Raw genomic sequence first — 72089 nt, 5'->3', positions numbered from 1 at the left:
GGTATGTTCTTCCCCCCAGCCACGTACAACACCACGGGTACCAGATAGGTGACAATGAGCACCCTGGGATGCCTGTTGTGGTTGGTCTTCCTCCTCCTCCTCCTCAAAGCCACATTCCTCCTCTGACTCCTCTTCCTCACAATCCTCTTCTAGCGTTGCCGCAGGTCCAGCAAGCGATGCTGATAAGGCTGTTTCTGGTGGTGATGGTGACCAAAACTCTTCCTCTTCCTCCAGGAAGAAAACAAATGGTATGATGTCGCTGATAGTGCCTTCGGTGCGACTGACTAGGTTTGTCACCTCCTCAAAAGGACGCATGAGCCTACAGGCATTGCGCATGAGCGTCCAGTAACATGGCAACAAAAATTCCCAGCTCCGCAGAGCCTGTCCTAGCACATGGGTACTTATGCACAAAGTGTTGTACCATCAGATTACACATATGTGCCATGCACGGCACATGTGTCAACTTGCCCAAATTCAATGCCGCCACCAAATTTCTTCCATTGTCACTAACCACTTTGCCGATCTCCAGTTAGTGCGGAGTCAGCCACTGATCCACCTGTGCATTCAGGGCGAGCAGGAGTGCTGGTCCGGTGTGACTCTCTGCTTTCAGGCAAGTCAACCCCAAGACGGCGTGACACTGCCATATCCGGGATGTGGAATAGTACCTGGGGAGCTGGGAGGGTGCCGTTGATGTGGAGCAAGATGCAGCAGCAGAAGAGGACTCAGCCGAGGAGGTTATGGAAGAGGATGGAGTAGGAGGAGTAGAGGAGGTGGCAGCAGGCCTGCCTGCAAGTCGTGGCGGTGTCACCAACTCCTCTGCAGAGCCACACATTCCATGCTTGGCAGCCGTCAGCAGGTTTACCCAATGCGCAGTGTAGGTGATATACCTGCCCTGACCATGCTTTGCAGACCAGGTATCAGTGGTCAGATGGACCCTTGCCCCAACACTGTGTGCCAGACATGCCATTACTTCCTTTTGCACAATCGAGTACAAGTTGGGGATTGCCTTTTGTGCAAAGAAATTTCGGCCAGGTACCTTCCACTGCGGTGATCTCAATAGCTAAAAAAAATTTGAACGCCGCAGACTCCACCAGCTTGTATGTTAAAAGCTGGCGGGCTAAGAGTTCAGTCAAGCCAGCTGTCAGATGCCGGGCAAGGGGGTGACTTTATGACATTGGCTTCTTACACTCAAACATGTCCTTGACAGACACCTGACTGTGGGCAGATGAGCAGGAACTGCTCAAGGCGAGAGACAGAGTGGCGGATGGTTGAGAGGGGGCAAGGAGGACAGCAGTGGTTGATGTGGCTGAAGATGCTGGACCAGGAGGAGGATGGCGGCTTTGAGTTTGTGTGCTGCTTGTACTCATGTGTTGATCCCATAGGCGTTTGTGATGTGTGATCATATGCCTTCGCAAAGCAGTTGTACCTAGGTGGGTGTTGGACTTCCCACGACTCAGTTTCTTTTGGCACAGGTTGCAAATGGCATTGTTGTTGTCAGAGGCAGACATACAAAAAAAATGCCACACTGCTGAGCTCTGCAATGACAGCATTCTGGTGGTGGCAACCACATGCGTTGATTGGCGTGCTGTCTGGCTGACCCCGGTTGCCGATGCATGCTGTCTGACTGTGCCACTAGCTCCTTGCGACGAAATCCCCCTCCTTCCTACTCGTCTCCTCCTCCTCTCTGTCTCCCCATCTGAACTTTCCCCCTCTTTTTCTTCTCTTCTAGCGGGCACCCACATGACATCCATGGATGCATTGTCATCATCAACCGCTTCACTTGTATCTGACAAGTCAACAAAGGAAGCAGCAGCGGGTACAACATCATCATCATCACACCGTACGTCCATGTGTGTAATGCTGCCTGACTGAGACATATCACTGTTATCTACATCCTCTGGAAATAATGGTTGCGCATCATTATCACTCATTTCTTCCAACTAATGTGTAAATAACTCCTCTGACAGATCAAGTTAGAAGTGCTTGTGCGTGATTTCCCCATAGACATCAATGGGGAGAGCCGGCTAAAAAAAGTCTAACACCTGCCAAAAAACAGCGTAAAGCTCCTTAACGTAGCCCCATTGATTCCTATGGGGAAACACATTTTATGTTTACACCTAAAACCCTAACATGAACCCTGAGTCTAAACACCCCTAATCTTACACTTATTAACCCCTTAACTGCCGCCTCCGACATCGCCGCCACCTACATTATACTTATTAACCCCTAATCTGCTGCCCCAACATCGCCGACACCTACATTATATTTATTAAACCCTAATCTGCCGCCCCCGACATCGCCGACACCTACATTATACTTATTAACCCCTAAACTGCTGCCCCTGACATCCCCAAAACCTACATTATACTTATTAACCCCTAATCTGTTGCACCCAACATCTCCGACACCTACATTATATTTATTAACCCCTAATCTGCCGCCCCCGACATCGTCGACACCTACATTATACTTATTAACCCATAATCTGCCGCTCCGGACTTCGCCGCCACCTACATTATACTTATTAACCCCTAATCTGCAGCCCCCAACATCGCCGAAACCTACATTATATTTATTAACCCCTAATCTCCCGCCCCAATGTCGCCACAACCTGCCTACACTTATTAACCCCTAATCTGCCGTCCCATCGTCGCCACCACTATATTAAATGTATTAACCCCTAAATCTAAGTCTAACCCTAACACCCCCTATTTAATAACTACCTAGCTAAAATAAATACAAATTGACCTGTAAAATAAAACCTAACCTATGTTACACTAACACCGAACACTACACTGCAATTAAATAAATTCCCTACATTAAATACAATTAAATAGATTAAATAAAATTAGCTAAATTACAAATAAAAACAAACACTAAATTACAGAAAATAAAAAACAAATTACAAGATCTTTAAACTAATTACACCTAAGCTAATAGTCCTATCAAAATATAAAAAGCCCCCCAAAATAAAAAAAAACCCTAGCCTAAACTAAACTACCAATTGCCCTTAAAAGGGCCTTTGCGGGGCATTGCCCCAAAGAAATCAGCTCTTTTACCTGTAAAAAAAAATACAAACACCCCCAACAGTAAAACCCACCACCCACACAACCAACCCCCCAAATAAAAGCCTAACTAAAAAAACCTAAGCTCCCCATTGCCCTGAAAAGGGCATTTGGATGGGCATTGCCCTTAAAAGGGCATTTAGCTCTATTGCAGTCCAAAGCCCTAACCTAAAAATAAAAACCACCCAATACACCTGTTATGTTATGCCTGTTCTTTTAAACAGGTAACAAATTTAGTGAACACTGGGTCACAACTGCAGATCATACAGTTAATTTTTACAGAATTTTTTATAACATAGGCAGAGATCAACAATATTATGTATCCACAGAGATAGAATGAGTTCAATTGAAAATGACCATCAGAGAATAAAAAGTTTACCTTTGTTATGCCTTGAAATGGAGCTCTGTCAGATCAGGATCAGTGACTGGTGGGTGTGGCTTAAGTCCGAGATTTTACTTGTTATTAATTAAACTGAAATGCCACAACAAGCAAGGAAAGCTATGAACAATAACCAGGAGTTAGCTGGAGAGACTTATTGAATGTGAGAAACAAAAATGTAGGTAAATTTTGGCCTCAGAATCTCTGTGATGTCACTGAAGTGGGAGTGTCCGGTGAAACTCTTTCTTTTAAAGTTATTGCAGATCTTTGTTAACATCTGCAAAAGGATGTTTGAAGTTTGTCTTTTCTCTTTAGAAGGGTTTTAATCCTGGGGCAAAAGATAGTTGTGCTGTGAAAATATTTGTAACAGCGTTCTGACACAAACAGGTGCTGCAGATACTGTGAGAGAGTGAAATCCACAAAATATATTTGATAGTTTTAAAAGTCAAATATATTTGATTTTATATCCACAAGTCCTTGCTTAGGATGGATGTACACTGCAATCCAAAAGGTGACTGCAGGTAACAGGTTTGTAACTGTTAATTTTCCCAAATTAGCTGAGTAAAGATTAGGAGAAATTACTGAGCACCTGTGGAAAGGTGAGTCAGACTTTTATATTGTGAGGAAACAGAAAAAAAAGGGCAGGAGAAAAAATTAAAGGAACAGTGCATGATGCACCTATGACAACACCCTTAAAAAATCCTAACACTAACCCCCGAAGATTCACTTACCGTGAGAAGTCTTCATCCAAGCGGCAAGATGTCCTCAATGAAGCCGGCAGAAGTGGTCCTCCATACGGGCAGAAGTGGTTCTCCAGACAGGCAAAAGTCTTCATCCAAACGGCATCTTCTATCTTCATCCGGAGCGGAGCGGCTCCATCTTCAAGACATCCGGCGTGGACCATCCTCTTCTTACGATATCTTCTTCTGGAATGATAGTACCTTTAAGTGACATCATCCAAGATTGGGTCCCTTAGATTCCAATTGGCTGATAGAATTCTATCAGCCAATCAGGATTAAGGTTGAAAAAATCCTATTGGCTGATGCAATCAGTCAATAGGATTGAACTTCAATCCTATTGGCTGATCCAATCAGCCAATAGGATTGAGCTTGCATTCTATTGACTGTTCTATTGGCTACAGCCAATCAGAATCTAAGGGACGCCATCTTGGATGACATCATTTAAAGGTACCTTCATTCATAAAGAAGACGTTGTTGGAAGAGGATGCTCCGTGTCGGATGTCTTGAAGATGGAGCAGCTCCACGCCGGATGGATGAAGATATGAGGACATCTTGCCGCTTGGATGAAGACTTCTCCCGGTAAGTGAATCTTCGGGGGTTAGTGTTAGGATTTTTTAAGGGTATATTGGGTGGGTTTTATTTTTTTGGTTAGGGCTTTGGGCAGCAATAGAGCTAATTTCATCCAAATGCCCTTTTCAAGGCAATGGGGAGCTTAGTTTTTTTTATTTAGGCTTTTATTTAGGGGGTTGATTGTGTGGGTGGTGGGTTTTACTGTTGGGGGGTTGTTTGTATTTTTTTTTACAGGTAAAAGAGCTGATTTCTTTGGGGCAATGACCCGCAAAAGGCCCTTTTAAGGACTATTGGTAGTTTAGGCTAGGGTTTTTTTTTTTTTTTTGGGGGGGGGGCTTTTTTATTTTGATAGGGCTATTAGATTAGGTGTAATTTGTTTAAAGATCTTGTAATTAGTTTTTTATTTTCTGTAATTTAGAGGGTTTTTTTTTGTAATTTAGCTAATTTTATTTAATTTGTTTAATTGTATTTATTGTAGGGAATTTATTTAATTGTAGTGTAGTGTTAAGTGTTATTGTAACATAGATTCGATTTTATTTTACAGGTCAATTTGTATTTATTTTAGCTAGGTAGTTATTAAATAGTTAATAACTATTTAGTAACTATTCTACCTAGTTAAAATAAATACAAACTTGCCTGTAAAATAAAAATAAACCCTAAGCTAGCTACAATGTAACTATTAGTTATATTGTAGCTAGCTTAGGGTTTATTTTATAGGTAAGTATTTAGTTTTAAATAGGAATTATTTAGTTAATGATAGGAATTTTTCTTTATATTTATTATAATTATATTTAAGTTAGGGGGTGTTAGGGTTAGGGTTAGACTTAGATTTAGGGGTTAATAAATATGATATAGTGGCGGAGACGTTGGGGGTGGCAGATTAGGGGTTAATAAATGTAGGTAGGTGGTGGCGATGTTAAGGACGGCAGATTAGGGGTTAATAATATTTAACTAGTGTTTGCGAGGCGGGAATGTGGCGGTTTAGAAGTTAATATGTTTATTCTAGTGGCGGCGATGTCCGGAGCGTCAGATTAGGGGTTAAAAATGTTATTATAGTGTTTGCGATGCGGGAGGGCCTTGGTTTAGGGGTTAATAGGTAGTTTATGGGTGTTTAGTGTACTTTTTAGCACTTTAGTTATGAGTTTTATGCTACAGCTTTGTAGTGTAAAACTCATAACTACTTACTTTAGAATGCATTTGGAATCTTGGCGGTAGAGGGTGTACCGCTCACTTTTTGGCCTCCCAGGCAGACTCGTAATACCGGCGCTATGGAGGTCCCATAGAAAAAAGCCTTTACGAAATTTATGTAAGTTGCTTTGTGTTAAGGCTAAAAAAGTGTGTGGTACACTTATACCTGCAAGACTCATAATAGCAGCGGGCGTTAAAAAGCAGCGTTAGGACCTGTTAACGCTGCTTTTTTACCATAACGCACAACTCTATCAATCTAAAATCTAGCCGTATATATTTTAGATTATGTTCTTGCAAAATTTCTCATTTAAATATTGACAAAATTATATTGTATATCATCGTCTTGCCATTTACTGAAAGTGGTTAATTTAGTCGATCTTGCAATTGTTTAATGTAAAGTTTATGAAAAACAGATGTTTAATAAAATATCTGCAAATACATCTTTTTTTGGTGTACACTTGACTCTGTATTTATAGTTATAGCAATACAATTTTTAAATATGTGCTTACCTTCTGTCTAGGCTTTTGCAAACTGCCCCCTTATTTTAGTTCCTTAGACAGACTTGCATTTTAGCCAATCACTGTTAACTTCAGGGTAACAACGTGCGTGATCTCAATGTTATCTATATGAAACACATTAACTAATGACCTCTAGTGGTCTAAATTATTTCTGAATAGTGATGTTGCGAACATAAAAATTTGGGTTCGCGAACGGTGAACGCGAACTTCCACAACTGTTAGCAAACTGGCGAACCGGGCGAAGCGCCATTGACTTCAATAGGCAGGCGAATTTTAAAACCCACAGGGACTCTTTCTGGCCACAATAGTGATGGAAAAGTTGTTTCAAGGGGACTAACACCTGGACTGTGGCATGCCGGAGGGGGATCCATGGCAAAACTCCCATGGAAAATTACATAGTTGATGCAGAGTCTGGTTTTAAGCCATAAAGGGCATAAATCACCTAACATTCCTAAATTGTTTGGAATAACGTGCTTTAAAACATCAGGTATGATGTTGTATCGATCAGGTAGTGTAAGGGTTACGCCCGCTTCACAGTGACAGACCAAACTCCCCGCTTAAAGGGAAAGTCTACACCAGAATTTGTATTGTTTTAAAAGATAGATAATCCCTTTATTACCCATTTCCCAGTATTGCATAACTAACACATTTATAATAATATACTTTTAACCTCTGTGATTATCTTGTATCTAAGCCTCTGCAAACTGCCCTTTTTTTCAGTTCTTTTGACAGACTTGCAGTCTAGCCAATCAGTGCCTGCTCCCAGATAACTTCTCGTGCACGAGCACAGTGTTATCTATATGAAATACGTGAACTAACACCCTCTAGTGGTTAAAAACTGTTAAAATGCAATCTGAAAGAGGTGGGCTTCAAGGTCTAAGAAATTAGCATATGAACCTCCTAGGTTAAGCTTTCAACTAAGAATACCAAGAGAACAAAGCAAATTTTGTGCTAAAAGTAGATTGGAAAATTATTTTGGCCTAGACTGTCCCTTTAATGCACCACAAACAACCACAAACAGTCCATTTGCAAAACCGCAAACTCCCCATTTGCACAAGGTTGGATACCAAGCTAGCCATGTCCCGTTCCATGTCCTCACTGATGTCATTGAAGGTCTCGTCCTCCACCCAGCCACGTACAACAACAAGGGTCCCCGAAAGGTGACAACAAGCCCCCTGGGACGCCTGCTGTGTTTGGTCTTCCACCTCCTCAAAGCCACCTTCCTCCTCTGACTCCTCTTCTTCATACTTCTCTCTCTGCATTGCCTCTCTCTGCGTTATTATAAGGTATGTTAAGTAGTACTATTCCTATCAGTTTAATCCCTGTTACGTCCCCTATCAGGGGACGTGTATATGGCATCGATTTTAGGAACCGGGAGATAGAAAAAGATGCTTGGTCGGTCCTCCTACTTCAAATTTGGGGCACTGCGTGTGCAATCAAATGTGCCACCAGATAGGAGTGGTGTGTTAAGTAGTTCTATTCTTATCAGTTTAATCCCTGTTACGTCCCCTATCAGGGGATGTGTATATGGCATCGATTTTAGGACCCGGGAGATGGAAAAAGATTCTTTGTCGGGCCTCCTACTTCAAATTTGGGGCACTGCGCATGCAATCTAATATGCCACCAGATAGGAGTGGTGTGTTAAGTAGTACTATTCTTATCAGTTTAATCCCTGTTACATCCCCTATCAGGGGATGTGTATATGGCATTGATTTTAGGAACCATGAGATGGAAAAAGATGCTTGGTCGGTCCTCCTACTTCAAATTTGGGGCACTGTGCGTGCAATCTAATGTGCCACCAGATAGGAGTGGTGTGTTAAGTAGCTCTATTCTTATCAGTTTAATTCATGTTATGTCCCCTATCAGGGGAGGTGTATATGGCATTGATTTTAGGAACCGGGAGATGGAAAAAGATTCTTGGACGGTCCTCCTACTTCAAATTTGGGGCACTGCACGTGCAATCTAATGTGCCACCAGATAGGACTGGTGTGTTAAGTAGTACTATTCCTATCAGTTTAATCCCTGTTATGTGCCTTTTTTTTGGTTTGGTTTTTGAAGCCACAGTGCAGCACCAGAGGCTAGAAAAATTTGGCATGTACACATGCTTGAAAAATTAGGTATTGTTGCAGCCGCTGCTGTAGCAGTGGCCAGAAAAATTGATGTTTGTTTCCCAGGCTGAAATTGCCCTAAAACATTGCGGCTTGAACCCTAGTTGGTGGTGGATAAGTCACGCAAGTCATCCGGCATTCAGAGATAAAATACAGCAGCGTGTGGACCCAAGGTAGCTCATCTCATCAGGCCTTTTTTAGTCGAATGTATCACCCACTGTCAGTCCCTTCAGGGTCCATCCCTCATTCATCTTAATAAAGGTGAGGTAATCTAGACTTTTTTGACCTAGGCGACTTCTCTTCTCAGTGACAATACCTCCTGCTGCACTGAAGGTCCTTTCTGACAGGACACTTGAAACGGGGCAGGCCAGAAGTTCTATCGCAAATTGGGATAGCTCATGCCACAGGTTAAGCCTGCACACCCAGTAGTCAAGGGGTTCATCGCTCCTAAGAGTGTCAATATCTGCAGTTAAGGCGAGGTAGTCTGCTACCTGTCAGTCGAGTTGTTCTCTGAGGGTGGACCCCGAAGGGCTGTGGCGATGCGTAGGACTTAAAAAGCTCTGCATGTCCTCCATCAACAACATGTCTGTAAAGCGACCTGTCCTTGCCGGCGTGGTGGTGGGAGGAGGAGGATTACTTTCACCTCTTCCCCTGTTAGATTCCCGTTGTGCTGTGACATCACCGTTATATGCTCTGTAAAGCATACTTTTTAATTTATTTTGGAACTGCTGCATCCATTCCGACTTGCAGTAATTCGGTAACATTTCAGGCACTTTATGCTTATACCGGGGGTCTAGTAGCGTGGACACCCAGTACAGGTCGTTCTCCTTCAGCCTTTTTATACGAGGGTCCCTCAACAGGCACGACAGCATGAAAGACCCCATTTGCACAAGGTTGGATGCCGAGCTACTCATGTCCTGTTCCTCGTCCTCAGTGATCTCACTGAAGGTATGTTCTTCCCCCCAGCCACGTACAACACCACGGGTACCAGATAGGTGACAACGAGCACCCTGGGATGCCTGTTGTGGTTGGTCTTCCTCCTCCTCCTCCTCCTCCTCAAAGCCACATTTCTCCTCTGACTCCTCTTCCTCACAATCCTCTTCCAGCGTTGCCGCAGGTCCAGCAAGCGATGCTGATAAGGCTGTTTCTGGTGGTGATGGTGACCACAACTCTTCCTCTTCCTCCAGGAAGAAAACAAATGGTATGATGTCGCTGATGGTGCCTTCGGTGCGACTGACTAGGTTTGTCACCTCCTCAAAAGGACGCATGAGCCTACAGGCATTGCGCATGAGCGTCCAGTAACATGGCAAAAAAATTCCCAGCTCCGCAGAGGCTGTCCTAGCACCCCGGTCATACAAATAGTCGTTAACGGCTTTTTCTTCTTGGATCAGGCGGTCGAACATTAGGAGTGTTGAATTCCAACGTGTCGGGCTGTCGCAAATCAAGCGCCTCACTGGCATGTTATTTCACCGCTGGATATCTAAAAAGTGCGCCATGGCCGTGTAGGAATGCCTGAAATGGCCACACACCTTCCTGGCCTGCTTCAGGACGTCCTGTAAGCCTGGGTACTTATGCACAAAGTGTTGTACGATCAGATTACACACATGTGCCATGCACGGCACATGTGTCAACTTGCCCAAATTCAATGCCGCCACCAAATTTCTTCCGTTGTCACTAACCACTTTGCCGATCTCCAGTTGGTGCGGAGTCAGCCACTGATCCACCTGTGCGTTCAGGTCGGACAGGAGTGCTGGTCCGGTGTGACTCTCTGCTTTAAGGCAAGTCAACCCCAAGACGGCGTGACACTGCCATATCCGGGATGTGGAATAGTACCTGGGGAGCTGGGAGGGTGCCGTTGATGTGGAGCAAGACGCAGCAGCAGAAGAGGACTCAGCCGAGGAGGTTATGGAAGAGGATGGAGTAGGAGGAGTAGAGGAGGTGGCAGCAGGCCTGCCTGCAAGTCGTGGCGGTGTCACCAACTCCTCTGCAGAGCCACGCATTCCATGCTTGGCAGCCGTCAGCAGGTTTACCCAATGCGCAGTGTAGGTGATATACCTGCCCTGACCATGCTTTGCAGACCAGGTATCAGTGGTCAGATGGACCCTTGCCCCAACACTGTGTGCCAGACATGCCATTACTTCTTTTTCTACAATCGAGTACAAGTTGGGGATTGCCTTTTGTGCAAAGAAATTTTGGCCAGGTACCTTCCACTGCGGTGATCTCAATAGCTAAAAAAATTTTGAACGCCGCAGACTCCACCAGCTTGTATGTTAAAAGCTGGCGGGCTAAGAGTTCAGTCAAGCCAGCTGTCAGATGCCGGTCAAGGGGGTGACTTTATGACATTGGCTTCTTACGCTCAAACATGTCCTTGACAGACACCTGACTGTGGGCAGATGAGCAGGAACTGCTCAAGGAGAGAGACAGAGTGGCGGATGGTTGAGAGGGGGCAAGGAGGACAGCAGTGGTTGATGTGGCTGAAGATGCTGGACCAGGAGGAGGATGGCGGCTTTGAGTTTGTGTGCTGCTTGTACTCATGTGTTGATCCCATAGGCGTTTGTGATGTGTGATCATATGCCTTCGCAAAGCAGTTGTACCTAGGTGGGTGTTGGACTTCCCACGACTCAGTTTCTTTTGGCACAGGTTGCAAATGGCATTGTTGTTGTCAGAGGCAGACATACAAAAAAAATGCCACACTGCTGAGCTCTGCAATGACAGCATTCTGGTGGTGGCAACAGCATGCGTTGATTGGCGTGCTATCTGGCTGACCCCGGGTGCCGATTCATGCTGTCTGACTGTGCCACTAGCTCCTTGCGACGACCTCCCCCTCCTTCCTACTCGTCTCCTCCTACTCTCTGTCTCCCCATCTGAACTTTCCCCCTCTTTTTCTTCTCTTCTAGCGGGCACCCACGTGACATCCATGGATGCATTGTCATCATCAACCGCTTCACTTGTATCTGACAAGTCAACAAAGGAAGCAGCAGCGGGTACAACATCATCATCATCACACCGTACGTCCATGTGTGTAATGCTGCCTGACTGAGACATATCACTGTTATCTACATCCTCTGGAAATAATGGTTGCGCATCACTATCACTCATTTCTTCCAACTAATGTGTAAATAACTCCTCTGACAGATCAAGTGAAGCGGCTGTGGTGCTAGTGTTGGCGGCAGGCGGGCGAGTGGTAACTTGAGAGGTGCCCGAAGCTAAGCTGGAGGAGGATGGTGCGTCAAGGTTCCGAGCGGAAGCTGTAGAAGATTGGGTGTCCTGTGTTAGCCAGTCAACTATGTCCTCAGAAATGTTCAAATTCGGGGTACGTGGCCTCTGAACACTGGGCATTATTCTAGGGCCAAAGGGAATCACAGCACCATGAACACAACGGCCCCTGCGGGGCGGCCTGCCTCTGCCTGTCATTTTTTTTTTTCGATTAGTGGTACTATGTGTGCAAGCTACTGTGACAGTTATGAGTGGCACTGTGCACTGGCAGAAGTTGGCAGTGTAGATGCCGTAGGCCTGACACACACGCTTGCAGACAACTTAACTGCTATTCAATTTATTACAGTCAAAAAAAATTTTTTTTTAAATCTACACTACTGTTACACCAGATATGAGTTGCACTGGGGTGACACTGTGCCCTGGCAGGCAGGAACTGAAACGCACACGTGGGAAGGAAACTGACTGCTATTATTTTACACAGTCAAAAAAGTCTTGTTTTTTTTAAATCTACACTACTGTTACACCAGATATGAGTTGCACTGGGGTGACACTGTGCCCTGGCAGGCAGGCACTGAAACTCACACGTGTGAAGGAAACTGACTGCTATTATTTAACACAGTCAAATAAGTGTTGTTTTTTTTAAATCTACACTACTGTTACACCAGATATGAGTTGCACTGGGGTGACACTGTGCCCTGGCAGGCTGGCACTGAAACGCACACGTGTGAAGGAAACTGACTGCTATTATTTAACACAGTCAAAAAAGTCTTGTTTTTTTTAAATCTACACTACTGTTACACCAGATATGAGTTGCACTGGGGTGACACTGTGCCCTGGCAGGCAGGCACTGAAGCGCACACGTGTGAAGGAAACTGACTGCTATTATTTAACACAGTCAAAAAAGTCTTGTTTTTTTTTAAATCTACACTACTGTTACACCAGATATGAGTTGCACTGGGGTGACACTGTGCCCTGGCAGGCAGGCAGGCACTGAAACGCACATGTGTGAAGGAAACTGACTGCTATTATTTAACACAGTCAAAAAAGTCTTGGTTTTTTTTAAATCTACACTACTGTTACACCAGATATGAGTTGCACTGGGGTGATACTGTGCCCTGGCAGGCAGGCACTGAAACGCACACGTGTGAAGGAAACTGACTGCAATTATTTAACACAGTCAAAAAAGTCTTGTTTTTTTTTAAATCTACACTACTGTTACACCAGATATGAGTTGCGCTGGGGTGACACTGTGCCCTGGCAGGCAGGCACTGAAACGCACACGTGTGAAGGAAACTGACTGCTATTATTTAACACAGTCAAATAAGTGTTGTTTTTTTTTAAATCTACACTACTGTTACACCAGATATGAGTTGCATTGGGGTGACACTGTGCCCTGGCAGGCTGGCACTGAAATGTACACGTGTGAAGGAAACTGACTGCTATTATTTAACACAGTCAAAAAAGGTCTTGTTTTTTTTAAATCTACACTACTGTTACACCAGATATGAGTTGCACTGGGATGACACTGTGCCCTGGCAGGCAGGCACTGAAGCGCACACTTGTGAAGGAAACTGACTGCTATTATTTAACACAGTCAAAAAAGTCTTGTTTTTTTTTTTAAATCTACACTACTGTTACACCAGATATGAGTTGCACTGGGGTGACACTGTGCCCTGGCAGGCAGGCACTGAAACGCACACGTGGGAAGGAAACTGACTGCTATTATTTTACACAGTCAAAAAAGTCTTGTTTTTTTTAAATCTACACTACTGTTACACCAGATATGAGTTGCACTGGGGTGATACTGTGTCCTGGCAGGCAGGCACTGAAACGCACACGTGTGAAGGAAACTGACTGCAATTATTTAACACAGTCAAAAAAGTCTTGTTTTTTCTTTTAAATCTACACTACTGTTACACCAGATATGAGTTGCACTGGGGTGACACTGTCCCCTGGCAGGCTGGCACTGAAACGCACACGTGTGAAGGAAACTGACTGTTATTATTTAACACAGTCAAAAAAGTCTTGTTTTTTTTAAATCTACACTACTGTTACACCAGATATGAGTTGCACTGGGGTGACACTGTGCCCTGGCAGGCACTGAAACGCACACGTGTGAAGGAAACTGACTGCTATTATTTAACACAGTCAAAAAAGTCTTGGTTTTTTTTTAAATCTACACTACTGTTACACCAGATATGAGTTGCACTGGGGTTACACTGTGCCCTGGCAGGCAGGCACTGAAACGCACACGTGTGAAGGAAACTGCTATTATTTAACACAGTCAAAAATTCTTGTTTTTTTAAAATCTAAACTACTGTTATACCAGATATGAGTGGTGGCACTGGGCAAGTGGGCACAGTATACACTGTGAGCCTGACACACGCCCTGTCAGGCAGGCAACTGCAATTAGATTACACAGGAGAAAAAAAAAAGCAGACTGATGTTCTAGCCCTAAAAAGGGCTTTTTGGGTTGCTGTCCTTACAGCAGAGATCAGATGAGTCCTTCAGGACTGTAGTGGACACTGAATACACTAGCCTAGCTATCGATTTCCCTATTCCATCAGCAGCAGCTACACTGTCCCTCCTCTCTCTAAGAATGCAGCTTCCAAATGAATCTAAAATGGATGCTGTCCAGGAGGTAGGAGGGTCTGGGAGGGAGGGTCTGCTGCTGATTGGCTGGAATGTGTCTGCTGACTGTGAGGTACAGGGTCAAAGTATTACTCAATGATGACGAATAGGCGGCGGATCGAGCATCCGCCGTGGCGAATGCGAAAAAGCTATGTTCGCCGGGAACTATTCGCCGGGAACTATTTGCCTGCGAACTATTCGCGACATCACTATTTCTGAATAGAGGCAGTCTTCAAGGTCTAATAAATTTGCATATGAACCTCCTAGGCTTAGCTTTCAACTAAGAATACAAAAATAACAAATCACATTTTTTTTAAATAAAATTTATTTTCTTTTATAAAAATAAATTTGACATTTAATTTTTTTTTTTTGGGACTTCACTGTCCCTTTAATAAAAATTAACTTTCAACCCATAACAAAAAATTATATTTATTCGATTGCTGTCATTTGTTGAAGTAACAGCAATGCACTACAGGCTTAGAAATGAATACATGTGTATCTCTCTCTCTCACTCTCTCACTCTCTCACTTTCTCTTTCTCTCTCTCTCTCTATCTATCTTTCTCTCTCTCTCTCTCTCTCTCTCTCTCTTTCTCTCTTTATCTTTCCCTCTCTCTCTCTCTCTCTTGCAATCTCTATCTCTCTCTTTTGCACTCTCTCTCTCTCTTTTGAAATCTCTATTTTTAATTATGTTATAAAAATAGAAGGTTTATTAATCTGTGCACCCTTCACTTTTTCACATTTTGTTGGTTTGAGAGCTTACATTGTGTGGCAGTTTTAGGGGGACAAAGGTTTCTGAAGGAACCTTGATGAGGTACCCGTGCTTGTCCCATTTTTCTAAATGTGTTAATTAACCCTTCAATTATTGATTTTCATATTAGCTGAGAGATTGTGAGTGAGTTATGTACTTTCTCTGTGTGTTTCTTTAAAAAAGTCTCAATGAATTTTCAATATTGTACTTGCGCACAGGCCTGTCCATGCTTAAAGGGACATTCAACACACAATTTTTGTAAAAAAAAGATGGGTTATTCTTTTTATTACACTTACCCCAGTTAAGCATTACCAACAATGTTATATTGATATACTTTTTACCTCTGTGATTAAATTTTATATAAGCTTATTCTGACAGCCCCCTGATAAAATGACATTTAATTTATTAACTATTGACTTTCATTTTATCAAATTAAAATTAATTGAAAATGTATTTTATAAAAATGTATTAAAATATAAATTGTTAATATTTGAAAATTTTATGTTTTCTGACTATTGCATGTTAAATGTGAGTTTTAAATGTATTTGTTGGTGTTCAGTGTCCCTTTATTTAAACAGGTCATATATTAATGAAATATGAGAATGAATACAATTTTATTAAATTTCAAATTAATTTACTATCACATGCTAATTATGACTCATGAAATTAAAACTATTGATTAATTTAACCTTTAATAGAAGTGAGTTGTTTATGCCAAAGTCAAGACTATATAATATTTTTGTATAAAATTTAAATACAAAACATATATGGCGTAGATTGACCCTTTAATAAGCAGAAAAAAGTATATATTACATATGCATTGAATTCGATCTTCAATCATTTGTAGCATTTGTATTATGAGAATAAAGTAATAACAAACACATTTATTCATTTTCAAAATATTTTTATTCATATTTTTTATACATAATAAAACAAACCAAAAAAAAGTAAAATTGAATCACAAAGACTATAACAGAAAAAAATAAAAACCCTACTCTTTTGTTCTTTTAGGTGATGGAGACAGGGTGGGAGATCTCTCCCTTGTTCCCCTTCTCCCAAACATTAAAAAAAATTGGCGATTAAAAATCTGGTTGTCTTGGTCTACCCTCTCCTGACGATGTAGTTCTCTCTGCTCTACAGCTACCCTGGCCCTATCTACTTCTAATCTCTCCCTATCAGAATTTATCCTATCACTATCCCTCTGTCTTTCGTATGCAAATCTATCCCTCTCTAATTCTAATCTTTCACTATCCCTCATCATTTCATATACAAATCTTTCCCTCTCTAAATCTATTCTACCTGTTTCTATTCTCAATCTTTCCCGCTCTAAAGCTAATCTTTCCCTATCTACTATAATGCCCCTCTCTAATATCTGCCCTCTGTTCTTTTATGATTAAACTAGAGAAGACATTTTTTATAATTTAAAAAAAAATGTACTGCTATTATCTAATTTGTTTCATTCTCTCGGTATGCTTTGTTGAATGAGCAGCAATGCAGTACTGGTTGCTGACTGAACACATTGGTGATCCAATGACAATCAGTATATATATGCAGCAACCAATCAGCAGCTATAACCTAGGTTCTTTGCTGCTCCTGAGCTTGCCAAGATAAACCTTTCAGCAAAGGATAACAAGAGAATGAAGCAAATTAAATAATAGAAGTAAATTAGAAATTTGTTTAAAATAGTATTCTCTATCTGAATCCACAAAGTAAAGGTTTGTGTTTCATTAAATTATTTTTCAAATAAAGATAATTATAGAAAGAAGAACATTTAACATGAGGACAATTTTTTGATGTATATATAAAATGCATGGTCTATGTAAGTGGGGAATATCATATTTTGAATATACGATTCTTAGAAATACCATGAAATGACAGATTATATCAACAATCAATGTATTTTAAAATTGTGATATTCTTCATTAACACAATTTTAACTTTACAATTATGGTATTGACTGTCCTGCTAATGTGAGCACAAATAACATTAATGTTTGAACTTGTGTTTGTTACCTGAGGAGGAGATCGAAGATGTTGGAGGGTGTCCCAAAGCCCTTCGGACCTCAGTTGAAAAAAACAAATGTGTATATACAAAGTTAAAAATCAATTTACAATCATACGAGTAAGAGCATTTTAATTAAACAAAATCTAACATTAAAAAAACCTACCTGTAGAACGGCCAATGCTTGCTCCATCAGGGGTGCTGCACATAATGTCAGACTGTGTGGCCGCTGAGGAGAAGCTGTGGCTGGATTCAGTATGGATACTGACGGCCAGTGGGAGTGTGTCATCCCTATCAGTAACAGCATCAGCAGCAGCTGTACCTGCAGCAGCAGCACTGATAGATGCTTGAAAAAAAAAAAAAACATGAGTGCTAATATAATTGAACATCCTAATGTCAATCCCAAAAAAGGCCTATATTTTCATTAAAACACTTTTGCGACATGAAAAACGCATGTAATAGAACTTTTATTACCTGCCACCTCGTCAGTATCATGCCCAACCAAATCCAGACTGAGCGTTATATTTGACCCCAGCTTCTCCATCAGCTGAGTCTCGTATAAAGACAACTCAGCTATATATGGCACACTACCGCCTGTAGTACGTGCAGACTGTTTCTCCCTGACCAGCTTGGCCTTCAAGATTCTCTTGATGTCTGAGAATCTCTTCTTACAGTGCTCCACCGATTTGGCATGTGCTCCTTCGGCGGAGACACTGTCAGCTATATCTCTCTCGATCTGTTGTTTTCTGGAAAGAGAGGTCTGTTGGGCTTTGGAACCAATTATAAACTCATAGTGCTCTAAAACAAGGGTAACTAAAATACGATTCTGCTCAAAAGAAAATTGAATATTGCCTCCGGACTTTCCAGACGCCATATTCAAATAACCAAAAGAAAGTACAAAAAAGACGCAAGAAAAAAAAAAACACAAAATCACAGTAAGACCTATAGCTATCATCCAAGCTTTGTAGGAGTTAATAGACTCCATTTTCCTTCCCCTTTTATAGGTAGTCAATACATAGACAATCAGCCATTAACAATTAGACAATAAACAATTAAAATGTGTTACAGTATTAGCTTTATTGACGGTTATACAATTCTTATAGCACATGTTATTAATAATGCTGTCATTGTTGACGCATATAATATTAAATGTTCAGATAAGTGATTTAGAAAATGAACTTGTTTGTTTAATTAAATTAATATTGTTATATAATCAATAACTTCTATCAAATTAGTTAACATTGATTCAATACACTTAGGTAAGTAAATATACATTCATATTTGTTTTATTGAGGATTTATTAGCAAGTGCGAAAAAAAGATGTTAGAGGATATAGTTTTCATAATTTGTTTACATTTTCAATGTGGATTACATAGCAATTGTCATAAACACATGATGAATATAATCCGCCAATCAAATATGAATAATTTGTTTCCACTGTCAATAACCAATTAGATTGCTCTCTAATTGGTATAGTTGTGTCGCACTTAAAAATTATTTTATATCATTTTTTGAGTTCAAGATGGGGCGACCTAAAATTTTCAGTGACGGGGAATTGTTGATCACGGTCTACGGGATGGACCGCTATTTCCCAAGGAGGATTGGAGGTGTGAGAGGGATTGCTCACGAGGACAGGGACTGCATCATCTATGAGATGATGCGGCGGATGAGAAGGGTGTCGGGCATACGGAGGTCGCATCAGAGTTGTCTCAGGAGGTTTTCAGACCTTCGTAGACACAAAAACGCGTGATACCTGGACTTCCGATCACTCATTAGAGCCTGTAAGTAGCACTTATTATATTGTGTATTGTAATTATAAATTATGTATATTACAATGACGCAGACATTTTTTTTTAATTTCATGATAGAGCATTGAATTTTAATCGACTTTGTAATGTAATCCTATTCATTTTATTTCATTCTGTGAATATGTGTATTTGAAAATCAAAGAATATAAGCTTTGTTGCCGGGCCCATTTTAATTTCAAAACATGGGTTGTTTTTAATGATTGTTGGCTTTATGGTAGCCACCAATTTTGTAGGTGAAACTCGAAAAATTAGAATATTGTGCAAAAGTTCATTTATTTCGCTAATGCAACTTAAAAGGTGAAACTAATATATGAGATAGACTCCTTACATGCAAAGCAAAATAGTTCAAGCTGTGATTTGTCATAATTGTGATGATTATGGCTTACAGCTCATGAAAACCCCAAATCCACAATCTCAGAAAATTAGAATATTCCATGCAATCAATAAAACAAAGATTGTGCATAGAACAATATCGGACCTCTGAAAAGTATAAGCATGCATACTGTATGTACTCAGTACTTGGTTTGGGCTCCTTTTGCAGCAATTACTGCCTCAATGTGGCGTGGCATGGAAGCTATCAGCCTGTGGCACTGCTGAGGTGTTATGGAAGACCAGGATGCTTCAATAGCGGCCTTCAGCTCTTCTGCATTGTTCGGTTTCATGTCTCTCATCATTCTCTTGGCAATGCCCCATAGATTCTCTATGGGGTTCAGGTCAGGCAAGTTTGCTGGCCAATCAAGCATTGTAATCCTATGGTCGTTGAACCAGGTTTTGGTGCTTTTGGCAGTGTGGGCAGGTGCCAAGTCCTGCTGGAAAATGAAGTCAGCATCCCCATAGAGCTTGTCTGCGGAAGGAAGCATGAAGTGCTCCAAAATCTCATGGTAGATGGCTACATTGACCCTGGACTTAATGAAGCACAGTGGACCAACACCAGCAGATGACATGGCTCCCCAAATCAACACAGACTGTGGAAACTTCACACTGGACTTCAAGCATCTTGCAGTGTGTGCCTCTCCATTCTTCCTCCATACTCTGGGTCCTTGTTTCCAAATGAGATGCAAAATTTACTCTCATCAGAAAAAAGGACTTTGGACAACTGAGCAACAGACCAGGTCTGTTTTTCTTTAGCCCAAGTAAGACGCTTCTGAAGTTGTTTGTTGTTCAGGAGTGGCTTGACAAGAGGAATACAACATTTGAAGCCCATGTCCAGGATCCGTCTGTGTGTGGTGGCTCTTGATGCACTGACTCCAGCCTCAGTCCACTCCTTGTGAAAGTCCCCAACACTTTTGAATGGCCTTTTCCTGACAATCATCTCCAGGCTGTGGTCATCCCTGCTGCTTGTGCACTTTTCCCTTCCACATAACTTTCTAATAATGTGCTTTGATACAGCACTTTGGGAATTTCCAACTTCTTTTGGAATTACCTTTTGAGGCTTGCCCTCCTTATGGATGGTGTCAATGATGGTTTTCTGCACAACTGTCAGGTCAGCAGTCTTTTCCATGATTGTGATTCCTACTGAACCAGACTGAGAGACCATTTAAAGGCTCAGGAACCCTTTGCATGTGTTATTGCTTAATTAGCTGATTAGAGTGGGACACTTTGAGCCTAGAATATTGCACCTTTTCACACTATTCTAATTTTCTGAGATAGTGGATTTGGGGTTTTCATGAGCTGTAAGCCATAATCATCACAATTATGACAAATCACGGCTTGAACTATCTTGCTTTGCATGTAATGAGTCTATCTCATATATTAGTTTAACCTTTTCAATTGCATTAGTGAAATAAATGAACTTTTGCACAATATTCTCATTTTTCGAGTTTCACCTGTATGTCAGCCCCCAATAAAACAGTTCTGTACAGGGTCATTAAAATAAAACTGGCTGCCTCCTTAGCTTATATACATTATTTTTAAAATAAAGAGAGCCATAGAAAGAAGAAAAATGGATAATACAAGTAAATATGGTTGATTAAAAATTCATACTTTATCAGAATCCTTTCAAAAACATAAAATAAAGTTTATTAATATATATATATATATATATATATATATATATATATATATATATATACACACTGCATGTATGTCCTATCTTCCAAAGACTTCTAATAATTGACTGTCCACTTTGCACCAAATATGTCGCTACTTGCTATATTGGCAATTATTCCTGCTCCGAAAAAGAATACATTTCCACTATATACAATAATGTTCTAAAGAGAAATGTGCTTGTTCATGGACAGTAATGAAATGGTATAAATAAAGTTGGGAAAAACCCGAATAGACGCAAGATCGATGACTGCTAGTTAGCAACAGTCCAATACTCCTTGCAACGTACTTAAGGAGCGTGTTTTCTTACTTTGATTGTTGAACACATTATATGTGGTTATTCTTGTGTTGTATGGATCATATCCACTTTGGATTTTTAAATATTTTAATATTCTATAATATCTTATTTTATCTCATTAGTTTATTAAAGTTATATAATATATAGTTTAATATTTAACCTGGGACATAGTCTTCTTTTTATGTATTTACATAAGTGAATGCTTTTACTGTGCCCTTTGTCCTTTCATTTCTTGTTCAAGTCTGTCAAAATAACTGAAATAAGGGGGCAGTCTGTAGAGGCTTAGATACAAGTTAATCACAGAGGTAAAAAGTAAATTATTACAACTGTGTTGGTTATGCAAAACTGGGGAATGGATAATAAAGGGATAATCTATCATTTTAAACAATAAAAAATCTTCTTTATACTGTTCCTATAACTATTACATTAGTGTAAACAGAACAGACAGTGAGAATATTTGGCCACAAATGATATACATTTATGTTTCCCCAAAATCATTTATGTTTAGCTTCCACAACGGTCAGAAATATTAGCACTTGAAGACAACAAAATGCCATATGTTCTGATAAGCCTTTAATTGTTTGCTTAAAAGTAAGAAGATGTCTTCTTTTGTACTGGAAGCATGTAGACCATGCCATTTGTTTTAACAATAAGATTAAAATTTATATATTATAAATCTGGAGAAGTTGTAATTAAATTTGGGGTTACTGAGCCTGGATGGTATTTGCAATATACACTGTACACAAATTAGATTTACTACTACAATTATAAAATTGAATTTATAATTTCAAACTAAATGAACATAAATACACATCTGTAGATGCATGTAAAGATACTCATCAACTGTTTCTCTTCTCATGTAAAATAGCTGCAGAACATTTATTTCATGAGTGTAAGACACTGGTATTATCAACTCAAGTTGTAGTCTAGGCCTATAAGGATGAAAGGTGGTGAATAGCCAATTCCAAAAAAAAAGAAGAAAAAAAAAAGGGTGCAGAATTATAAAGTTTGGCAGCAGTAGTTTGTATAACTTCTACAATTTATGAGTCATAGTATAATTTTTTTTAATTCATGTTATTTTTCTAATCATTTTAGTAAATCAACCCAAAATATTAATGTGTTAATTACAAAGGTCTCTGAAAAACCTAGATGAAACAGATGTGGTCGAACGTTTTGGTACCCCTCAATGTTTTTAGGAAATCAGACAATTTTCTCTGAACTAAGAAAAAATTGACAAAAGTATTTAGTATTCACCATTCTTTATTTCAAATATAATAGAAGAGAAACTTCACTTTTGATTTATAACCACATTATTCTTTAAGAAGCAAAACAAATGAGAATGGCACAGACAAAAATATTGGGGCGCTTAACCTAATATTTTGTAGCACAGTCTTTGGAAACAATAAATGCACTAAAGCACTTTCTGTAACTCTGAATACGATTTCTACACTTTTCAACTTGGATTTTTGCCCACTCTTATTGAGCAAACTGCTCCAGTTCTCTTAGGTTTGATGGGTGTCTTTTCCCAACTGCAAGTTTCAGCTCTTTCCTCAGATGTTCCATGGGATTCAGATCTGGACTCATAGAAGGCTACCTTGGAATGGTCTAATGTTTTCTTTTAATCCATTATTGGGTGATTGTTGAGGTATGTTTAAGGTAATATCCTGCTAGAGAACCCATGACCTGTGACTGAGTTACTGGGCAGTACATTTTGCTCTAGAATACCTTGATTTATTGTGTCCTGCATAGCACAGATGCCTGGCACCCAGTGCCAGAGGCAGCAATGCAAACCCAAAATATCACTAAGCCTCCTCCATGTTGTACGGTAGGGATGGTGTTTTTCTTTAAAAGGTTCCCTTCTGTAGACATGGAGTTATTATGATTTGCCAAAAACTCTACTTTTGTTTTATCTGTCCAAAGGACGTTGTCCCAGAAGGACTTTTGCTTATTAACATGCATTTTGGCAAACTTGAGCCGGTCTTTTTTGTGTTTCTCTCTTAAAATGCAAGGGTACCAATACTTGAAAATGCAAAAAAAAAAAAAAACAATACGTTTGGCCACATCTATATTTCTTTAAAATGAGAAAGCAATAGCATATTTTAAAATAAAAACATATTTACTTATGTTTTTAAAGGATTTTATGTAATCTAGTCTTTTTAGATGAAGTATTATGATTATTATCCCTCCAGGAGAACTGTAAGTAAATTTGAATTTAAATACACTTAAAATAAAAAAAATGTTTATGAGATTTTTTGATAAAGTGAAAAATATAAAATAAAACTACAAACTTAATTTTATTGAGATAAATTATTGTGTTTATTTAAAATATTCTGAAAGATATTTCATGTTGTAAAATAAATGCATGTGATGAATAACTGTGTGAGTCCAGTCTGTTGGTCCAATTTCTAAATGCATGCTGTTCTGAAGTCAGTATGCAAAGAGAATGTATTTTAAAACAATCAATAAAAGCTATTTAAATCTAGACCTATCTTTAAAGCAAAATCATAATGAGATTCTTTATGACTCACAGCTCTTTTTGTTGTAAAAATGAGAACTGATTAAAAACTCTATTCAAAATAAAAAGCAATTAGCATAGCTGAAACAGGTGTTTTGCAAGAATCTTTTGGCTATAACTAGGACCTGTTGGAGACCATTTTCAAACAGTTTAATTTTCTTAAATTACAGCCTAAATAAAGCCCAGCATGTTAAAATAGATTTATTTTGCAAAATTTGAAAGCACAAGGAACTGTGAAAATGACCACCGCATATCTTATTTGTAGAGCTACAGTTTAATGAAAAATAATATTAGTATTTAAAAACAAAAAAATAATTATTACTATGGGAAATTGTGCAAAACTAAAATCCGCTTAAAGGGTCCATGTATGTTTGTGCATGCAGCCAATAACACAAGAGCAGGGCTTTTCAATCATCTTGCACAATATGGAATGATTTATCTTTTTCAACGGAACCTGTGTTGACATACTTAGGCATGTCATTTATCTCACATTTCGTTTAAGTATCAAAATGTGTGCACTAGATCAATTCACAGTTTATTAAATGTGTTTACATCCTAGTTTAAATAAATAAATAAAAATCACTTTGCACTCAGCGGGTTTCAATGTTTGTACACAATTTTATAATAATCATGCAGTTATTCATTTTGAGTTGCTCTCCCTTTTAGTACTGTTCATGCTATGATCTCTTCAAGTTGAGATTCTATTTGAGGACGTTGTTCCAAGTACTGGTCAAGGCTTTAATTTGCTTAACGCTCTTTTATGCAAGAGTTCTTTTGACCCAGCATGGATTTTTAAAGATGTTTAATTAAAGTGGAACTTCCTGTAACCTGGGCATCCTCTTTTATTTGAGTGATTACCTTAGAGCTATTGAAGCTCTCCAGAGTGTGAGTGCAATTGCTTCAATCAGCTGATTTGAAACATATTTCAACAGTATTATGTGCTATATCTTCTATTATTGCATTTCAAGGGGTCACATTGTTGAGTATATTTATTTTATTGGGATCACATGTTTTTTTGTTTAAATTTTCAGCATTATTGTGTTTATATTTACAGTTTATTTTTAGATATATAGGAGTTATAGAAAAATCAGTTGATCAATACTGCATTGCTTTTCCTATATCTGAAAATATATTTTGGAGTTACAAGCAGATTTGCTGTTTAATGTAGGATAGTTTCTTCAATGATCTGAGAATACCCAGTGGTATGCTAGACTCATCGTTCTTATCCATATATTGAGAAGCTATGTGTAATTTGCTCTAAAACATACATTTTTAGTAGCTAAACCTATTCTAGCATATTCTCTAAAAGTTCTAGTTTTTTTGTTCATTTTCCTTATAGATACTGTCAGTTTTAGGGGTTAACTATGTATAATTTATTTAAAAAATATAACTGTGCTGTCTGCTTTATTATGCTACTTACAGGTAATACCTGTAACTAAGCAATTTTTTTGTAATGTTTTTGTATATGCTGTATTTTTTCTGGCTTACAATGATGCATGTTTATTTAATAGCATAAACTCTCATATCTGTATGTATTTTTTTTATTTTTGGATGTAACCTACCTGTGATTTGTTTCACCTCAATAAAATAAACACCCAAAAAACAACAACATTTGTTCAAGAAAGGAGAAGCTCATGTTTAGTAAACAAAGACCAGTTGCTACACATGTCTCCTGTGTATTAAAAGGGAATGGAAAATGTATCTACACTTCCCATACTGTTGTGGTGCTGAGTGCAATGGTGGCAGAACTCATGTTTTCCAAATGTCCCATTTATCCTGGGTCAGTCATGTTTTTTGGCTTCCTGTTGCTGTCTATTAAGACTATTTCATGTTCAGTTCAGCCTCTATTTAATTTAATAATATTGTGTGCAGTGCAGTAATCCAACACAGAGGTCGCTGTGGTTTTCAATTTTATTCTATTGTCATTACTCATTGCTTATTGTATAAGTTTTTTCCCTGAAATCTTATCTGTGGTCTTCTGTTGCAATTAAGTTTAGCAGTGTGTAGACATGTGAAAGATAAGGGAAAGCCATGTAATGTGATATATAAAACAAGGGAGAGTAGAAGGAAAGGGGTGAGGAAGCAAAGCATCTCAATAGTGTTGCAGAATTTGGAATATGTTTAATTTCCCCCATTTATATACTGAGTCTTTGGGCAGAAAGGGCTTAATGCACTGGAAATGGAATTTAAAGAACATACAAAAAAGATCCAGATTTACTGGGGTATTTCTGAACCTATTAACAAAGATAAAAAAATAAATCTTTACCTCATAAGATGCAACCACATTGTGAAACTTTCAATAATGTTTTAGCAAACCTAAAACATAAAAATATACCCTCAGTATATCTGTGTAAATTGTCAGAAGTTTAAACATACTGATGTATTTAAACTACTCTCGGCTAGATTTGGAGTTTTGTCGGTAACGACCCGAAAAACTAACGCCCGCGTTTTACTGGCCGCACCATAAAAATAACTCTGGTATCGAGAGTCCACATAAAGGCTGCGTTAGGCTCCAAAAAAGGAGCGTAGAGCATTTTTAACGCAGCTTCAACTCTCGATACCAGAGTTGCTTACGGACGCGGCCAGCCTCAAAAACGTGCTCGTGCACGATTCTCCCATAGGAAACAATGGGGCTGTTTGAGCTGAAAAAAAAACCTAACACCTGCAAAAAAGCCGCGTTCAGCTCCTAACGCAGCCCCATTGTTTGCTATGCGGTAACCCTTCCTACGTCTGCACTTAACACTCTAACATGTACCCCGAGTCTAAACACCCCTAACCTTACACTTATTAACCCCTAATCTGCCGCCCCCGCTATCGCTGACCCCTGCATATTATTTTTAACCCCTAATCTGCCGCTCCGTAAACCGCCGCTACTTACATTATCCTTATGTACCCCTAATCTGCTGCCCTAACATCGCCGACCCCTATATTATATTTATTAACCCCTAATCTGCCCCCCACAACGTCACCTCCACCTGCCTACACTTATTAACCCCTAATCTGCCGAGCGGACCGCACCGCTATTATAATAAAGTTATTAACCCCTAATCCGCCTCACTAACCCTATCATAAATAGTATTAACCCCTAATCTGCCCTCCCTAACATCGCCGACACCTAACTTCAAACATTAACCCCTAATCTGCCGACCGAATCTCGCCGCTATTCTAATAAATGTATTAACCCCTAAAGCTAAGTCTAACCCTAATACTAACACCCCCCTAAGTTAAATATAATTGAAATCTAACGAAATTAATTAACTCTTATTAAATAAATTATTCCTATTTAAAGCTAAATACTTACATGTAAAATAAATCCTAATATAGCTACAATATAAATTATAATTATATTATAGCTATTTTAGGATTTATATTTATTTTACAGGTAACTGTATTTATTTTAACCAGGTACAATAGCTATTAAATAGTTAAGAACTATTTAATAGCTAAAATAGTTAAAATAATTACAAATTTACCTGTAAAAGAAATCCTAACCTAAGTTACAAATAAACCTAACACTAGACTATCAATAAATTAATTAAATAAACTACCTACAATTACCTACAATTAACCTAACACTACACTATCAATAAATTAATTAAATACAATTGCTACAAATAAATACAATTAAATAAACTAGCTAAAGTACAAAAAATAAAAAAGAACTAAGTTACAAAAAATAAAAAAATATTTACAAACATAAGAAAAATATTACAACAATTTTAAACTAATTACACCTATTCTAAGCCCCCTAATAAAATAACAAAGACCCCCAAAATAAAAAAATGCCCTACCCTATTCTAAATTACTACAGTTCAAAGCTCTTTTACCTTACCAGCCCTGAACAGGGCCATTTGCGGGGCATGCCCCAAGAAGTTCAGCTCTTTTGCCTGTAAAAAAAAACATACAATACCCAAGCCCCCCAACATTACAACCCACCACCCACATATCCCTAATCTAACCCAAACCCCCCTTAAATAAACCTAACACTAAGCCCCTGAAGATCTTCCTACCTTGTCTTCACCATACCAGGTTCACCGATCGGTCCAGAAGAGCTCCTCCGATGTCCTGATCCAAGCCCAAGCGGGGGGCTGAAGAGGTCCATGATCCGGCTGAAGTCTTCATCCAAGCGGGGCAGAAGAGTTCTTCCATCCGATTGAAGTCTTCATCCAAGCGGCATCCGGAGCGAAGCTGCAGCATCCTGAAGACCTCCACCGCGGAACATCCATCCTGGCCGACGACTGAACGACGAATGACGGTTCCTTTAAATGATGTCATCCAAGATGGCGTCCCTCGAATTCCGATTGGCTGATAGGATTCTATCAGCCAATCGGAATTAAGGTAGGAATATTCTGATTGGCTGATGGAATCAGCCAATCAGAATCAAGTTCAATCCGATTGGCTGATCCAATCAGCCAATCAGATTGAGCTTGCATTCTATTGGCTGTTCCGATCAGCCAATAGAATGCGAGCTCAATCTGATTGGATCAGCCAATCGGATTGAACTTGATTCTGATTGGCTGATTCCATCAGCCAATCAGAATATTCCTACCTTAATTCCGATTGGCTGATAGAATCCTATCAGCCAATCGGAATTCGAGGGACGCCATCTTGGATGACGTCATTTAAAGGAACCGTCATTCGTCGTTCAGTCGTCGGCCAGGATGGATGTTCCGCGGTGGAGGTCTTCAGGATGCTGCCGCTTCGCTCCGGATGGATGCCGCTTGGATGAAGACTTCAATCGGATGGAAGAACTCTTCTGCCCCGCTTGGATGAAGACTTCAGCCGGATCATGGACCTCTTCAGCCCCCCGCTTGGGCTTGGATCAGGACATCGGAGGAGCTCTTCTGGACCGATCGGTGAACCTGGTATGGTGAAGACAAGGTAGGATGATCTTCCGGGGCTTAGTGTTAGGTTTATTTAAGGGGGGTTTGGGTTAGATTAGGGGTATGTGGGTGGTGGGTTGTAATGTTGGGGGGGGGTATTGTATGCTTTTTTTTTACAGGCAAAAGAGCTGAACTTCTTGGGGCATGCCCCGCAAAGGGCCCTGTTCAGGGCTGGTAAGGTAAAAGAGCTTTTAACTTTAGTAATTTAGAATAGGGTAGGGCATTTTTTATTTTGGGGGGCTTTGTTGTTTTATTAGGGGGCTTAGAGTAGGTGTAATAAGTTTAAAATTGTTGTAATATTTTTCTTATGTTTGTAGATATTTTTTTATTTTTTGTAACTTAGTTCTTTTTTATTTTTTGTACTTTAGCAAGTTTATTTAATTGTATTTATTTGTAGGAATTGTATTTAATTAATTTATTGATAGTGTAGTGTTAGGTTAATTGTAGGTAATTGTAGGTAGTTTATTTAATTAATTTATTGATAGTATAGTGTTAGTTTTTTTTATAAATATTTTTATTTGTTTGAGGAAAACACATAATACAACATTATCATACAGAGACAACATTTTTTTAAAAAGTATGAATACAAGGAAATAACAGCAATCATCAACATCAGAATCTAATGTTGTATAACATTTCACGTAAAACGAAGAGAAGAAAGAGAGAGTGTCTTCCTCAATTTTATATTAATAGTAAGTAAGTGGGGATATATATATGCTCTCATAGGGTAGTTTGGCGAGGCGTAATGGGGCGAGGAACGGAGAAGAGGATGAGGAGTCAGTAATGGGTTAGAGAAGGAACTAATTAGAGGGTGAGTACTATGATAGGGCTGTAATATCTAATATTGATGGTATATGGTGTCAGATATAGGTGGTTAAGGTCCTAATAACGTAGGATTAGGTTTAGTTAGAGAGTTTTTCCCACCAAGGGGCCCAAGTAGCATGATAGAAATCTAGTTTATTAATGACTGAGTGGGAGTGGGCTTCCATCTTAGATATGTAGTTGACAGTAGTTAAGATCTGTGGGGTGCTAGGAGGAGAGGCTTGTTTCCAGGCTTTTGCGATTTCTAACTTAGTGGCCATCAAAACATAAATGGACAAGGCTTTCTGTGTAGGTGTGAGGGCCGGGAAGTTGAGGTGAAGTAAACCAATTTGGGGGTTGAGCTGTATAAATATGCCTAGGGAGTTAAGTAAGTTAGTTACCCATAACCATGTGGGGGAGAGTTTCGGGCAAAACCACCAAATATGTGCCTGAGTACCAGTTTGTCCACAGCCCCTCCAGCAGAGAGGAGATTGAGGAGTATAAATCTTATGAAGGGTAACTGGGACCAGATGCCATCTCACTGTGATTTTATAGTGAAGTTCCCACAGGGATGTGGAGTGTAATAACTTTCTAGTAAACTCGAGATCACTGTACCAGGAGTCGGCGTCAACCGTGAAGTTAAGTTCAGTTTCCCAGGCTATAAACTGGGAGACTTTGTGCTGAGAGGAGGGATCTAATAGTATCTCGTAATGAAACGATAAGGTTCCCTTAAGTTTGTGAGGAAGGGACCATCGTTGTTCCCATTTTGTGTTGATTCTGAGGTACTCTCTGGGGAAACCCCATGATCTGAAAATGGAAGAGAGTCGGAAGGCCTCAAACTTCAACTGGGTTGGGATACGAAGTTTACTACAAATCGATGTATGAGAGATACCTCCGGTATGTCCATAGAGGTCATCAACTCGGTCTACTCCAAGGGAGGACCATCTGGAGATATGAGTATCAGGAAGACAGAAAAGAGCACTAGTTATGGTTTGACAAGGGGAGGGGTGGGGAGCAATCGAATCTAAGTGTCTCGTCTGATCCCAGAACTTGAGGGTGTCTAGTATTATTGGGTGTGAAGTACCCAGGTTTTTCCAATAGTGAGAGGGGATCCAAGGGAGGTCACACAACCTCACTCCCAGAGGAAGTAAAGACCGTTCAATATCTCTCCAACGTGGAGAGTCATCAGAGTGTCCCCAGTCAATCAAGTGGGTTAGGCGTGCGGCTTGATAGTAAAGAATGATATTGGGCATTCCAAGGCCACCTCTATCACATGTCCTTTGAAGTGTTTGTCTCGATGTTCGTGGGTGCTTGCCCTTCCAGACATAACCTGTAATAAGACTCTGAAGCTTATTCAGAATTGGACGAGGCAGGTTCAATGGAATAGTGCGGAATAGATATACAATTTTCGGGATTAAAGACATTTTAATGGCGGCAATCCTACCAGTCCACGAGATATCTCGAAAGTCCCAAGACTCTAGCAGTTTTTTCCAATCGGGGAGTTTCTCTGTGAAATTCCTAAGAATGACAGTGGAGGCATTTGGGGAGAGGTGGATACCCAGAATTTTTAAGGAGTGGGGTGACCACTGGAACCGATACCTTTCACGTAGAATGAGTAGATCATGGGGTGTGATATTAACATGTAAAGCTTCAGTTTTGGTAACATTTAATTTATAGTAACTTAGAACCTTAAATTGAGAGATGATCTTGAAGACGGGAGGGAGGGACTTAAGAGGACTAGTCAGCAGGAGGGTTACATCATCCGCATATAGGGAAATGGTGTGCTGGTGTGGGCCTACGGTAACGCCAAGAATATCCGGGGCTATCCTTATGGCTTGAGCTAATGGCTCAATGGAGAAAGCGAATAAGAGCGGGGAAAGGGGACAGCCTTGTCTCGTCCCATTGGTTATGTCGAAGCTCTTAGACTGAAACCCTATGCCCTTAACTCTCACGGATGGACTGGAGTATAAAGCCTGAATAGCAACAACGAATTTGTCAGGGATCCCAAAGACCCGCAGAGTTTCCCATAGGTACTCCCACCTCACCCTATCAAAAGCTTTCTCAGCGTCCAATGATAGGGCTAACGTGGGGGTATCTCCCTTTGCGCACTCCATTAGAATATCTAGAATGCGCCTTGTGGCGTCTGGACCTTCTCTCCGAGGGATAAAACCCACTTGATCTGGATGTATCAGAGCGGGGGTGATGTGGGCAAGTCGATTTGCAATTATCTTTGCGTAGAGTTTGGTGTCGATATTAAGCAGAGAGATTGGGCGATAGCTCCCACACTCCTGAGGATCCTTGCCAGCTTTTAGAATAGTAATGATAGAGGCTTCAAGAAATTCTTTTCGGAAACTACCTTTGATAAACACTTCGTTAAAGACCTTACAAAGAATTGGGGAAATTTGAAGGGAATAGGATTTGTAGAATCGACTTGTGAAGCCATCAGGACCTGGAGACTTCCCAAGTTTAAGGTCTTTAATGGCTAGGGTGACTTCTTGAAGAGAGATAGGGGAAGTTAGAGTCAATATTTCGTTGTGGTCTAGCCGAGGGAGATCTAGAGAGGAGAGGTATTCACGAATGCTAGTAGGATCAAGAGTTGTCGTGGGATCTGAAGAGCTCAAATTGTACAGCTGGTGGTAAAAATATCTAAAAGCCTCCCCTATAGCTGTTGGGGAGGTTACGTGACCACCCGTAGTTTTTATGGAGGTGATTTTGGCTTGCGCCGTCCGATGTCTTAGCTTTCTGGCTAGCAAGGTAGAAACCTTATTGTTATTATGATAGTAGACCTGTTTAAGTCTGTCTAACATGCGTTGGGATTCACCAACTTCCAAGTCCTTGATCTGGTGAGTGATCTCCGATAGTTGAGTATTAATTGTAGCGGAATAAGAGTTAGAGAGCTCAAGTTTCAAGGTCCTAAGTCGACAGTTAAGTGAAGCAAGAGAGGTTCCTCGCGCCTTTCTAATCTGGGTAAATTTGTCAATATAGAAACCTCTGAGGTATGACTTAAGTGTAGCCCATAACAATTCTTCCGAAATAAGGGGAGTGCGATTAGTGCTCAAGAAAGAGGCAAGCGTGGATAAAGTCTCCGCTCTAACTTCAGGGTTAGTTACCAGAAAATCTTTGAGACGCCACGACAAGCCTACTCCATGTAAAGGAGGGTTACCTAGTTCGATTGTCAGGGAGTCATAGTCCGACAAAGAAATTGCCGATATCGTCGCATCTGAGACCATATCTAAGAGACGTGAGCTTGAGAAAAAGAAGTCAATCCGTGTATGGGACTTGTGAGGGGCTGAATAGAAAGTGTGTTCTCGTCTGTTTGGATGTATAGCTCTCCAAACATCATAGAGATCATACTGTTTGACTAGGTTTTGGAAGGCGCAAGATAGTGGGCGCAATGTCCTCTCAGAAGTGGAGATCGGGGGGCCTATCCTGTCTACTAAAGGATTCCAGATAAGATTGAGATCTCCACCTAAAATCAGTTCACCTTGGGTCACGGCAACCACCGACTCCAGCAGTGATCTAAGAAATCGAATTTGCCCTGAGTTAGGTGCATATGCGTTTACTAGTGTGAATATTCTGTGGTTGAGTTTACAGATTAAAATGATAAAGCGTGCCTGGGAGTCTTTTTCAATATAAATTGCTTCGTATAGGGTAGAGGAGCTGACTAGGATGGCGACCCCTCGGGACTTGGAGTGGAAAGATGATGTGACTACTGTTGGGAATTTTCTGTATGTGTATGCGGAATCTTTGTTAACTAGCCAATGCGTCTCCTGAATAAAAGCTACATCAATCTTATTGCGTGATAACATGTTAAGCATTAAACTACGTTTGGTAGGGGAATTAAGCCCTTGAGCGTTAAGGGTTAAAAATTTCAATTCTGACATTGTGGGATCAAAACTATATGTCTCCGATTCCTAATTTGTGTAACTATGAGAGCAGTATGGTTAGAGAAGGGACACTAGTTTAATTGTGAAGAGCCCACTTATTGGAATGAGGGGAGAGGGAAGCAGCGGACGAAAGCCGCTCAAGTTGGGGGATAAAGGAATATAGGAGGGGGAAGCAATGGGGGGTTGGAGTTGCTTAAATAATGAACCTTTAATTAGGATGTTACGTGGTGTGGAGATAGAGATGCAGACCTAAGAGTGGAAGGAGAGGTTAAAAGATTAAAAAGAGGGAGGAGGTAAGAGAGTGTCCACTAGAAGGGTTAGTACTGAAAGGGGGGAGGGGAGGGGTATTTACTGTGGTGTGCTATCCGTAGCAACTATTATCAGCTGGATTTCAAAAAAGTGGGGTCCTACCGAGACCAGTGTGAGCGGGTCTAAGTGCAAGAGGGAGGGGACAAGGTTAGTATAATATGGAGAACTAAGGGAGAAGGGGGGGGTGCCTGATTAGGGTTCTGCTTCACTCAATGTATTAAGATGAATAAGGGGAGAGTAACTAAGGGAAGTAGCTTAGGGGCAATAAAACATATGGAGGGTGATAATTATTGAGGGAGGTGAATCTGTACAATACTAGAAAAGTAGAGTAAAGACAGCATACATAACATTTCAAACATTGTAACCATATCAAATTAAAACAAAACAAAAACATCTTGTCAAACATTGCAAATAGGTGAACTGTACAGTAAAATTATATAAGAGATCTCGGAGGAGATTGACAACATTACATCTCTATCATGTGTAGAACATCACAACGGTATTGTCTGTAATAGACTAGGAGTGCGTAAATAATAACTAGAGAGCTGTCTTCACTGTGTGAGGGATAGAGAGAGCTTTGGCTTACTAAGGTCCAGTCAATAATCTTAACATGATATACGAGTTATAAGATGTGATAGATAGTCTATGAGAACCTGAGGACTAAGCAAAAACACCAGTTATCTTCCAGAAGGTCTAGTATGATTAGTTAAAAGTTGCCGTCTATGATAACTAATAAGTTAAGTCGAGCCGTCACACTGAGATTAGGGTAGGTTCTACCATGAGGGAGTGTGTCTCACTATGTTAAAGTGGCGACTGAGTATTTTAAGGTCTAAGGTGAGATGTCCAGAGTTAGTAAGTTGTCAAAGCTAATAGATGCATCGTAAGGAGCATACTTGGGGAAAGATCCCCAGTGTAGGATCGACTATAGTTAAAAAAAAAAAAGAAGGAGAAAAACAAAAGAAAAGAGAGAGAGAAAAAGAAAAACAGAAACCAAACACATGAACAGATAGAAAAAGCACAACATTTACAGATAAGATTTACATTTACGTTACCCTTCCAGCTTCTTCTAGACACTGTTATTTAAGAGTCCCATGAGGATAAACAGTGCCGTTCGGGGGGGGGACTTCAGGAGGAGGGGGGAACAGGTAAAAGTGGTAGCTAAATATAAAGAACCAGAGTGGACAAAAGTGGGCAGAAGAGGGGCAGTCCGGTATGAGTAGGCCCATATGGGTCTAGCAGGGTATATCACAGTACATTAGAAATCAGAAGTCTCTCTTCACATTAGAGGTAGTTGCAGTTGTGGGGGCGATGGTGATGGGGGTCTTGCTCTAGAAGATTGAAAGTTGAAAACTTGGCGTTGAGGCTGCCCAGAGATAGTTGCAGCGTTGAGCTTCCTGAAAGTGTCCTGAGGAGCCTGGGGAAGATTGTCAGGCATGAGGAGTTTCAGAGATTGTAGAATTTGGAAACCTTGTTCAAGAGTAGTGATGGTATAGGCAGTATCTTTGTATTGAAAAAATATACGGACAGGGAAGCCCCACCGGTATTTGATGTTGTTATTGCGAAGACATTGAGTGACTTGGTGGAAAAGTCTTCTGCTAGACAGGGTATGGGCAGAAAGGTCTGGGAAAACCTGTATATCCTTAAATGGCTCCTTCAAAGTCTTTTTCTGGAATGAGGTCCTAATAATTCTTTCTTTAAATGTGAAGTAGTGTAACCTCACGATTACATCTCTGGGGGACCCCATGGGTGCATTTCTCGGTCTGAGAACTCTGTGGGCCCTGTCAATTAGACTTTACTGAGGAGGGGTAGGGCCTAGTAGCTCTGTGAAGAAGGATTGTAAATGGGTAGATAATTCCGTTGGGGTGATTTCCTCAGGGATGCCTCGTATTCTGAGGTTATTCCGACGTGACCTGTCCTCCTGATCTGCAAGTTTGGTCTCCAGACCAGATATCATTTCGGCTAGAGATTGGGTATAACTTAGAAGGTTGGAGTGATCAACATGCAGGTCTTCTTGTTTTTTTTCTAGAGAATCTGTTCTCTCCCCCAGAAGGGAGATATCTCTCTTCAATTCGGAAACAGAGGCTTTAAGTTCTTGCTTTAGTGAAGTATAGTGGGAGTCCATTTTGTTTGAGAGATCTTTAATGGAGTCAAGAATAGTGGAGGAGGAATGGGCAAGTCTTTCTGTAGAGAGGGAGAGGGATCGGGAAGATTCCTTGGGAAAGATGGTAGAGTCTCTAGAGTCGTCATCAGAGAGGTCCTGGTCAGTAGTGTTCTTGTATGAGAAATGATCTGAAAGTGTCCGTGTCGGGATATCTCCGTGTTTCGTTTTTTTTCTTTGTGAGTGAGGCATTTTACTCATGGTTGACCTTATGGACAAGGAACTCACTTGGGGAGATTCTGAAGGCGCTTGTAGTGGTAGAACGTGGAGCAGAGATAATATATCAGGCACCCCCCAGGTGGCGGTGCCTAGCCTAGCATGAAAAAGTGAGCAGCTGGTTAGAAAAGGGTAGGCAGGTGAGTGAGCTGGTGGTGGTCTCTCACTAAAACTGGTTTATGTCTTCTCAGGATTCACATAGATCTTGATTAAGTACGTGGAGTGGGAGGCTTGAATACTGAGTGACTCTCTCCCCAGGGGATTGCTCTCTGCCGAGCGAGTAAGGAAAAGGGGAGTATGGGGTATGACCTGCGGGCACAGTGGGCCTGCAGGAAAGGGGGGGGGGAGAGAGGTCAGGTGAGGACAATGTCAGACAGATTCACGTTATGAGGCAAGAAAGTACTCCAGGAAGGGTGTTGGTGAGGTATGGTGGCTGAGGAAAATAGTAACACCTATGATGAGCAAGTAGGAATTTGGAGGTGTCCACAGATAACAGAGCAGTTAGTCCTCAAACTCTAGGTTAGAGCTGGCTTGAATAGAAGCTGCAGTGTTCATATATATGAAGTAAACATGAAATATGCTGTAGTAAACTTTGGGGGTCTCAGGAAGGAACAACCTCATATATAAGGAAATAGAGACTGATTTTTCCTCAATACATTGCTGAGAAGCACTGGAGTAGTGAAAATCTTGGAATGTAATTTCACTAGTCTGCAAACACAGTATACTGACTGAGGCAGCCTATGGAGGGTAGTCAAAATTAAAGTGAGACACAGTGAGATGGATCCGTGTACGTAGATTCCCAGAATGAATAAGTTATGGGGCAATGTAGTACAGTGTACTCTGCCTCTGCCATAGAGGGTCTAAGGGGCCTGTAGCTTTAAACAGTAAGTTGGGTAGATATAGTGGCCCCAGAATTGTGTATATCAAGCATACGGTATGTGGATCCCACGTGGGGGTAGCTTACCCTTAATGTCCGGACTGCGATGTTTTCCCCAGGTCTCACTGGGGTTCAGCAAGTTGAGGAGTGAGCTCTGGCCTCGGTTGTGACACGCCGCGTGTCAGGGAAAGCAGATGAGAGAAGTCAGGCCGTTTCACTATGCCCAGCAGCGGTAGTATCCCCGGCGGGGGGGGCGGTAGAGAAGTGGCCTCCCTCCGGCAAGATCACACAGCCGCGGTGACTGAAAGGCTGCGTGAGGGCAGCCGCCGAGACCAGGTGGTGAAGGGTCCGGCAGGTACACTGCGTCTGGTGAAGCTGGTATACCCGGCAAGGGAGCGGTAGAGAGGGGACTTCCCTCCAGTGAGCGTAATCAGCTGCAAATGTTGAAATACTGTGTGGGGTCGGCTGTTGAGACCGGGTGGAGTGAGTATCGTCCGGGAGGCAGCTGGATCAATTGGAGATCAAGGGTGGTGAGATCAGGAAGCCTGAGGTAGTTTGGGCTTCTTGGAGGAACAAGTCCGGAAGTAGAGTATCAGGAGTGCCACAAGGGAGTGTGACGCAGCAAGGAAATTTTCTTAAGTCAGTTAAAAAAGTAGGATTTAGAGTGAAATCCGATCTTTAGACTTGTAGAGAGGTAGTCCCCATGGGTTAGGGAGATAAAGTAGGATAAATAAAATAGTTGGGTAAGGGTTTAAGGATGTGAAAAAGGAAAAAAAACAGCGTTGGTCTGCAGAGCTCTGCTTAGATGCGACCTCTTGCTATGATGGCAAACTCCGCCCCCCCGTATAGTGTTAGTTTTAATTGTAACTTAGTTTAGGATTTCTTTTACAGGTAAATTTGTAATTATTTTAACTATTTTAGCTATTAAATAGTTCTTAACTATTTAATAGCTATTGTACCTGGTTAAAATAAATACAGTTACCTGTAAAATAAATATAAATCCTAAAATAGCTATAATATAAATATAATTTATATTGTAGCTATATTAGGATTTATTTTACAGGTAAGTATTTAGCTTTAAATAGGAATAATTTATTTAATAAGAGTTAATTTATTTCGTTAGATTTCAATTATATTTAACTTAGGGGGGTGTTAGTGTTAGGGTTAGACTTAGCTTTAGGGGTTAATACATTTATTAGAATAGCGGTGAGCTCCGGTCGGCAGATTAGGGGTTAATAATTGAAGTTAGGTGTCGGCGATGTTAGGGAGGGCAGATTAGGGGTTAATACTATTTATTATAGGGTTAGTGAGGCGGATTAGGGGTTAATAACTTTATTATAGTAGCGCTCAGGTCCGCTCGGCAGATTAGGGGTTAATAAGTGTAGGCAGGTGGAGGCGACGTTGTGGGGGGAAGATTAGGGGTTAATAAATATAATATAGGGGTCGGCGGTGTTAGGGGCAGCAGATTAGGGGTACATATGGATAATGTAGCTGGCGGCGGCGTGCGGACGGCAGATTAGGGGTTAATAAGTGTAGGTAGCTGGGGGTGACGTTGTGGGGGGCAGATTAGGGGTTAATAAATATAATACAGGGTTCGGCGGTGTTAGGGGCAGCAGATTAGGGGTACATAAGGATAACGTAGGTGGCGGTCGGCAGATTAGGGGTTAAAAAATTTTAATCGAGTGGCGGCGATGTGGGGGGACCTCGGTTTATGGGTGTTAGTGTACTTTAGAGTACAGTAGTTAAGAGCTTTATGAACCGGCGTTAGCCCAGAAAGCTCTTAACTACTGACTTTTTTCCTGCGGCTGGAGTTTTGTCGTTAGATGTCTAACGCTCACTTCAGAAACGACTCTAAATACCGAAGTTAGGAAGATCCCATTGAAAAGATAGGATACGCAATTGACGTAAGGGGATCTGCGGTATGGAAAAGTCGCGGCTGAAAAGTGAGCGTTAGACCCTATTTTGAGTGACTCTAAATACCGGCGGTAGCCTAAAACCAGCGTTAGGAGCCTCTAACGCTGGTTTTCACGGCTACCGCCAAACTCCTAATCTAGGTCTCTGTGATTTCCTGCTATAGAGATGCTGAAGGGTTATTAGTTTAACCCTTACTGGCTGTAAAGGTATTGTTCCTATGCTAATTGTGTACTCAAGAGTAAGGGAGGTAATGAGGAGCTTGATGATTTTAACCGGAATTAAAGCACTATAACAGTGTCAAAAGAAAATTCTCTAATATGTAAGCACATTTGTTGTACTGTTATTTGCATATAACTGTGTTTAAACCAGGCAAATTGATTCAATACATAGTTAAAGTAATCTAAAGTGCAGCAGTGCACCACTGGGAGTTAGCTGAGCACATCTGGTGAGCCAATAAAAAAAAAACAAATGTGTGTTGCCACCAATCACCAGCTACCTCCCAGTAGCACATTGTTGCTACTGAGGATATGTAAATATTCTTTTCAACAAAGGTACCCAAAAAAAAAAAAAAACTAAATTTCATAGTATAAGTGAATTTAAAAATTACATGCTCTATATGAATGTCAGCGATATGAGATGGTCTTGGCTGGGTGAGACACTCCCCTTCTTCTTGCTCTGAAACATTTGGTCTAATTAGATCAGGCAGTTATTTTCAAAGAAGATGTCACCATGTAGCTGGTCTGTTTGAAGTTGATTTACTGCCCACGATAATAATAAACTTATCAGACCCCTGTAAATAAACAGACATTATGTCTGAGGATTTCTGTTTGAAAGTTAATTAGATTCATAAAAAACAGTTTTTAGTTGAAGAAATGACAAGTCTTGTGGGAAAGTGACCATTCCCACTTTGATGCAAATTGGTACCTGCGATGTTAGATAAACATCTGTACTGGCTTTCAGAGACACATGTTTTGCATTATAACTTGTGAAATCATTTTGAATCACAACCTGGGTTTAAATCTCAAACATTAAATATATGCCTTAGACTGTATTAAATGTCTATTATTATTATTATTCTTTATTTATAAAGCGCCAACAGATTCCGCAGCGCTGTTCATAGGTAACAAAGATAAAAGGACAGTACAATATGAGATACCAGACAAAATTTAACAAACAAATACAGGAGGAATTGGGAGCCCTGTTCCCGTGGGAACTTACAATCTAAATGGGTAGGAGGGTGAGAAACAGGAGGTGGGGACTGCAAAGGTGGGAGTGATGTTAGTGTGAAGTTAGATGAGGGCAACTATTAGGCAAGTGGAATTCATTAGTTACTGATTTGGTTATAGGCTTCCCTGAACAAGAAGGTCTTTAGGGAGTGTTTAAAGGAGGAGAGGTTGGGGGAAAGTCTGACAGCACGAGGAAGTGAGTTCCAGAGGGTTGGTGCAGCACGAGAGAAGTCCTGTAGTCTAGCATGAGAGGAGGTGATGGTAGAAGAGGCAAGGAGTAGATCGTTGTTGGATCTTAGGGGACGGGCTGGAGTATATTTGTTGATGAGTGAGGACAGGTATGGGGGGGCTGCATTGGTAAGGGCTTTGTAGGTCAAAGTGAGAATTTTGAATTTAATTCTGCTGTGAATGGGAAGCCAGTGAAGGGACTCAAAGAGGGGTGCGGCAGATACAGAGCGTCGGGAGAGGTGGATTAGCCTAGCAGAGGCATTTAGGATGGATTGAAGGGGGGAGAGGAGGGAGAGAGGAAGGCCAGTTAGTAGGTTGTTACAGTAGTCAAGCCGGGAAATTACTAGGGAATGGATTAGCTGTTTAGTAGTTTCAGCGCTCAGAAAAGGACGGATTTTGGAGATATCGCATAGGTGGTTGCGACAGGATGAAGAGAGCGATTGGATGTGGGGTATGAAGGACAGATTGGAGTCGAGTGTAAATCCAAGGCAGCGGACTTGGGGTGATGGGGAGATAGTGGTGTCACCGACAGTGATAGTAAAGTTAGAAACTGGAGTAGAATTAGTTGGGGGGATTAGAAGAAGCTCAGTCTTGGACATGTTGATTTTTAGGTGGTGAGAGGCCATCCAGGAAGAAATGCCAGATAAGCAGCTGCTGATGTGGGAAAGGACAGACGGAGAGAGTGCAGGGGTGGATAGGTAGATCTGAGTATCATCAGCATAGAGGGGATAGTTGAAGCCATAGCTACTAATAAGTTGACCCAGCGAGGAAGTATAAATAGAGAAGAGTAGAGGGCCTAGAACAGAGCCTTGAGGTACTCCAACAGACAGAGGCAGTGGAGAGGACGAGTCACCAGCAAATGAGACAGAAAAGGATCTATTAGAGAGATAAGAGTGGATCCAGGAGAGGGCAATGTCACAGAGCCCAAGGGAGCTGAGAGTCCGTAGGAGGAGGGGATGGTCAACAGTGTCAAAGGCAGCAGACAGGTCAAGTAAGATAAGTATAGAATAGTGGCCATTGTTTTTAGCAGAAAGACGATCGTTCGTAACCTTGGTGAGGGCAGTCTCAATTGAGTGTTGGGGACGGAAGCCAGATTGCAGGGGGTCAAGCAGTGAGTTGGAGGATAGGAAGTGTGTTAGGCGATCGAAAACTAGTTTTTCTAGGACTTTAGAAGCTAGCGGAAGTAGTGATATGGGGCGGTAGTTTGCAGGAGAATTGGGGTTGAGGGAGGGTTTTTGAGGATGGGGGTGACCTTTGCATGTTTGAATGATGATGGAAATGAACCAGTAGTAAGGGATCGGTTGAATATGTGAGTAAGAGCTGGGGTGAGGGTAGAGGACAGAGAGGGTATTAGATGTGAAGGGATAGGGTTAAGGGGGCATGTAGTGAGGTGTGAGGAAGATATTAGGGAACTCACTTCATTCTCAGTGGTTGGGGGAAGGTACTGAGAGTGTTGGAGGGGGTGACCGGGGGTGCAGTTGAAAGGTTGCAGTCTTGTGGTGGGATGTTGCTTCTGATGGTAAGTGTTTTGTTGAAAAAGTAATCTGCCAAGTCTTGAGCATTAAAGTCAGATGAGGGGGGTGGTGCAGGTGGATAGAGGAGAGTGTTGAAAGTGGAGAAGAGACGTTTAGGGTTTGAGGAGTGAGAAGATATGAGAGAAGAGAAGTAGTTTTGCTTGGCTAAGTGAAGGGCAGAGGAGTAAGAATAAAGAATGAACTTATAGTGTAGGAAATCATGTTCAGAGCGGGATTTCCTCCAGGCACGTTCAGCAGCACGGGACAATTTTTGTAGATAACGTGTTTGCTGAGAGTGCCAGGGCTGGAGCTGATGACGTGGGGTTTTGCGTATTTGTGGAGGAGCAAGGGTGTCGAGTGCAGAGGAAAGAGTATTGTTATAGTGGTCTGTAGCAAGGTCAGGGCAGGATACCATGGAAGTGTGGGGAAGGCGTTTTTGAATAAGGTTAAAAAGTTGGAGAGGATCCACAGTGTGCAGATTTCTACAGGTGCGGAGGCGAGGGGTAGAAATAGGTTTAGCCTGTACATTGAGATTATAGGTGAGCAGATGGTGGTCTGAGATGGGAAATGAGCGACAGGTGACATCAGAAGGGGCGCAGAGGTAGGAGAATACCAGATCAAGAGAGTGTCCGTCACGGTGAGTAGGGAATAGGGTGGATTGTGAAAGACTAAAGGAATTTGTGAGTGAGAGAAGTTTAGAGGCAGCAGGGGTAGATGGGTTATCAATGGGGATGTTGAAGTCCCCTAAGATTAGAGCAGGTGTATTTGTAGAGAGAAAGTGAGAAAGCCAGGCAGCAAAGTTGTCGAGGAATTGGGAGGTTGGTCCAGGGGGGCGATAAAAACTGCCACCTTGAGGGAGAGGGGGGAGAAAATGCGGATGCAAGGAACTTCAAAGGAGGAGAAGGAGAGAGATGGATGAGGATGGAGGTGCTGATAGGAGCAGGAAGGGGACAGTAAGATTCCAACACCGCCACCATGTCTCTCACCTGGCCTAGGTGTGTGGCTAAAGTGGAGACCGCCGTGCGTTAGAGCAGCAATGGAAGCAGTGTCAGAGGAAGAAAGCCAGGTTTCTTAAATTGCTAGAAGATTGAAAGCGTTAGAAACAAACAGGTCATGAACAGTTGTAAGTTTGTTACAGACAGAGCGTGCATTCCAGAGGGCACAAGAAAAGAGAGGGGATAAGCGCTGTGGGTTAATGGAGATGAGATTGTTGGGATCGCGTGACCTTGAGTTTGTATTGTGGGGGACTGAGCGAGAGTGTATGAGTGTGGTGATTGCTGCAGGGCCAGGGTTAGGAGAGATGTCACCACAAGCAAGCAGTAGTAGGAGTGAGAGTGACAGAAGGTGAGAGGGGGACTTGTAGGAGCGCGTATGACTAGACACAGGAGAGTAAGATGGGGAAGTATTGCTAAGGAAACAGAGACTAGTTCATGAGAGGACAGCATAGGGGATGAGAGGAGGGAGGGAGAGATAAGGATAGTGTGGGGATTATTTATGTTATAAGGGCATGCAGTGAGTTTTAGGAAGATGGCAGACAGAAAGATCAGAAAGGACATAGAGAGCATTGTGCAGGTGTATAGTTAGTAAGGATTACCTGTTAGTGGGGTCTGCAGTTTCCCCTCCAGTTTCTAAACTCCATTTCTTAACTCAGCCACTTTGAATTTCAGAGCCAAGGCTTCCCAGAGCCAGCTCTCAGCTGTATATAGTGCAAAAATTAGGGATGGAATGATCTGATTCAAGGCAGCTGTAATTACAAGTAGACTAGTTAGGAAGACTGGAGTTACACACTTGTAAATTAGATGGGGGGGGTGAGCAAATGCCTGGGGGATGCACACAGAAATTATACAATGGAGCTGATAACAGTTATACAGAAAAAGTCATAAATTCAGACATCAGAGGAAATGCATAACAACCAGGGCATGAAATACAGAGAAGGAAATGCATACCAGTATATTGAAAAAACTTTAAAGGGACGTGGGATAACAACCAGGGCATGAAATACAGAGAAGGAAATGCATACCAGTATATTGAAAAAACATTAAAGGGACGTGGGATAACAACCAGGGCATGAAATACAGAGAAGGAAATGCATACCAGAATATTGAAAAAACATTAAAGGGACGTGGGATAACAACCAGGGCATGAAATGCAGAGAAGGAAATGCATACCAGTATATTGAAAAAACATTAAAGGGACATGGGATGACAACCAGGACATGAAATACAGAGAAGGAAATGCATACCAGTATATTGAAAAAACATTAAAGGGACGTGGGATAACAACCAGGGCATGAAATACAGAGAAGGAAATGCATACCAGTATATTGAAAAAACATTAAAGGGACGTGGGATAACAACCAGGGCATGAAATACAGATAAGGAAATGCATACCTGTGGAGAGATGAGATGATGAATAGTTAGAACAATGCTTCATGTTGTTAGTAGAGCATTCTAGAGGATAACATTATGGATTTAACTCCATTTCTTAACTTGGCCACTTATAATGCAGAGCCACTTTAAATTTCAGAGCCAAGGCTTCACAGAGCCAGCTCTCAGCTGCATATAGTGCAAAAATTAGGGATGGAATGGGGAAATGCAATTCAGATTGTCTATTTGTATAAATGTAACATATTAGATAAGTGTATGCTGGAATTAAATAAGTGACAATACAGTCAATTTTAAAATGTCCAATTTTAATAACCTATTTTTTTACATCTTTCAGGCATCTAAGAAGTACATATATAATTGATATTTTAAATAATATCCTGTGTATTTTCTACTCTCAAAGAGAGATATACAGATATGAAATATTAATCTGTATGGGATAGTAATCCAATGTAGATATAATAATATGAAAACAGCATATGTTTGCTGATCTCAAGGTATGTATTATTGGTGTGATGCTAGAAACATGCTTATATTTAGTATTGGAGTAATCAGAAAAATGACATTATGTTATCCCATCTATAATTAAAATTGTAAGTGATTAATGCAATAAGTTATAGTATGTTAATTAATCATTATATAGGGAGATATTTGGATTAGCAGTGATTGATGGTGAGACTGTATTTGCTGGTTGTCTTCTGCCCCCTAGGGGATTGGAACTGGTATGACAGCTAAATAAATTGTCTATTAGAACACATACAGAGCTAGTGATGGAGGCGTCTCCCAAAATAATCTATGAGATATTCAGATCCAGGAGCCAATCACAGACAAGCATCCAAAGGGCATATCATATGTTTCACCAATGATTAAGATAATATAAGCTGAATGCAAGAGGAGAGAGGGGCTGCTGACTTTTTGCTGAATTCTGGACTGATAACTAATACAGTCACTATAAGCAAATTGTTCTACTTTTTCTTATCCACATTGCAAATACCCTTATTTTCATATGAGGTGAAACAAGGAATATTAAATTGGCTCATGTTGGTAATGTATGAATTCTATAATTTGATATTTTAAAGCAAATGCATTAATTATTTCTAAAATCAAAGGTATTCTAAGACTATAGTCAAATTGTAGTTAGTAATTTTAAAAGGGTATTTTGTATTTTAGCTTACATTCATAGTACTGTATAGTTTTAACCTTGTCTTTTACATGCTAAGTAATTTATCTTTGCAAATGTATAAATTATTTTAGAATTTGTCTTAATTGTAGATAATTAAGAATTAATTTCAGCTTAGATGAATTGGCATATAAACTGGCTGTTTACATTTAGAATATATATAACTTCTGGTGTTTTAATTAGAGTGTATAGAATCATTTGTGGGCTAAATAGTTAAAGTATAGTTGTCTGGAAGCTAGTGACCCATACTGTGATATTTCATTGTGGTATTTCAATGAAATTAAATTGTGAATAAGGTAACTTTTATGATCTTTGCATAGCATATTATAATAGTTTAAACGTGTATAGTTTGATTCATATCTGGTTTTCTATAAATATAATTCAATGTGTCTATAAATTTTATTATAGAATGTGTGTAAATGCGCTGTGCAGCAATGGGGATGTTTAAAAATTGATGAAGAGTTGCATACTATATATGAATATATTTATTGTACCTTTCCCTTAATAGGGGGTTAAAAATATTGCTTGGTGATATCTAAAAAATGATGAAGAGTTACATACTATGTATGAATATATTTATTGCACCTTTCCCTTAATAGGGGGTTAAAAATATTGCTTGGTACACTCAAAAGGATAAAAATAAAATTGCATATAAAAACTGATATAAAAAGTAGAAGTAAATGGATGCAATATATAATAACACAATTTATTTAATCTGACAATATAGTCTAAAAACAAACAAATAAATGAATCAGATGATAAATGTGACCGGTCACTTTTGAGAATAAATATATATAAAAAGTCTTAGAAAATCTTCTTAAAACTGTGCGTTTGGATTTATAAAACCTTATAGATACCTATACATAGTGTTGAAATTTTTTCCCCCAAATTACCCCTTACTCAGGGCAATGTCCTTAAGCTGGACATTATAGGCCACATTAAAAGGAGGTGTACTTAAGATGGACATTATAGGCCACATTAAAAAGAGGTGTAATATTGCGTGTGATTTAAATGATTATATGGATATGCTTGAAATTAAGGCTAAAAATATTGCTATTGATGATGGAAGGTGGAATGAAAAAAGTGAATTATTCCAAGAGTTAAATTAATCAATGAAAACTCTCAAAAAATGCGATGAACTAATACTAAAATCTTGGCCTCTTGTAATATGCATTGTTGATGAAATGTCGCTATACCTCATAGAGAAGGAATTGCAAATACAGGGGCTAGAAGATAATATTTGCTCCTCATGCAGATGCAAAGAGAATTTAAATATAGCCAAAAATACAATTGATGAGTTTGCCCATGACATGGCCACCTTAGATAAGCATAATCTTGGTTTACTAGCCAAAATATAAGAGTTAAATAAATAACTTGCACAAAGCCAGAGAGAATTAAGTGGTTTAAAAAGGCTGTATCATCATAATGAAAACCCCTCTATTAACAATGAGGATAATACAGATAATTCTGAATCTCTTAGAGATTACATCAGGACTGAACTGCAGAAATTTAGGGAAGAATTTGAACAGAGGACCCCTATTGGGTCAGAGATAAACCTCCCAAATAGACAGTCACCTCATGTTATCAATTCAGAGAACTGCTACACTTCAGAGGGGGAGGATAGTGATTATAGTGAGTCAGAGGGCTGAGCTAGATACCCAAATAGCCCACGTAATACTAATGTACGTAGGGGGTCTCCCCAAAGTGAATATAGGGCAGCTAAGAAACACTCCAACCCCAAAAATAAAGGCCCTAGAAAAGCCCAAGATAAGTCTAATATGATATATGACACCCCTAAAATAATTACATTTTTAAGTCATGCAGTACCTAAGTTCTCCAGCAAGGGAACCAATTCTATAATTGACCACTTAGCGAGTTATGAAAATGCTTTATCCATTATGAACAAGTGAGCAGTCAAAAATTGAAATTCTGCCCTGGGTAATTGAAGGTAACTATCACAAATTCTTTGCTTCACTAAAGGATATGAATATTCATTCCTGGAATGAGACAAAACGACAGTGCAGAAAAGAATTCGGGCAATATCGCACTAAAACTGCAGCGAAAATAGCTGTATATGGTTTAAAATGTAGTGCAAATCAAAGCCCTATAGAATTCCATACTGTACTGAAAAGAGCGTACAGTATGGCTGAAGATAATCCCATATTTGAATGCTCAGAATTTGTGAATCTATTTTTCAAAGCATTGCCCGCGCCCATCAAACTTAATTTAGCTAGAGATTTTGATGAGCACTGCTCATTGAACTGGCTGATCAAAGAGAGTACAAAGTTATACTCTATTCAGCAGTCCGGTGAACAGGGGGTTAAAAGGGAACCAAAACCCAGTCCCAAAATTGTGGCAGAAACTAGGGTGTCACCTAGCCCCCTCTATTTGGAGTCTTAAAAGAAAACCTATGCAGAGGTGGCCCGAGAAAACAGGCCATCCCCAAAAAGTTTTAACTCTGCCCCTCCCCCAACACGGGCTGAGGCACAGAGAGATTATGCTCAAAATGGGGGGCATACCCAAGTAAATAATTATTCCCAAAGAGATGAACGCCCACAAAATAATTGGTATCCCCATAAAAATAAATACCAAACATGGCAAAAATACTCTCAGGGTAACCAGACATCACAAGTAAATAGTGCTCCCCAAAATACTAACGCTGAACAGGTTGAACCTAAAAGACAACCACGTCAAAATAGGAACAATAGCTATGATTCTGAGGGATCCCAAGGATCCAGGAATCAATACCTTGGGACATCAAAAAATAGGTCCATGGGTAAAGGTAGCTTGCCCGTTCAAATGGGCCAACCCAGTAAGCAAGTTAGTCAACTATGTACACTATTTACTAATATGAGTCAAGCTTTTACGGCTCAGCAACCTAATAATATTTTTTTTAGGGGTACAGCAAGTGGCCAGCAGTGGGCCATAGGCACAGTCATAAATACTGCAGTATTACCTGGGGGAGAGGGGAGAGATATACCAAATGTCAATAATGTTACTAATCATATTCTTTGCTTACAGACCAGAAACGGACAATTTAGCTGTGATGACGAGCAACCTCAGCCGGGAAACTTTAACAAATTTATTCCTTTTCAGCATTCTCTTAACCTTATTTCCACAAATGCAGTACACAAGAACCCAGTCGACCCTATTATAGAGGGGACCGGTAGGAATGAAGTTTCTTCTGCATCAGATAAAGTGGCAAATTCAGGTAACACGTGGCGAAGCCCACATTTGTGTAATCATTCCAATTTTATGTGTCACATGGTAGAAACTGCAGGGAGATATAATGTATTAGCTGAGCTCCAGGATTCAGTTTCCAACCCTATCATGGGATTAATTGATACTGGGTTTCAGGCAACTGTTTTATCCCAGAGGTACTACACACAACTAAATGAGATAACACCCAACAAGCCTAAAATAAAAGAATTTGATGGTTCACTAATAGGTGTTGGGGGTGACTCTCTAAAAGTCTATGGTACGGCATGATTAAAATTTAAACTGGGGAACAGGGTCATAAGACACCCATTGTCATTATAGTGGATCTATGTTATGTGTAAATGGAATGCACAGGCAATACAAAGTAATTAGAGGCCTACAGACACAGGTGATTATCTCCTAAAAAACACCTTCAGAAATCTATGGGGAGAAGTATTTAGGATGTCAGGTGTCTGTGATTACACTCAAACAAAACTAGAAAATCTGTGGTGCTGCCGCTGAGAAGACAGCTGAACTAATCACTATATGGCTGATCCTGCTATAATCCCAATTATATATAAATGGATAAAAAGATATATATAGATTTTAATGTATACAATTAATTAACACATAATAATCATATAAGATAAAAAATACAATCAGCAAATGTATAGACATAAATTCATACAGATCCTATAATATCAATGGATATTGAATAGAGGGTTTTAAAACAATATAAAGCAAACTAGTTGCAGGAATAAATTGATACAAAAAACCATACAAAAAATAGATGCAAAAAACCATACAATCATACAATAAGAATGGCCATAGAAAAAATTGCTCCAGTTAAAACAGTACGGTAATACTGATAAAAAAAAGTGTAGTATACTGTTAAAAACAGTGTAGTATACAGTTAAAAAGAACCAATAGATAAAACAAATAATCCTTCAGCGATAATAAAGTCAATTAGTAATGTGATCCTCCAGCATTGCTCAACGATCCTAATGCAGGAGGGTATATGAGACAAGAGAAATAGCTTGTCAAAAGCAAACCAATTGTTCAAGTAAGGTAAAAAACCTTATTACTTACACCGGAAGGTGTCTAGCAGCTCTTTTGGCACCGGTCTAAGTCGCTGTGTTCTTTTTTTTTCCCCTCTCACAGCCCGGTTCTGAATTGGGTAGAAGAATGGATGGGTATCTCAAATCCCAGAGGTTCGTAAGCAGACACTTCTGCCCGTTCCTTTATTCCAGCACGAGTGTCTCTCCTAAGCGTGTATTATCGCTTAGCCGCAATATCACCGGTTGGCGTTCCTGACACAGTCTGTATTTTGACAGCGTGTGTGATGGGTGAATACGGATCCTCAGAGGGATCAAATGAAAGAGCAACACATTTTGGCTAGCATACCTTTGTCAAGCTCTACTTGCATAACTACAGTGGTGCCTTTTAAAGCTGTACTGATTGGTTGATTGGCAGTTTGATTGATTGCTGCAAGCTTATTTGTTAATACCATATTTACGGCTAGATTTAGAGTTTTGTCGGTAACGACCCGCGTATCTAACGCTGGCTTTTTTCTGGCCGCACCTTTAAAAAAACTCTGGTATTGAGAGTCCAAAGAATGGCTGCGTTAGGCTCCAAAAAAGGAGCGTAGAGCATATTTAACGCAACTTCAACTCTCGATACCAGAGTTGCTTACGGACGCGGCCAGCCTCAAAAACGTGCTCGTGCACGATTCCCCCATAGGAAACAATGGGGCTGTTTGAGCTGAAAAAAAACCTAACACCTGCAAAAAAGCCGCGTTCAGCTCCTAACGCAGCCCCATTGTTTGCTATGGGGAAACACTTCCTACGTCTGCACCTAACACTCTAACATGTACCCCGAGTCTAAACACCCATAACCTTACACTTATTAACCCCTATTCTGCCGCCCCCGCTATCGCTGACCCCTGCATATTTTTTTTAACCCCTAATCTGCCGCTCCGTAAACCGCCGCTGTTTACATTATCCTTATGTACCCTTAATCTGCTGCCCCTAACACCACCGACCCCTATATTATATTTATTAACCCCTAATCTGCCCCCCACAACGTCGCCTCCACCTGCCTACACTTATTAACCCCTAATCTGCGGACCGCACCGCTATTATTATAAAGTTATTAACCCCTAATCCGCCTCACTAACCCTATAATAAATAGTATTAACCCCTAATCTGCCCTCCCTAACATCGCCGACACCTAACTTCAATTATTAACCACTAATCTGCCGACTGGAGCTCACCGCTATTGTAATAAATGTATTAACCCCTAAAGCTAAGTCTAACCCTAACACTAACACCCCCCTAAGTTAAATATAATTTTAATCTAACGAAATTAATTAACTCTTATTAAATAAATTATTCCTATTTAAAGCTAAATACTTACCTGTAAAATAAATCCTAATATAGCTACAATATAAATTATATTTATATTATAGCTATTTTAGGATTAATATTTATTTTACAGGTAACTTTGTATTTATTTTAACCAGGTACAATAGCTATTAAATAGTTAAGAACTATTTAATAGCTAAAATAGTTAAAATAATTACAAATTTACCTGTAAAATAAATCCTAATCTAAGTTACAATTAAACCTAACACTACACTATCAATAAATAAATTAAATAAAATACCTATAAATATCTACAATTAAACCTAACACTACACTATCAATAAATAAATTAAATACAATTCCTACAAATAAATACAATGAAATAAACTAACTAAAGTACAAAAAATAAAAAGAACTAAGTTACAAAAAATAAAAAAATATTTACAAACATTAGAAATATATTACAACAATTTAAAACTAATTACACCTACTCTAAGCCCCCTAATAAAATAACTAAGCCCCCCAAAATAAAAAAATGCCCTACCCTATTCTAAATTACTAAAGTTCAAAGCTCTTTTACCTTACCAGCCCTGAACAGGGCCCTTTAAGGGGCATGCCCCAAGAAGTTCAGCTCTTTTGCCTGTAAAAAAAAACATACAATACCCCCCCCAACATTACAACCCACCACCCACATACCCCTAATCTAACCCAAACCCCCCTTAAATGAACCTAACACTAAGCCCCTGAAGATCTCCCTACCTTGAGTCGTCTTCACCCAGCCGAGCCAAATTCTTCGTCCAAGCGGAGCAAGAAGAGGTCCTCCATCCGGTAGAAGTCTTCATCCAAGCGGGGCAGAAGAGGTCTTCCATCCGATTGAAGTGTTCATCCAAGCGGCATCTTCCATCCATCCTGGCCGACGACTGAACAACGAATGACGGTTCCTTTAAATGACGTCATCCAAGATGGCATCCCTCGAATTAAGGTAGGAATATTCTGATTGGCTGATGGAGTCAGCCAATCAGAATCAAGTTCAATCCGATTGGCTGATCCAATCAGCCAATCAGATTGAGCTCGCATTCTATTGGCTGTTCCGATCAGCCAATAGAATGCGAGCTCAATCTGATTGGCTGATTGGATCAGCCAATCAGATTGAACTTGATTCTGATTGGCTGATTCCATCAGCCAATCAGAATATTCCTACCTTAATTCCGATTGGCTGATAGAATCCTATCAGCCAATCGGAATTCGAGGGACGCCATCTTGGATGACGTCATTTAACCCCTTAACGACCAAGGACGTATGCCACACGTCCTCTAAAAAAATTCACTTAATGACCGAGGACGTGTGGCGTACGTCCTTGGTCTGGAAAGCAGCTGGAAGCGATCCTGCTCGCTTCCAGCTGCTTTCCGGTTATTGCAGTGATGCCTCGATATGGAGCACCAGACATCGATGGCCGGTATCGTTGGTGGGTGGGAGCTTACGTGGGAGGCGGGTGGGCGGCCATCGATGTTGTGTATGGAGTGTAGGGGGGCGGGATCAGGGGCGGGACCCACGGGGGCGCGCACGGGAGCGCGCGCGTGCACGGGGGTTGGAGGGCGGGCACGTGCACGGGGCGGGAGCGGGTGGGAACCGCTACACTACAGAAAAACTTAGTAAAAAGTATTAAAAAAAAATGAAGTTTAAACTTTAAAAAATATAATCTCAGGGATCTGGAAGGGGTGGGGGGTTGGTCTTGGTGGGGGGGAAAGCTACACTACAGAAAATTGCTTTTTTTTAATAAAATGGCACTTTTTTTGCAAAACTGGGTACTGGCAGACAGCTGCCAGTACCCAAGATGGTGAGTTTGGGGTCTAAGGGGGGATCATACACATCAGCATATGTAAATATGCTTTTTTTTTTTTTAAAAAAAAATGGCCAAATACCTTTTATTTTAGTACTGGCAGAGTTTCTGCCAGTACTTAAGATGGCGGGGACAATTGTGGGGTGGGGGAGGGAAGAGAGCTGTTTGGGAGGGATCAGGGGGTCTGATGTTTCAGGTGGGAGGCTGAGCTCTACACTAAAGATAAAATTAACCCTGCAAGCTCCCTACAAGCTACATAATTAACCCCTTCACTGCTAGCCATAATACACGTGTGATGCGCAGCGGCATTTAGAGGCCTTCTAATTACCAAAAAGCAATGCCAAAGCCATATATGTCTGCTATTTCTGAACAAAGGGGATCCCAGAGAAGCATTTACAACCATTTGTGCCATAATTGCACAAGCTGTTTGTAAATAATTTCAGTGAGAAACCTAAAATTGAGAAAAATTTAACTTTTTTTTTAATTTGATCGCATTTGGCGGTGAAATGGTGGCATAAAATATACCAAAATTGGCCTAGATCAATACTTGGGGTTGTCTACTACACTACACTAAAGCTAAAACTATCCCAAAAAGCTCCCTACATGCTCCCTAATTAACCCCTTCACTGCTGGGCATAATACACGTGTGGTGCGCAGTGGCATTTAGCGGCCTTCTAATTACCAAAAAGCAACGCCAAAGTCATATATGTCTGCTATTTCTGAACAAAGGGGATCCCAGATAAGAATTTACAACAATTTATGCCATAATTGCACAAGCTGTTTGTAAATAATTTAAGTTAGAAACCAAACGTTTGTGAAAAAATTTGTGAAAAGTGAACGATTTTTTGTATTTGATTGCATTTGGCGGTGAAATGGTGGCATGAAATATACCAAAATGGGCCTAGATCAATACTTTGGGTTGTCTACTAAAAAAAATATATACATGTCAATGGATATTCAGAGATTCCTGAAAGATATCAGTGTTCTAATGTAACTAGCGCTAATTTTGAAAAGAAATGGTTTGGAAATAGCAAAGTGCTACTTGTATTTATGGCCCTATAGTTTACAAAAAAAGCAAAGAACATGTTAACATTGGGTATTTCTAAATTCAGGACAAAATTTAGAAACTATTTAGCATGGGTGTTTTTTTGTGGTTGTAGATGTGTAACAGATTTTGGGGGTCAAAGTTAGAAAAAGTGTGTTTTTTTCCATTTTTTCCTCATATTTTATAATTTTTTTTATAGTAAATTATAAGATATGATGAAAATAATGGTATCTTTAGAAAGTCCATTTAATGGCGAGAAAAACGGTATATAATATGTGTGGGTACAGTAAATGAGTAAGAGGAAAATTACAGCTAAACACAAACACCTCAAAAATGTAAAAATAGCCTTGGTCCCAAACGGACAGAAAATGGAAAAGTGCTGTGGTCATTAAGGGGTTAAAGGAACCGTCATTCATCGTTCAGTCGTCGGCCAGGATGGATGTTCCGCGTCGGAGATCTTCAGGATGCTGCCGCTCCGCTCCGGATGGATGACGATAGAAGATGCCACTTGGATGAACACTTCAATCGGATGGAAGACCTCTTCTGCCCCGCTTGGATGAAGACTTCTACCGGATGGAGGACCTCTTCTTGCTCCGCTTGGATGAAGAATTTGGCTTGGCTGGGTGAAGACGACTCCAGGTAGGGAGATCTTCAGGGGCTTAGTGTTAGGTTTATTTAAGGGGGGTTTGGGTTAGATTAGGGGTATGTGGGTGGTGGGTTGTAATGTTGGCGGGGGGTATTGTATGTTTTTTTTTACAGGCAAAAGAGCTGAACTTCTTTGGGCATGCCCCGCAAAGGGCCCTGTTCAGGGCTGGTAAGGTAAAAGAGCTTTGAACTTTAGTAATTTAGAATAGGGTAGGGCATTTTTTTATTTTGGGGGGCTTTGTTATTTTATTAGGGGGCTTAGAGTAGGTGAAATTAGTTTAAAATTGTTGTAATATATTTCTAATGTTTGTAAATATTTTTTTATTTTTTGTAACTTAGTTCTTTTTTATTTTTTGTACTTTAGTTAGTTTATTTCATTGTATTTATTTGTAGGAATTGTGTTTAATTTATTTATTGATAGTGTAGTGTTAGGTTTAATTGTAGATATTTATAGGTATTTTATTTAATTTATTTATTGATAGTGTAGTGTTAGGTTTAATTGTAACTTAGGTTAGGATTTATTTTACAGGTAAATTTGTAATTATTTTAACTATTTTAGCTATTAAATAGTTCTTAACTATTTAATAGCTATTGTACCTGGTTAAAATAAATACAAAGTTACCTGTAAAATAAATATTAATCCTAAAATAGCTATAATATAAATATAATTTATATTGTAGCTATATTAGGATTTATTTTACAGGTAAGTATTTAGCTTTAAATAGGAATAATTTATTTAATAAGAGTTAATTAATTTAGTTAGATTAAAATTATATTTAATTTAGGGGGGTGTTAGTGTTAGGGTTAGATTTAGCTTTACGGGTTAATACATTTATTACAATAGCGGTGAGCTCCAGTCGGCAGATTAGGGGTTAATAAGTGTAGGCAGGTGGAGGCAACGTTGAGGGGGGCAGATTAGGGGTTAATAAATATAATATAGGGGTCGGCGGTGTTAGGGGCAGCAGATTAGGGGTACATAAGGATAACGTAGGTGGCGGCTCTTTGCGGTCGGCAGATTAGGGTTTTATTATTGTAGGTAGCTGGCTGCGACGTTGTGGGGGGCAGGTTAGGGGTTAATAAATATAATATAGGGGTCGGCGGTGTTAGAGGCAGCAGATTAGGGGTACATAAGTAAAACGTAGGTGGCGGTCGGCAGATTAGGGGTTAAAAAATTTAATCGAGTGGCGGCGATGTGGGGGGGGGCTCGGTTTAGGGGTACATAGGTAGTTTATGGGTGTTAGTGTACATTAGCGCACAGTAGTTAAGAGCTTTATGAACCGGCGTTAGCCCAGAAAGCTCTTAACTACTGACTTTTTTCTGCGGCTGGAGTTTTGTCGTTAGAATTCTAACGCTCACTTCAGCCACGACTCTAAATACCGGAGTTAGAAAGATCCCATTGAAAAGATAGGATACGCAATTGACGTAAGGGGATCTGCGGTATGGAAAAGTCGCAGCTGAAAAGTGAGCGTTAGACCCTTTTTTGAATGACTCCAAATACCGGCGGTAGCCTAAAACCAGCGTTAGGAGCCTCTAACGCTGGTTTTCACGGCTACCGCCAAACTCCAAATCTAGGCCTTAGTGTTTTAGCAATTCATTAAATGCTTCTAGTTCTTTTTGGTATATTTAGGTGATTTATTCCAACTTATATTGGTCTAACTTATATTGTATTAGATTAGTGGTTTGTGCTGAAAGGCACCTATTGTAATATGCTCACAATCTCAATGATAGAAATGCAAACGAATTTCAAACAAAATATGTTATTTAAAGGAGCAGAAGTCGTACATACAATATGGTTATTTCACCTACATTACTCAAACCTACACTACTAGTGCTAGAGTGAAATAAACTTATATTTTAGGAGTTCAATAATTAATTTATTTATATTTGGGGATTCCAGGTTTCTATATTTTGTTTGTGTGTTATGAAGAGAAACAGAGGGGCACATGAATGAGAAAAGGGAGGATAATAGTGATTGTTCTGTATTAATTTATAGAAAATCAATAGAAAAAAATCCATAAAGATCAATTCATTAAAGAATTCATAAAAAAATCGTAAAAAAATTCATGAGAATTTTTTTTCATAATAGAAGAAAGAATTTTCATTAAAAAAATTCATAAAAAGATTTTTTCATAGACAATCCATAAAAAATTAATTAGTTGAAATGTGTTATTTTAATTAGATCTCATAGAAATGGCAAAAAATTGATTCGGTGGTTGTTGTATATTAGTTTAATAGATCCATTTTAAAGTTATAGGTATTCTTAAATCATAATGTAGTCTTTCAGCAAAAATGAGGGACAAATACAATTAGTGTTCCTGACACAGTCTGTATTGGACAATGTGTGTGATGGGCAAATACTGTTCCTAGGAGGGATCAAAAGAAAGAGTAGTGTAATTGATGCATTTAATTCATAAGTTCTATTTTATTATATTTCTATTTTTATGATGTCTTTATTTTCATTTTTATTCTTTAAGGCAATTGTCAGATGTCACCACCGTATATAGTGGGCACATTTGTCCATTAGTTCGAAAAAAACAAACAGCTAGATTTAGAGTTTTGTCGGTAACGACCCACGTAGCTAACGCTGGCTTTTTTCTGGCTGCACCTTTAAAATAACTCTGGTATTGAGAGTCCACAGAATGGCTGCGTTAGGCTCCAAAAAAGGAGCGTAGAGCATATTTAACGCAACTTCAACTCTCGATACCAGAGTTGCTTACGGACGCGGCCAGCCTCAAAAACGTGCTCGTGCACGATTCCCCCATAGGAAACAATGGGGCTGTTTGAGCTGAAAAAAAACCTAACACCTGCAAAAAAGCCGCGTTCAGCTCCTAACGCAGCCCCATTGTTGTCTATGGGGAAACACTTCCTACGTCTGCACCTAACACAATAACATGTACCCCGAGTCTAAACACCCCTAACCTTACACTTATTAACCCCTATTCTGCCGCCCCCGCTATCGCTGACCCCTGCATATTATTTTTAACCCCTAATCTGCCGCTCCGTAAACCGCCGGTACTTACATTATCCCTATGTACCCCAAATCTGCTGCCCCTAACACCGCCGACCCCTATATTATATTTATTAACCCCTAATCTGCCCCCCACAACGTCGCCTCCACCTGCCTACACTTATTAACCCCTAATCTGCTGACCGCACCGCTATTATAATAAAGTTATTAACACCTAATCCGCCTCACTAACCCTATAATAAATAGTATTAACCCCTAATCTGCCTTCCCTAACATCGCCGACACCTAAATTCAAACATTAACCCCTAATCTGCCGACTGGAGCTCACCGCTATTCTAATAAATGTATTAACCCCTAAAGCTAAGTCTAACCCTAACACTAACACCCCCTAACTTAAATATAATTTTAATCTAACGAAATTAATTAACTCTTCTTAAATAAATTATTCCTATTTAAAGCTAAATACTTACCTGTAAAATAAATCCTAATATAGCTACAATATAAATTATATTTATATTATAGCTATTTTAGGATTAATATTTATTTTACAGGTAACTTTGTATTTATTTTAACCAGGTACAATAGCTATTAAATAGTTAAGAACTATTTAATAGCTAAAATAGTTAAAATAATTACAAATTTACTTGTAAAATAAATCCTAACCTAAGTTACAATTAAACCTAACACTACACTATCAATAAATAAATTAAATAAAATACCTACAATTATCTACAATTAAACCTAACACTACACTATCAATAAATAAATTAAATACAATTCCTACAAATAAATACAATGAAATAAACTAACTAAAGTACACAAAATAAAAAAGAACTAAGTTACAAAAAATAAAAAAATATTTACAAACATTAGAAAAATATTACAACAATTTTAAACTAATTACACCTACTCTAAGCCCCCTAATAAAATAACAAAGACCCCCAAAATAAAAAAATGCCCTACCCTATTCTAAATTACTAAAGTTCAAAGCTCTTTTACCTTACCAGCCCTGAACAGGGCCCTTTGCAGGGCATGCCCCAAGAAATTCAGCTCTTTTGCCTGTAAAAAAAAAACATACAATACCCCCCCCAACATTACAACCCACCACCCACATACCCCTAATCTAACCCAAACCCCCCTTAAATAAACCTAACACTAAGCCCCTGAAGATCTGCCTACCTTGAGTCGTCTTCACCCAGCCGAGCCAAATTCTTCATCCAAGCGGAGCAAGAAGAGGTCCTCCATCCGGTAGAAGTCTTCATCCAAGCGTGGCAAGAAGAGGTCCTCCATCCGGTAGAAGTCTTCATCCAAGCGGGGCAGAAGAGGTCTTCCATCCGATTGAAGTCTTCATCCAAGCGGCATCTTCTATCGTCATCTATCCGGAGCGGAGCGGCAGCATCCTGAAGACCTCCGACGCGGAACATCCATCCTGGCCGACGACTGAACGACGAATGGCGGTTCCTTTAAATGACATCATCCAAGATGGCGTCCCTCGAATTCCGATTGGCTGATAGGATTCTATCAGCCAATCGGAATTAAGGTAGGAAAATTCTGATTGGCTGATGGAGTCAGCCAATCAGAATCAAGTTCAATCCGATTGGCTGATCCAATCAGCCAATCAGATTGAGCTTGCATTCTATTGGCTGATCGGAACAGCCAATAGAATGAATGAGCTCAATCTGATTGGCTGATTGGATCAGCCAATCGGATTGAACTTGATTCTGATTGGCTGATTCCATCAGCCAATCAGAATATTCCTACCTTAATTCCGATTGGCTGATAGAATCCTATCAGCCAATCGGAATTCGAGGGACGCCATCTTGGATGACGTCATTTAAAGGAACCGTCATTCGTCGTTCAGTCCTCGGCCAGGATGGATGTTCCGCGTTGGAGGTCTTCAGGATGCTGCCGCTCCGCTCCGGATGGATGACGATAGAAGATGCCGCTTGGATGAAGATTTCAATCGGATGGAAGACCTCTTCTGCCCCGCTTGAATGAAGACTTCTACCGGATGGAGGACCTCTTCTTGCCCTGCTTGGATGAAGACTTCTACCGGATGGAGGACCTCTTCTTGCTCCGCTTGGATGAAGAATTTGGCTTGGCTGGGTGAAGACGACTCAAGGTAGGGAGATCTTCAGGGGCTTAGTGTTAGGTTTATTTAAGGAGGGTTTGAGTTAGATTAGGAGTATGTGGGTGGTGGGTTGTAATGTTGGGGGGGGGTATTGTATGTTTTTTTTTACAGGCAAAAGAGCTGAATTTCTTGGGGCATGCCCCGCAAAGGGCCCTGTTCAGGGCTGGTAAGGTAAAAGAGCTTTGAACTTTAGTAATTTAGAATAGGGTAGGGCATTTTTTTATTTTGGGGGTCTTTGTTATTTTATTAGGGGGCTTAGAGTAGGTGTAATTAGTTTAAAATTGTTGTAATATTTTTCTAATGTTTGTAAATATTTTTTTATTTTTTGTAACTTAGTTCTTTTTTATTTTTTGTACTTTAGTTAGTTTATTTCATTGTATTTATTTGTAGGAATTGTATTTAATTTATTTATTGATAGTGTAGTGTTAGGTTTAATTGTAGATAATTGTAGGTATTTTATTTAATTTATTTATTGATAGTGTAGTGTTAGGTTTAATTGTAACTTAGGTTAGGATTTATTTTACAGGTAAATTTGTAATTATTTTAACTATTTTAGCTATTAAATAGTTCTTAACTATTTAATAGCTATTGTACCTGGTTAAAATAAATACAAAGTTACCTGTAAAATAAATATTAATCCTAAAATAGCTATAATATAAATATAATTTATATTGTAGCTATATTAGGATTTATTTTACAGGTAAGTATTTAGCTTTAAATAGGAATAATTTATTTAAGAAGAGTTAATTAATTTCGTTAGATAAAAATTATATTTAACTTAGGGGGGTGTTAGTGTTAGGGTTAGACTTAGCTTTAGGGGTTAATACATTTATTAGAATAGCGGTGAGCTCCAGTCGGCAGATTAGGGGTTAATAATTGAAGTTAGGTGTCGGCGATGTTAGGGAGGGCAGATTAGGGGTTAATACTATTTATTATAGGTTTAGTGAGGCGGATTAGGGGTTAATAACTTTATTATAGTAGCGGTGCGGTCCGGTCGGCAGATTAGGGCTTAATAAGTGTAGGCAGGTGGAGGCGATGGTGAGGGGGGCAGATTAGGGGTTAATAAATATAATATAGGGGTCGGCGGTGTTAGGGGCAGCAGATTAGGGGTACATAAGTATAACGTAGGTGGCGGTCGGCAGATTAGGGGTTAAAAAATTGAATCGAGTGTCGGCGATGTGGGGGGGCCTCGGTTTAGGGGTTCATAGGTAGTTTATGGGTGTTAGTGTACTTTAGAGCACAGTAGTTAAGAGCTTTATAAACCGGCGTTAGCCCAGAAAGCTCTTAACTACTGACTTTTTTCTGCGGCTGGAGTTTTGTTGTTAGATTTCTAACGCTCACTTCAGACACGACTCTAAATACCGGAGTTAGAAAGATCCCATTGAAAAGATAGGATACGCAATTGACGTAAGGGGATCTGCGGTATGGAAAAGTCGCGGCTGAAAAGTGAGCGTTAGACCCTTTTTTGACTGACTCCAAATACCGGCGGTAGCCTAAAACCAGCGTTAGGAGCCTCTAACGCTGGTTTTCACGGCTACCGCCAAACTCTAAATCTAGGCCAAAGTGTTTTACCTTACTTGAACAATTGGTTTGCTTTTGACAAGCTATTTCTCTTGTCTCATATACCCTCCTGCATTAGGATCGTTGAGCAATGCTGGAGGATCACATTACTAATTGACTTTATTATCGCTGAAGGATTATTTGTTTTATCTATTGGTTCTTTTTAACTGTATACTTCACTGTTTTTTAACAGTATACTACACTGTTTTTTATCAGTATTACCGTATTGTTTTAACTGGAGCAATTTTTTCTATGGCCATTCTTATTGTATGATTGTATGTTTTTTTGCATCTATTTTTTGTATGGTTTTTTTGTATCAATTTATTCCTGCAACTAGTTTGCTTTTTATTGTTTTAAAACCCTCTATTCAAAATCTATTGATATTATAGGATCTGTATGATTTTGTGTCTATTCATTTGCTGATTGTATTTTTTATCTTATGTGATTATTATGTGTTAATTAATTGTATACATTAAAATCTATATATATCTTTTTATCCATTTATATATAATTGGGATTATAGCAGGATCAGCCATATAGTGATTAGTTCAGCTGTCTTCTCAGCGCCACAGATTTTTTAGTTTTGTTTGAGTGTAATCACAGACACCTGACATCCTAAATACTTCTCCCCATTATAGTGGATCTGCCAACTGATCGTTTAATTATTGGTAGTGATCTCCTGAAACGGTTAAGCACCATAATTGATTGCATAAATAATGTAATTTGGTCACAAGTAAAAAGACCTATTAATTATGAGAAATCCGGTATATCTCGCACCTGGCATAACTATCACGTTGTGGAAGAGAAACCAGATGCTGTGGAGATTCATTTCAGGAATGACTCTATACCTGAAATCACTCTCCTACAAATAGATAATCAGACTCCTTTAAGCAGCTCTGATGGTATACTTTTAAAATTTTGCCTGGAAAGATAGCAAATATCTCCTTGGATGGCTATGTATTAACCATATCTCTCCACAAGCGGGATGCTAAGTTCCCTAAAGGGGGAGGCCACACTCAATACCTCGCAGGAATTGAGAGAGTTAAGGAGGATCTATTTATCCCTATACAAGTGCATGACCTTGGGAAAACCAATTATGCTAAATTAAACTTAAAACAGGAAGCTAGCTATATAAGCGAAGGCTTATTAGCGCAGATAGCTGAACCTAAAGTGATTAAATATCTTTCTCCCCAAGACCACTGTGTCCACAGCCTGGATTACATTTCTGAAAGCTATAATGTCACAGCTAAATGTTTATTATCTATCTATATAGGTAATAAATCAGCGAAGCCCCTGTTTTTTTGTTTTCAATACTCCCCATAGTCAAATATACATTGGCAAAAACTTCTGAAACACTAATTTGCCTCTCCCACAGAATGCAAAATCTGGGTATAACAATGACCCATACTCCTAAGGTAAATATTGGAACTATTCTAATACATGTTATTGTGCATAACATGACCTCACAGAATACAACCTTATCCAAGGGAACTACCATAGGATATGCGCTGGAATTATTACACTTTTGGATTCCAGAATAATATAATTGGGCTAATACCTGAAGGATACTTAACTGAAGAACAATTAATAGAACAATCCTTTGCATCTATGCCAGAGGGACTATTTACAATTCAGTCTATTTATCCATTCAGGTTAGAGGAAGGCATCTGAAAAATTGAAGAAGCCTCTCTAGTATTTGATCAGCCGATAAAAGATCAAGAATAGCCCAATACCCAGCATCATGGGGGCAATATAAATTATAATCAAGGGGACCTCACCTCTAGGTTGGAAGAAGCCTATGAAATAGGACAGCCTGAAATCTTTCCAGCATTTCAGCAAATAGTTGAAGAGCAAATTTCCTTAGCTAATGGCTGTTCCAGTGATGATGAACGCAGAGAGCTGTGAGAACTCTTGATGGAGTACAAGGATATTTTTGCTAGGGATTCTTATGACTGAGGGACTACAGACTTGCACATTGCAAGAATCCAAACAGATCACAATGCACAGACTTCCTTTAGCCTCATATGATTCTCTCGCAGAAATCATAAGGAACCTGGAAGAAAGAGGTATTATCAGACAGGTGCACAGCTCTTATAACAATCCTATTCTAGGTGTTCTTAAGCCCAATGGACAATGGCGTTTGTGTGCGGGCTTAAGACAGCTAAAAAAATGAGTGTTCATGTCTGACTGGCCTGTGCCATATATTGACCAGTGCCTAGTACAGATGAAGGGATCCAAAATATTCATTGCCATTGATTGTGCACAGGGATATTGGACCATAAAGGTACATGAGGAGGACCAGTATAAGCTGGCATTCTCATTCCAAAAGGTCCAGTATGCATTCCAGAGACTTCCATTTGAATACATAAATTCTGGACATTAATTTGCTGTATTCATGCATGAGGCTATGCCTGATGCACTGGAAAGGGGGACCTTATCTTACGTTGATGATGTTTTAATTAAAAGCACAAAGTTTGAAAAACACATCACAGAACTTAAACACATCCTCATCCAACTTAAAAGGGCAGGTGTCAAATGATCCCTACAAAAAGCTCAATGGTGCCGCACTCGTGTAAACTTCTTGGGACATGAAGTTACTTCTGAAGGGCTAAATCCTCAGAAGAAAAATGTGAAGGCTGTAATACATTTTAAAAACCCAAGTAATTTAAAGGAAATTAGATCATTCCTGGGTATGAAAAATTATTCTTGCAAATTTATTGATAATTATGCAGAATTAGCTAAACCACTGCTACTTCTTCTAAAGAAGGATGTGAAATGGCACTGGAGTGAGACTCAAGAGACAGCCATCAGAGAGCTGAAGAGGAAACTCACTCAAGCACCTTGCTTAGCGTATCCTGAAGGTGGTAAACCTTTCTTCTTAGAAACAGGTTACACAGATATAAGCATGAATGCTGTTTTATACCAAAAGCATGATAATGTAAGCAAAGTCATTCCTTATGAGAGCAAAACTCTATCCCCAGTAGAAATAAAATTTACTGATTGTGAAAAAGCCCTCTTATCTACTGTATGGGCTCTACAAAATTTCCGCAGCTATATACAAGATGAAAATATTGTTGTAGAAACGGCCCACCAGCCTTTGCTATATCTGCAAAGTGAGAGAATAAGAGAGGGGAACTTGTCTAATAGCCACATAACAGACTCTTTCCTTAAAAGGCTGGCCTTTAGAAATTTGCTACAAGCAGAATAAAAAGAATCCAGTCGCACAGGGGCTTGCTGAGCTCCATGACTGTACTGCTAAGGACCATGGGGAAGAGTTATTAGAAGATGATTTCCTGGGGGAAAAATTCCTTTCCCCATATAAAATGTACAATTAGGACCATTGTCAAACATTACCTTACTAGTCGCTGGAATTGGTATAACTTGGGCAAATGGATTCCCCAATATTTCTGTAGGTTTTAACATTGGACCAAGATTCAGTCAAGTTGCAGAACTAACTGGTGTTCTAAAAACCATTGAGATGGCTATTGAACTCAGTATTCATGAATTTGTGATCATTACTGACTCAAATTACATGCGTGACAGTTTTGTTGAATACCTGCCAACTTGGAAAAGAAATGGCATGCAGAAACGTAACAACAAACCAGTAAAACATGGCAAGTTGTTCTGCGAGATTGATAATCTGGTGGTATCCAATGATTTAGCCATACACTGGAAAAAGACCAAGGGTCATTCCAGGGTTCTAGGTCCTGATAAGAAAGACACTGATCTTGCGGATTCATTAGCCAAACAAGGAGCCATAACTGGAGAACTGCTTAATATTGACCACTTAATGGGTGCAATTCAGGTAGAAGCCATTACCAGAAACCAGGCTAAACAACAGAGTTAGCCTAACTTGGTACAATAGAGTCAGGATTCTCCTAGTGAGGACCTGATCACTAGTCAAAAAGAAGACCCCATTGTAGGCATCTTCTATAAACACATAGAAGATCCTGAAAGCAACCCCCTCTCCAAAGATGATTATATTGGCAAGGAAGATCTTAGAATCTTAATAAAGTACAGGTCACAATTCAAGTTACAGGATGGTTTGTTAATTAGAACCTCCAAAACTGGCATCCAGTAATGGGTGGTACCCACCAAGTTTAGAGGTATCATGCTTTAACCTGCCCATGATGCTCCCACATCTGGTCATCGTGGTGCCAAACTCACGTATGAAATATTGCGTGATTACGCCTTTTGGCCACACATGTTGAAAGATGTTCAAACTTACTGTCAAGGTTGTTTAATCTGTCCACAGTTCCAGCCCACGGCACCAACGCGTAGAGCACCATTGCAGAAAAGGGGGATGGTAATGCCATGGTCAGATATACAAATTGATTTTATTGGTCCAGTAACTAGGTCATCAAAAGGTAACAAATACATGTTAACAGTGACATGTCTGTTCACTAAATGGGTAAAGTGCATCAGTGCACCTAAGAATAGTGCTGAAACATGCGGAGCATTGCTCATCAACCACGTGTTTTCCAGATTTGGTATGCCCCAAAGAATCAAGTCCAATCGGGGAACCCACTTCAATAGCGAAGTGATGACCAAAATGTGGAAAATACTAGGGATTAAAAGAAAGCTCCATATTGTATATAGAGCTGCCTCAAGTGGTGGTGTAGAGTGTTACAACCAATCCATTGTAAAAATCCTCAAAAAGTTTGTGAGTGAGATGGGTAAAGACTGGTATGTAAAATTACCTCTAGTCCTAATGGCATTAAGAGCAACTCCAAGTAGTGCTACCAAGATGTCACCTTTTGAATTGATGACTGGTAGAAGAATGGTTCTACCTCTGCATCTACTGTACCGTACATCAGACCAGAATTTGATAAGTGCTGCCAATATGCATCAATATGTGGAGAACCTAAGAAAGCACCTGCAATATGCCTTTGCATTTGCTCAAGGGTACTTAGAGAAATCCACAACTGCCACTAAAACCTATAATGATCTCAAAACATCCAAAAAGGAATATGAAATAAATGATAAAGTTTATCTCTATTACTTTGGAAGAGATCAGGTTAAGGAGAAGAAATTTCTTCCATCATGGAAGGGTCATTTTTTTCATTACTGACAAAATATCTCCAGTTGCCTATAAAATTAGGATACCCAAAAATTATACTTTTATGGATAAATGGGTCCATGCCATCCTAGATCCCAAGTACAAGTCATAGAGGGAGAATGAAATGTCATATCCCCAAATGCACTAAAAGAAATATTGTAGTTTAAAGTTGCCTAACTAATGAGCACAAGGGCTAAAAAATAACTCTCTTCATAGAAGACTGTCTATGATGCATACTGTCAATACACTCACCAAGTATCACTGACTGTAAGCCAATTCCAATACATTTGTCCTACATCCATTGAAAATTGGAAGGGGGAATTATGTCAGTGTACCTGTAAGTGACATTAAATAAACTACAGATATATAATAGATATTTAATATTTCATTTTGTAGCTAAAAATCCAATGCGATATGAGATGTTCTTGGCTGGGTGAGGCACTCCCCTTCTTCTTGCTCTGAAACATTTGGTCTAATTAGATCAGGCAGTTATTTTCAAAGAAGATGTCACCATGTGGCTGCTCTGTTGATTTATTATCTGCCCAAGATAATAATACACTTATCAGACCCCTGTAAATAAACAGACATTATGTCTGAGGATTTCTGTTTGAAACTTAATTAGATTCAGAAAAAAACAGTTTTTAGCTGAAGAAATGACAAGTCTTGTGGGAAAGTGACCATTCACAATTTGATGCAAATTGGTACCTGCGATGTTAGATAAACATCTGTACTGGCTATCAGAGACACATGTTTTGCATTATAACTTCAATTCATTTTGAATTACAACTTGGGTTTAAATATCAAACATTAAATATATGCCTTAGACTGTATTAAATGTCTATATATGGATCTGGGGAAATTCAATTAAGATTGTCTATTTGTATAAAGGTAACATATTAGATAAGTGTATGCTGGAATTAAATAAGTGGCAATACAGTCAATTTTAAAATGTCCAATTTTAATAACCTATTTCTTTACATCTTTCAGGCATCTAAGAAGTACATATATAATTGGTATTTTAAATAATATCCTGTGTATTTTGTACTCTCAAAGAGAGATATACAGATATGAAATGTTAATCTGTATGGGATAGTAATCCAATATAGATTAATTATATGAAAACAGCATGTTTGCTGATCTCAAGGTATGTATTATTGGTGTGATCGCTAGAAACATGCTTATATTTAGTATTGGAGTAATCAGAAAAATGACATTATATTATCCCATCTATAATTAAAATTCTAACGGCTAGATTTAGAGTTTTGTCTGTAAGGACCCGCGTAGCTAACGCCGGCTTTTTTCTGGCCGCACCATAAAAATAACTCTGGTATTGAGAGTCCACATAAAGGCTGCGTTAGGCTCCAAAAAAGGAGCGTAGAGCATATTTAACGCAGCTTCAACTCTCGATACCAGAGTTGCTTACGCAAGCGGCCAGCCTCAAAAACGTGCTCGTGCACGATTCCCCCATAGGAAACAATGGGGCTGTTTGAGCTGAAAAAAACCTAACACCTGCAAAAAAGCCGCGTTCAGCTCCTAACGCAGCCCCATTGTTTGCTATGCGGAAACACTTCCTACGTCTGCACCTAACACCCTAACATGTACCCCGAGTCTAAACACCCCTAACCTTACACTTATTAACCCCTATTCTGCCGCCCCCACTATCACTGACCCCTGCATATTATTATTAACCCCTAATCTACCGCTCCGGACACCGTCGCTACTTACATTATCCCTATGTACCCCTAATCTGCTGCCCTAACATCGCCGACCCCTATATTATATTTATTAACCCCTAATCTGCCCCCCACAACGTCGCCTCCACCTGCCTACACTTATTAACCCCTAATCTGCCGAGCGGACCTGAGCGCTACTATAATAAAGTTATTAACCCCTAATCCGCCTCACTAACCCTATAATAAATAGTATTAACCCCTAATCTGCCCTCCCTAACATCGCCGACACCTAACTTCAATTATTAACCCCTAATCTGCCGACCGGAGCTCACCGCTATTCTAATAAATGTATTAACCCCTAAAGCTAAGTCTAACCCTAACACTAACACCCCCCTAAGTTAAATATAATTTACATCTAACGAAATTAATTAACTCTTATTAAATAAATTATTCCTATTTAAAGCTAAATACTTACCTGTAAAATAAATCCTAATATAGCTACAATATAAATTATAATTACATTGTAGCTATTTTAGGATTAATATTTATTTTACAGGCAACTTTGTAATTATTTTAACCAGGTACAATAGCTATTAAATAGTTAAGAACTATTTAATAGTTACCTAGTTAAAATAATTACAAAATTACCTGTCAAATAAATCCTAACCTAAGTTACAATTAAACCTAACACTATACTATCATTAAATTAATTAAATAAAATACCTACAAACACCTACAATTAAACCTAACACTACACTATCAATAAATTAATTAAATACAATACCTACAATTACCTACAATTAAACCTAACACTACACTATCAATACATTAATTAAATACAAAACCTACAAATAACTACAATGAAATAAACTAACTAAAGTACAAAAAATAAAAAAGAACTAAGTTACAAAAAATAAAAAAATATCTACAAACATAAGAAAAATATTACAACAATTTTAAACTAATTACACCTACTCTAAGCCCCCTAATAAAACAACAAAGCCCCCCAAAATAAAAAATGCCCTACCCTATTCTAAATTACTAAAGTTAAAAGCTCTTTTACCTTACCAGCCCTGAACAGGGCCCTTTGTGGGGCATGCCCCAAGAAGTTCAGCTCTTTTGCCTGTAAAAAAAACATACAATACCCCCCCAACATTACAACCCACCACCCACATACCCCTAATCTAACCCAAACCCCCCTTAAATAAACCTAACACTAAGCCCCTGAAGATCTTCCTACCTTATCTTCACCATACCAGGTTCACCGATCGGTCCTGAAGAGCTCCTCCGATGTCCTGATCCAAGCCCAAGCGGGGGGCTGAAGATGTCCATGATCCAGTAGAAGTCTTCACCCAAGCGGGGCAGAAGAGGTCTTCCATCCGATTGAAGTCTTCATCCAGACGGCATCTTCTATCGACATCCATCTGGAACGGAGCGGCAGCATCCTGAAGACCTCCGACGCGGAACATTCATCCTGGCCGACGACTGAACGACGAATGACGGTTCCTTTAAATGACGTCATCCAAGATGGCGTCCCTCGAATTCCGATTGGCTGATAGGATTCTATCAGCCAATCGGAATTAAGGTAGGAATATTCTGATTGGCTGATGGAATCAGCCAATCAGAATCAAGTTCAATCCGATTGGCTGATCCAATCAGCCAATCAGATTGAGCTCGCATTCTATTGGCTGTTCCGATCAGCCAATAGAATGCGAGCTAAATCTGATTGGCTGATTCCATCAGCCAATCAGAATATTCCTACCTTAATTCCGATTGGCTGATAGAATCCTATCAGCCAATCGGAATTCGAGGGACGCCATCTTGGATAACGTCATTTAAAGGAACCGTCATTCGTCGTTCAGTCGTCGGCCAGGATGGATGTTCCGCGTCGGAGGTCTTCAGGATGCTGCCGCTCCGTTCCAGATGGATGTCGATAGAAGATGCCGCCTGGATGAAGACTTCAATCGGATGGAAGACCTCTTCTGCCCCGCTTGGATGAAGACTTCTACCGGATCATGGACATCTTCAGCCCCCCGCTTGGGCTTGGATCAGGACATCGGAGGAGCTCTTCCGGACCGATCGGTGAACCTGGTATGGTGAAGATAAGGTAGGAAGATCTTCAGGGGCTTAGTGTTAGGTTTACTTAAGGGGGGTTTGGGTTAGATTAGGGGTATGTGGGTGGTGGGTTGTAATGTTGGGGGGGGGGTATTGTATGTTTTTTTTACAGGCAAAAGAGCTAAACTTCTTGGGGCATGCCCCGCAAAGGGCCCTGTCCAGGGCCGGTAAGGTAAAAGAGCTTTTAACTTTAGTAATTTAGAATAGGGTAGGGCATTTTTTATTTTGGGGGGCTTTGTTGTTTTATTAGGGGGCTTAGAGTAGGTGTAATTAGTTTAAAATTGTTGTAATATTTTTCTTATGTTTGTAGATATTTTTTTATTTTTTGTAACTTAGTTCTTTTTTATTTTTTGTACTTTAGTTAGTTTATTTCATTGTAGTTGTTTGTAGGTTTTGTATTTAATTAATGTATTGATAGTGTAGTGTTAGGTTTAATTGTAGGTAATTGTAGGTATTGTATTTAATTAATTTATTGATCGTGTAGTGTTAGGTTTAATTGTAGGTAATTGTAGGTATTTTATTTAATTAATTTAATGATAGTATAGTGTTAGGTTTAATTGAAACTTAGGTTAGGATTTATTTTACAGGTAATTTTGTAATTATTTTAACTAGGTAACTATTAAATAGTTCTTAACTATTTAATAGCTATTGTACCTGGTTAAAATAATTACAAAGTTGCCTGTAAAATAAATATTAATCCTAAAATAGCTACAATGTAATTATAATTTATATTGTAGCTATATTAGGATTTATTTTACAGGTAAGTATTTAGCTTTAAATAGGAATAATTTATTTAATAAGAGTTAATTAATTTCGATAGATGTAAATTATATTTAACTTAGGGGGGTGTTAGTGTTAGGGTTAGACTTAGCTTTAGGGGTTAATACATTTATTAGAATAGCGGTGAGCTCCAGTCAGCAGATTAGGGGTCAATAATTGAAGTTAGGTGTCGGCGATGTTAGGGAGGGCAGATTAGGGGTTAATACTATTTATTATAGGGTTAGTGAAGCGGATTAGGGGTTAATAACTTTATTATAATAGCGGTGCGGTCCAGTCGGCAGATTAGGGGTTAATAAGTGTAGGCAGATGGAGGCGACATTGTGGGGGGCAGGTTAGGGGTTACTAAATATAATATAGGGGTCGGCGGTGTTAGGGGCAGCAGATTAGGGGTACATAAGGATAACGTAGTTGGCGGTCGGCAGATTAGGGGTTAAAAAAATTTAATCGAGTGTCGGCGATGTGGGGGGACCTCGGTTTAGGGGTACATAGGTAGTTTATGGGTGTTAGTGTACTTTAGAGTACAGTAGTTAAGAGCTTTATGAACCGGCATTAGCCCAGAAAGCTCTTAACTACTGACTTTTTTCCTGCGGCTGGAGTTTTGTCGTTAGAGTTCTAACGCTCACTTCAGCCACGACTCTAAATACCGGAGTTAGAAAAATCCCATTGAAAAGATAGGATACGCAATTTACGTAAGGGGATCTGCGGTATGGAAAAGTGAGCGTTAGACCCTTTTTTGAGTGACTCCAAATACCAGAGTTAGCCTAAAACCAGCGTTAGGAGCCTCTAACGCTGGTTTTCACGGCTAACGCCAAACTCCAAATCTAGGCCTCTGTGATTAATGCAATAAGTTATAGTATGTTAAATAATCATTATATAGTGAGATATTTGGATAAGCAGTGATTGATGGTGAGACTGTATTTGCTGGTTGTCTGCTGCCCCCTAGGAGATTGGAACTGGTATGACAGCTAAAAAATTGTCTTTTAGAACACATACAGTGCCAGTGAGGGCGGTGTCTCCCAAAATAATCTATGAGATATTCAGATCCACGAGCCAATCACAGACAAGCATCCAAAGGACATATCATATCGTTTCACCAATGATTAAGATAATATAAGCTGATTGCAAGAGGAGAGAGGGGCTGCTGACTTTTTGCTGAATTCTGAACTGATAACTGGATGCGTTGGCAAAGTGGGCTACTTTTTCTTATCCACATTGCAAATACCCTTATTTTTATATGAGGTGAAACAAGGAATATTGGAATATTAAATTGGCTCATGTTGGTAATGTATGAATTCTATAATTT

The sequence above is a fragment of the Bombina bombina genome, chromosome 6 (genome assembly GCF_027579735.1).
Source record: "Bombina bombina isolate aBomBom1 chromosome 6, aBomBom1.pri, whole genome shotgun sequence".
NCBI lineage: Eukaryota > Metazoa > Chordata > Amphibia > Anura > Bombinatoridae > Bombina > Bombina bombina.
This window is presented reverse-complemented; position numbering follows the sequence as displayed.